The sequence below is a fragment of the Apium graveolens genome, chromosome 7 (genome assembly GCF_009905375.1).
Source record: "Apium graveolens cultivar Ventura chromosome 7, ASM990537v1, whole genome shotgun sequence".
Classification (NCBI taxonomy): domain Eukaryota; kingdom Viridiplantae; phylum Streptophyta; class Magnoliopsida; order Apiales; family Apiaceae; genus Apium; species Apium graveolens.
The window spans coordinates 92491803-92563891 of record NC_133653.1 but is presented as its reverse complement, the minus strand read 5'-3'; the positions used below and the strand labels follow the sequence as shown (position 1 = coordinate 92563891).

At 38.3% G+C, this 72089-nt stretch overlaps 1 protein-coding gene and 1 non-coding gene across 2 annotated transcripts; one reads left to right on the top strand and one right to left on the bottom strand.

The window, feature by feature from the left end:
* Nucleotides 1–21624: 21624 nt before the first annotated feature.
* Nucleotides 21625–21731, bottom strand: LOC141675631 (small nucleolar RNA R71). Its single transcript, XR_012556274.1, has one exon. It is a non-coding gene; the product is annotated as a small nucleolar RNA R71 (small nucleolar RNA).
* Nucleotides 21732–53772: 32041 nt separating this feature from the next.
* Nucleotides 53773–54444, top strand: LOC141673869 (uncharacterized). Its single transcript, XM_074480598.1, has one exon. It carries the CDS (start codon nucleotides 53773–53775, stop codon nucleotides 54442–54444), a length of 672 nt encoding a protein of 223 aa, XP_074336699.1.
* Nucleotides 54445–72089: the final 17645 nt, after the last annotated feature.

Genomic DNA, 72089 nt, shown 5'->3' with positions numbered 1-72089 from the left:
AAATTCCCTACATAAGATGAGGAGTGCTTAAAAGTGGATGTGATTGATTCTGCGGTTACTTCAGAACTCGATCATATGCTAATGTCTGATGCATTAGAAAAGGCCTTAGTGGGGGATTTTGACAGTGATGATGAAGATGGCAACGAGCAATTACAATATTTGAACGCTTCTCCCTGGAGGCGAAAGCTGGACATGCCATTTGAATCTCTTGGTACTTCTGACCTCAAGAATGCTGAAGGAAAGCTCAAACCATCAAGTGAGGAAACACCTACCTTGGAGCTCAAGCCATTACCTGAACACTTGAGGTATGCTTTTTTAGGTGATGCATCTACTTTACCTGTTATTATTGCATCTGACCTTTCAGGTAGTGAGGAAGACAAGCCCTTAAGGATTTTGAGAGAATTCAAATCAGCTATTGGATGGACCATAGCAGACATCAAAGGGATCAGCCCTTCATATTGTATGCATAAGATTCTGCTAGAGGATGGTAGTAAGCCAACTGTCGAGCAGCAGCGCGAACTTAATCCTATCATGAAGGAGGTGGTGAAGAAAGAAATTCTGAAATGGCTGGATACAGGCATCATTTATCTTATTTCTGACAGTTATTGGGTGAGCCCCGTACAATGTGTGCCTAAGAAGGGAGGTATCACTGTGGTAGAAAATCAGAAGAATGAGCTCATCCCCACTCGAACAGTTACAGGATGGAGAGTATGCATGGATTACCGAAAGTTGAACAAGGCCACGTGGAAGGATCACTTCCCTCTTCCATTTATTGATCAGATGCTTGACAGGTTGGCTGGTCATGAGTATTATTGTCTTCTGGATGGCTATTCAGGGTATAATCAGATTTGTATTGCACCAGAGGACCAAGAAAAGACTACCTTCACTTGTCCATTTGGCACGTTTACTTTTCGCAGAGTTTCGTTTGGGTTATGTGGCGCACCGGCCACTTTTCAGAGATGTATGATGGCTATATTCTTTGACATGATTGGGAATAATGTTGAGGTGTTCATGGACGACTTCTCCGTCTTTGGACACTCATATGATGAATGTTTGAATAATCTTCGTGCCATGCTCAAAAGGTGTGTGGAAACTAATTTGGTGCTCAATTGGGAGAAATGTCATTTTATGGTGCGTGAAGGCATTATTCTTGGGCATAAGGTCTCTAGCAAGGGTCTTGAGGTGGATAAAGCCAAGGTGGGAGTCATTGAAAATCTTCCACCACCTATTTCTGTGAAAGGAATCCGTAGTTTTCTTGGTCATGCGGGTTTTTATCGGCGGTTCATCAAGGACTTTTCAAAGATATCTAAGCCGTTGTGCAACTTGCTTGAGAAAGATGTATCTTTCAAATTTGATGATGAATGTTTGACGGCATTCGAGACTCGGAAGAAGAGTTTAATCACTGCGTCAGTTATTACATCACTGGATTGGACAGAGCCTTTTGAGATGATGTGTGATGCAAGTGATTATGCAGTAGGTGCAGTTCTTGGGCAGCGCAAGAATAATCTCTTTCATGTGGTCTACTATGCTATTAAGACCTTAAATGGGGCCCAAATGAACTACACCACTACGAAGAAGTAGCTCTTGGCTATAGTCTTTGGTTTCGAGAAATTTCGATCCTATCTGCTTGGGACAAAAGTGACAGTATTCACTGATCATGCGGCCATTCGCTATTTGGTTTCCAAGAAGGATTCGAAGCCGAGACTCATTCGTTGGGTGCTCTTACTTCAGGAATTTGAGTTAGAGATCAAGGATCGAAAAGGTACTGAGAATCAAGTAGCTGACTATCTCTCTAGATTGGAGAATCCCGAGTCTACTTCACAGGATAAGACATTGATCAACGAATCTTTTCCGGATGAGCAGTTGTTCGCAGTTCAGGAGGAAGAGCCATGGTTTGCAGATATTGTAAACTATCTTGTCAGCAATATAATGCCTCCTAATTTGACCCCAGCTCAAAAGAAGAAGTTTCTGCATGAGGTGAAGTGGTATATGTGGGATGAACCATATTTGTTTAGACAGGGAGCTGACCAGATCATCAAGAGATGTATCCCGTTCTGTGAGACGGATGGGATAATACGAGACTGCCACTCCACAGTTTATGGTGGTGAGAAGACGGCAGCTCGTATTCTGCAAGCAGGTTTTTTCTGGCCTACTTTGTTTAAGGATGCTCATCAGTTTATTTTAAGGTGTGATCGTTGCCAAAGAGTGGGAAATTTGACGAGAAAGGATGAGATGTCGTTAAATGTGATGCTTTAAGTCGAGGTTTTTGATGTTTGGGGAATCGATTTCATGGGGCCTTTTGTCTCGCCATGCAATAATCAGTACATCTTGCTGGCAGTCGATTATGTCTCAAAATGGGTAGAAGTCAAAGCTCTACCGACAAATGATGCAAAGGGAGTGTTGAATTTTCTTTATAAGCAGATTTTCACAAGGTTTGGAATGCCTCGGGTAATCATAAGTGATGAAGGGTCGCATTTCTGCAACCGTAAGTTCACTTCTATGATGTAGCGTTATAATGTGAATCACCGAGTTGCTACTGCCTATCATCCGCAAACAAATGGTCAAGCGAAAGTGTCTAACAGAGAGATCAAGCGCATTCTAGAGAAGGTTGTTTGTCCGTTAAGGAAGGATTGGTCTTTAAAGCTCGATGAAGCTGTTTGGGCTTACAGAACATCATACAAAACTCCACTTGGTATGTCCCCATTTCAACTGGTGTATGGTAAGGGATGTCATTTACCTGCGGAGCTGGAGCATAAGGCCTATTGGGCGTTGAAAAAGTTGAACCTGGATTTAGATGCAGCTGGTAAGAAGAGAATGCTTCAGCTTAATGAACTTGATGAATTTCGACTCCAAGCGTACGAGAATAACAAAATGTACAAGGAAAAGGTGAAAAGGTGGCATGATAGGAAGCTACATCCTAAGTTATTCATGCCGGGGCAACAAGTTCTCTTATTCAACTCTCGTCTCCGACTTTTTCCTGGAAAGTTGAAATCAAGGTGGTCTGGGCCTTTTACGGTCAAAACTGTGTTTCCACATGGAGCGGTGGAGATTTTTGAGAATGATCTGGACCAAGCATTCAAGGTTAATGGTCAGCGTTCGAAGCACTACTATAGGGACACGGTAAACCGAGAAGTGGTTAGTGCCGTTTTATTGTCAACGTAAGGAAGGTACGCAAGGTCAAGCTAATGACGAAAAAGAAGCGCTGCGTGGGAGGCAACCCATGATTTGTTGTTACAGGAACCCTTAAAAGTTAATAACCTATCCAAAACCACAAAAAAATCAGAAAAACCGGGCTCGAAAAAAAATAATTCCAGAGACCCCCTGAGCGCCCGCTCAGCTCTGCTGAGCGACCGCTCAGCAAGCTGAGTGCCCGCTGAGCTTTGCTGAGCGACCGGTCAGGGGTCGACTGTGAGAATTTTTTTTAAGTTCAATAAAAATCCAAAAAAATCAGAAAATCAAAAAAATAAATTACAGCCCAATTACCCACGATTTCTTTTCCCATTACCCCATGATTTTATCCCTCAAACCCACTCCTAATCTAATTTTAACCTAATCCATACCCTATATATATATACACCTATCCCATACATCTCCCACGCACTTTCTACACTCAAACTCTCTCCCAAACACAAAAACACTATTCTCAAGCACTTTTATTCAGATTCAATGGCACCCAAGAGAGCAAGGACTATTGATAGGAGCAGCAAAGTCCCTAGTGCTGATTCATCGAGGGGTACTACTGCGAGGCCTCGGTTGAATGACAGAGCTGCGGAGGAGGAGTACACTAGGCTTTGGGGGAAGCCGATTCTGAAGGAGAGGGGGTTTTTACCATCGGGGAGGGATGGTGAGTTGCTACCGATGATTGCTGAGAAGGGGTGGATAGCTTTCTGTGAGTCGCCTGAAGCAGTACCGATGAGCGTGGTTCGCGATTTCTATGCGAACGCGAAGGCCGAGAAGAATGGGTTTTCTGTGGTCCGAGGGCTGACGGTTGATTATCACCGAGCGGAGATTCGCCGTGTGATTGGGCAGCGAGAGAGGAAGCCCGAGGAGGAGAACTGGAATGAGAAGACTGCTGAGGATTTTGACTTGGATTTGGTTTGTGCTATGCTCTGTAGGCCGGGCACAGTTTGGACCTTCAAGACAGGAACTAATGAGTATCGTCACTTTCCGGCAATCGCTATGAACAGGTATGCCCGTGCATGGAATGCGTTTATTTGTGCTAATATTCTGCCTTCTTCGCACGCACATGAGGTAGTTGTGGGGAATTCTGAATGAGGAGTACTATGTGGACCTTGGTGAGTTGATCTACCAAGGGATTCTGAAATTTTTGAGGGGAGCTAAACACATGAACATCCCTTATGCATCCACGGTCATAAAGCTTTGCCGAGCAGTGGGAGTGAACTGGCCGTCTCATGAGCAGTTGCAGTTGCCGGCCGCTCCGATTGATTCTGGGACTCTGAATGGGATGCAGGAGTGGACCGGTGGTGAGCCCGAGGAGCATGGGCTGGGTTATCGTCTTCTAGGAGGGCGTCCAGCACGAGGTGCTACTATGGCTAGGCCTAGGCGTGATGAGGCTGGTTCTTTGAGAGCTCAGGTTGGTGCTGGGATGGCAGATACCCAGTATAGGAGGCTGTCACGGCGGATGGATGCCATGTACGAGACGCAGAGCAGGTTTGCTCAGGAGCTCACCCTTGCGTTAGGGACTGCTTTTCGGGGCCTTGAAGCTGACATCCAGTGGCCAGTTTTTGGTGAGGACTCTGCATACCTGCCGCCTGATACTCCACCCACTGAGGGTGATAATGATGATGACTCCGAGTAGGTATACCCTGTGTTCCTTTCTACTACCTTCACTTGGGACAGTGAAGATTTTAAGTTTGGGGGGGGTAGTTAATGAATATTTTGTGTGTGTGTCATATAGCTGCATATTCATGATAGTTTAGTTCATATAGTTGCATAATTTTTTCCATATAGTTTTTTTATATATAGCTTTATTTGTTTATCATATCATATAGCTCATGCATATGCCATGATCCCTTTTGCGATGATTTATCGACTAATTTGTGATGTTGATGCGAGTGTAGTGATGGCATTAAAGTGATGTTGAGTCGTGTAGGTTGATATGCATGCTAGAAGCACTTGTATTTTCACTAAGTCTTAGAGAATGCTTAAGGACTAGATTGTTGTTATGATCTGATTGTTTTTGAGGTTAATCTAATTATTATGCTTAGAATTTGATAATATGTTCTTAGTGATAAAGGCATGGAAAAGAAAAAAATGGAGTAAAAAAAAAAGGAATTTGTTGCTAATTGTGGCTAGGCGTCAATTGGCTAGTAGCCGGCTCGTAGGTTTCTGCGAGTAGTCTAGGGTTGAGCAAGATGGAGCGAAACGCACTTGCTCAGAAATTTTGAAAAAAAAAGAAAAAAAAATAGAAAAGGAGAAAAAAGGAAAAAAAAAGAAGAAGTATGTGTTTATGCATAATTGATCACGAGTGGGCTCTTTGGTATTCGAGTTATTAAGTTCTTAGGGGACTTTGTGCCTAGTGCCTAAGGCTTTTAGAGTCTGGGATCTGCTAACCTAACGCTCGCTACATGGACACCATTGTATTATTCTTTTGTGGACCTCGCTCATTGCACGGTCAAATAAGCATTGCTGTTATGAATAAAAGCATGATTCTGTAATTAGCTCCAGAATTCTTGTAGTGTTATAAGTCACTTTGTGCCTAGAATTTTTATTCTTTGTATAATCATGTGATTGCCTTGATGATAGTTGAGTCATAATAATTGATTTAGTTCTGAAGCATATCTGTTAAGCATCTGCACACACCACATTTCTGGCTGTATGTTAGTTGGCATGATTTGATTGATCTTTAGTCGCCTAATTGCATTTGTTGAGATGTTGTAAGTTGGTTGGTTTGTTCGTAGTAAGGGGGATCGCTGCATGTCATATAGATTGCATTCATGCATGTTTTGATCTGTTTTTGAGCCTGTGACGCTTGAGGACAAGCATCGATTTAAGTTTGGGGGTGTGATAAGTGGCATTTTATACCACTTAGAACGTCTTAAAATAGCTTAAATTGGTGTCTTGAAATCAAGTATTTTGTGTATTTGATGCGTTTTTTTAGTGTTTGTGCATTTCAGGGTAATAGTTGCATTTCAGAGGAGTAATCATCAAGAATAAGCCTTGGCATGTGTTCAGCATTGCGAGAGGAAAGAAAGGGGCAGATTACAGCGAAGAAACGGAGCAAACTCAGGAATTTTCCAGTAGGGTCCTGAGCGCCCGCTCAGCTATGCTGAGCGGCCGCGCAGAAAGCTGAGCGGCCGCTCAGGGAAAAATAATAATTTGTTTTAGACTTGTACTTCTGTTTGGCTTCCAACTTCTATGTAATCTGAGTTTTATGGGACTATTATATAAGTAGATTTAGAGACGTTTTCACAAGGTTGGATCTTGGTATTAAGCAAGGAGCGAAGGAGATAAGGAAGAAGACCGTTTTAGCACACCGCAACGAAGAGGAAGCATATTTTCTTGTGATTCTTTATTTCGTTGTAACATTGGATGCTAGTTTTCTTGCTTTGAACCTATATACTCTTGTGACGTACTCTGGTTTAATATAATTAGTTTAGTTATTATTCTCTTGTGTTTATTTATCATGTTTTCATATGAACCCATGATGACAATAAGTGCTATCATGGGCTAATCGTGATCATGGGGTTGTAACGGATTTACTATGGAATTCTTTAGTTAGTGGTTTAATAACTTAGTGTGTGATGATTGTATGATATCTAGTATTGGTTGTGCGTATTTGTCTTATGTGCGTCGCGAACATATAAGATAGGGTGTTAATCTCTTGTGAAGCGACGGTGGATCTCGAGATTTAGAACTTGCCATGCTAGCATAGGTTCATGTATGATGTTGCACGATTAGTGGGTAAATCTAACCGTTTTATTCGCCCTGTGTAATCAAAAGAAATAACTTGTGCTTAAATCATTATGTTGTCAATTTCTGTAGACATATAGGGACTCAACATAATTGAAGCCTATTCAACTTCTATCTTAATTGTGGATGTTTGGTAGAATGGTATTAGTACAATGAAAGTTGGCTTTTATCAGTTTCATGTTATTTGATTAATATCATCACTATTGCATGCTAAGGGTAATAACAATAACTATTGAAGGAAGTAGTAATGAAGTTGTGATCTCATGAGTGTTTTAATATTGGTAATTCGAAGTATTAATTAAGTGGTTAATTTTAGTAGTTAATTTTAGTTAATATTTAGTCAACAATTCTAAGTGTTAGTGTCTTAACATTGAGAAGTAATCATACATTGGTGAGTGAGTTTAATTGAACAATAATTAGTATGAGTCTCTGTGGGAACGAACTAGAAGTATTCTATATTACTTGCGAACGCGTATACTTGCGTGTATTATTAGCGCGTGTTTTCGCCCTAGCAAGATTGCGTAGCTGTATGAACAGTTACGTGATAACTAAACACGATAACAACACTAAAACAGGACAGGTTAATAATACTACGTCTACACAAGAAATCAGGAAGAATGAAGACAAGGAAAATACAAAGAATCAGAAGATTAGAAGAAGGCATGAAGTCTGTTTACAGGTCACTGAAAGAAATTCATTAATATGTTCATGCCTCAGTGAAGAATAAAAGTTAAAGACTTTCAGGGTTTCGGAAATGATGAAGATTCAGTGTGTAAGTGCTACCAAAAGATTTCAGTGTATTGGCATTGATTGAAGATAGACAGTGTATGAAGCATAGGAATCTGAAAAATAGAAAATATGGTATAGACAGAGGTTAAAGAAGACAATTACAGTCTTGAAGTTATACACACTGACAGAAGTTCATTTATATGTTCAAGCGTCAGTGAAGAACAGTGAATGAAGTATTCAAGATTGTAGTAGCAATTTAGACATTGTCTACAGTACCAGAAAGGATTCCAGTGAAAGTACATCTGTTTGTTTAAAATCAGTGTACAAAGCAATAAAGTTGAGGCAAGCTTAACAATGTAATCAAGTCTATAATACGAAGACCAGAATCGGAGCTAGTCGTCAGAGTTTTATGAAAGAAATCTGAGTATTATCATTAGAAGGATTGTTAAGTGAGAATCTGTATCAAGGAATACAGGTTTTATGATTCAGACGAAGACTCAAGAGAGAAGACTTAAAGATGGGACAACTCAGGAAATGCAATGCTCTACAGAAACTAAGTCAAGGTGATCACTACCTTGTAGTAGGAGTCATCTTGGTCAGTATATTGATCTTCAGAAGGTGTATCATGGATGTACAATCCAATATTTCAGTACAGGAACTGATCTTGACTTAGTGTGATACTCATGGAAAAAATGAGAGCAAGAATAATTTTACAAGTGCAGTTTTCATCCCTTTGATCGACATAGAGAAATGGGTTGAATTTTTTCTAAGGCAAATTCACCCTAGGTTTACCTTGGTCGCAATAGAGAAATGGGTTGAATTTTTTCTAAGGCAAATTCACCCTAGGTTCACCTTGGTCGCCATAGAAAAATGGGTTGATTTTTTTAAGGCAAATTCACCCTAGGTTCACCTTGGTCGCCATAGTGAAATGGTTTGAATTTTTTCTAAGGCAAATTCACCCTAGGTTCACCTTGGTCGCCATAGATAAATGGGTTAAATTTTTTCTAAGGCAAATTCACCCTAGGTTCACCTTGATCGCCATAGAGAAATGGGTTAAATTTTTATTACGGCAAATTCACCCTAGGTTCACCTTGGTCACCATAGAGAATTGATTTGAATTTTTCCAAGGAAAAAATCACTCTTGATCGCCACAGAGCTTGTATTACCTTGGTCTCCACAAAAACATCAGCCACAACATTATTGATTAATTATTAATTAATTTATGTGGTTTATTCAGAGCCACATATTTCAATTGATATAAAGTCCACACATCTGAAATAGAAGAAATCAGTTGTATTGTTCTGAGTTTTATCTTCTTCTCCAACAAGAGGAGATAAAATTAGCAGCAAAGATTTTCAGAGAAGCTCAAGCTTTTTCTATATCCGTTTAACTTCTCACCGGAGTAATTTTATAATGCCCGATTTAATTCTTGTATATTCATAGGGGCATTATAATCGTTACCCGGTAATTAAATCCTTAGACAAACAAAAGCTAGATCATTTTATTGGATTTGATTTGTAAATCTTTGTAGAAGCTAGGAACTTTGTTGTTCTTAGATTGTAGCCGGTTAATTTATTTACCGGAGTATAGCAACACCCCTCGAGGATTTATATATGAATATATACTTCCCCGAATATCTTGTGTTCCTCATTTTATTGTTCCAAATACTATTCACATCAAAAACACGAAACCACTAACCGAACACTAAATCTTATATCCGCTAAAAATTTGAAAGAATTTTCAATTTAGTGATTATCGTATTCAACCCCCCTTCTACGATAATTCGGGACCTGACAATTGGTATCATAGTAGACTGATTGATACACAAATCAGGATCCTTAAAAATAATTTATTTTGTTTATTTTTCATTTACATAAATTTATTTGGTAAATTTAATTTAGAAAATTTATTTTATAAATTTAATTTAAATAAACTTATTATGAACTTAATTTAAATAAATTTATTTTATAAATTTAACTAAATTAATTTACTATTTAAATTTTAGTAAATAAAATTTTTTAATTTAAATTTATTTTTATTTATTTTTATTTCTTTCATGTGTATTTTTCTTTCAGTTTTTCAGAATTATTTTTGCTGCCAATTTTGTCTCGGCAATCACATTTGGTGCAAAACCAGTACACACTCGCCTGGCAGTTAACCTGGAGGATTGTTAAATGCACGCGCCTGGATTTGTAATGTAGTGTTCTACTTGTGACAGTCACTCGCGGGGTTATGCAAATAAACAGATATGTCAGCGTGAACAAATAACACTCTTAATCTCCTGTTGCAGTGTCATGTAGTCGCCGTACAGCTTCTATGTGGCGATTTGTATTGCAATTAGTTATTACTCTAGTCGCCACACACGGTTTGCAAAAGACGGTGCACAGTACCTGTTTGATCGCCACAGGGAGTTTGTTTGAAATAAAAACCAAGTTCACCCTCTACCTCCTTCCTGTCGCCACTCAACATTTGACTAATTTCTGTAACACCTAATTTTATTTTATGAGTTATTTTTTTCCATAAAATTTAAAATTCTTAAAGTTAAATTTTTCTTAAATAATAATTTATATTTTATTTAATTTTTAAGAAAATTCGAAATTCTTGAAAATTAGATTTTATGTAAATATTTATTTTTGATTAATTTATTTTCTAAGAAAATTAAAAATATTGGAAATTTAAATTTATCTTAATTATTAAATTAAGGGTACTCAAAGGATTGGTAGACTTGGGAAAAACTTTTGCTTATTAAGAAAAATTATTGGAAATTTAAATTTATCTTAATTATTAATTATTATTTGACACCAGTACACCCAGTATCTGCAAGTATGTCAAGAGCGTACTTTCACTGATTAAGAAAAATGCTTGTACTAGATCGAGCAATTTCCAATCCAAGGAAGTATTTCATAGGACCTAAGTTCTTGATCTTAAACTGAGAATGTAGAAAAAATTTCACCTAAGAGATGAGGGCAGCAGAGTTCCCAATTACCAAAATATCGTCCATATATACAATGACAACCACGAAATATGCATCACGCTTGAGAGTAAATAAACTATGATCACAATCAATCTGAGAGAACCCAAACTTAACCAAGGAAGTGGCTAATTTATGGTTCCAAACCCTGGGTGCCTGCTTTAGCCCATATATAGATTTTCTAAGCCGATAAACTAGTTCAACTCTAGGTGGGAACTGATGAGAACCAGAAGACAATTGTTGAAACCCTGGTGTCAGTTTCATGTAGATTTTTTCAGTCAACACCCCATGAAGGTGTTAGTGATTCAAGCAATAAAATGCAACGAAAAAAAAATTGAATCCCTAGCGCAGGATCTATGTATAATGACTGGATAATTATGGAGAATAGATGTTTACCTTAATAAAGCTTTCCTTCTGATTGTAATAGACGTTCTGATTTTGATGAACCAATACAGCAGTCCTCCTTTCGAAGATCTGCTCTCCAAGGTATCCACACGAACGTCCGATCGTCCAACGATCACCAGAGCCGGTACTAGCCGATTTGGTTCCCTCTCTCTCTCTAGCCTCTCTAGGATGTAGAGCTGCTACGGTTTTTTTCTCTAATAATGTGATTAAACTTCTAACCCTAAAAATATACATCTTAATGTATATATAGGGTAGAGAGGATTAGGGACTAACCCTAATCTTAATGGGCTTCTAAAAGAACCAATTCTGATTTTGGGTTTATATTATTATTAAATTCGAATTCTATTATATATACAATTAATAAAGTCTCACTTAATTAATTCAATAATTAAATTCAAATTTATAATAATAAAATATTTAAATTCATAATTTAAATAGCACTCCGTTTTAAACGTTATTTGTGTGTGACCCTTTAGGTTATTTTTACATTGGAAATAATTTTATTTTCTAATAATAAAATTATAAAAAAATGAGTGGCGTCTAGTAATACATCATTGCTCCCCAAGTAATAATAATAACTGGTGATTGAATTAAATTTTTCGTGAATAATGTACAATGTTATATAATCCATTTAGCCTTATATTATAGATCAAACTCGAGGCATGCGTTGTGTCATACTCCGTTAACGTTTAATCCTTCTTTCCTTGATCAATGAGTAAACTATTAAACAAATCGATATTTGAGAATGATCATGCATTTTATAGTCTTACTCAATCAAGAGGCCAATAATATCACTCCTTTAATATAGGAGGGCTAAATCTCATCTAGATCATTCATATTTCTCATACGATTCATAATATACCCAATGTCTACTTTTATTATTACCCGGTCAAGGATAACTTTCAATAGTATCAAAGTATATTAATTCTTATATAGAAATATAATGATTTCAGGTCTAAGGACCAATACATCATTATAACTGTGAGATTAACTTATGACACTTTAACCATGTAGTATCTCACAACGGGTCATCCAACACCATGTGTCTAATACATGTGCCTGTTTTTTGACTTTAGTATTACCATACCTATGATCAATGAGATGTGATCATTAGTCAACAAACACACTAGTCTCATCGTATTTATTATCGTCCCTTAACAATAATACTTGACTAGTGACCTTTAGGAATATCAATACTATTATCATAATCTAATTTCTATGTCACGTACTAAGAGATATAGATTTATATCTCATATTCCAAGGATATTTACTAATCTAACATTTTATCGCAGAAAATAAAGATATAATAAATTACTAAAGAATAATCCATAGAATCATAATTAATAATCCAAATGTTTCATAATATAAACATAATAATGTTGTCTCTAGGGCACACACACTAACAGAAGGAATGCATTATTTACATCCATTTGGTGGATATGCCAATTAAACTTAGTTGCCAACGCAAAAACCACACGAACTGAGGTCATCTTAGCGACGGGTGGATAGGTTTCAAAATAATCCACACCAATAGTTTGGGTAAACCCCTTTGCCACAAGCCTAACCTTGTATTTATCCACAGTGCCTTCAACCATGTATTTGACTTTGAAGAGCCATTTACAGTCAACTATTTTTTTATCAGGGGGTCGAGGAACGATATCCCATGTGTTGTTATCTTCAAGAGCACTGATTTCAGCTACCATGGCTTCAACCCATGGTTTATGAATGACTACCTGTTTGTAGGTGTAAGGGACTGGGACACCACTTATATTTTCCATTAACTTGACATGAGGAGAATTGAAGACATGATATGAAATGTATTTGTGTAGAGGATAGATACATATATTGATTGTTGGTGGATTAGAAGTCACCTATTTCGATACAAGGTCTGGTAAACCTGTATAATCTTTAAATTTTGGAGGGAGAACTTTGTTCCTTGATGGTCTGACTAAAGGAACTACAGAGGGGCAAAGTGTAGGCTCAGAAACAACCTCTGAAATATTGTCAATAGTAACATGGTAAACAACATCAATAGAGGAGTCAGCAGGGTAAGAAAATATACCAAAAGAAATAGGAGAATCTGAATAACAACCAGAAGAGGCATTAAAAAAATTCTCCGCAGGAGTGTCAAGAGACTGGAAGGGAAAAACATTCTCAACAAATATAACATCTCGAGAAATATAAAATTTCTTAGTGTCCAAGTGCATTACCTTGTAACCCTTCTTTCCAAATGGGTAACCCAAAAACACGCATTTAAGAACCCTTTAATTGAATTTATCATGAGGACTAGTCACATCAGCTATATAACATAAACAACCAAACACTTTTAAGTGATGGTAATCAGGGAGTCGATTATAAAGAATGTCATAAGGATATTTGTATTGAAGCTGAGGCACAGGAAGTATATTGATTAGGTGAAATACAGTTAAGATGCAGTCACCCCAGAGATATTTAGGGATAGACGCTTGAAGCAATAGAGATCTAGCAACACCTAAAATATGTTTATGCTTACGTTCTACCACCCCATTCTGTTGAGGGGTGCGAGGACATGAAGTTTGGTGTAGAATACCACTAGAAGCAAAGAAATACCGTAATGTATGATTAGTGAATTATGTGCCATTATCAAACCTAACAATCTTGATATTGGCATTGAATTGAGTCTTAATTAAGTGAATAAAATTCTGAAAAATGATAGGAACTTGAATTTATCAGATAATAAAAACACCCGAGTACATTTAGAATATTCTTCAACTATTGTAAGGAATTGATTACACTTGCCATGAGTACACAATTTATAGGGACCCCATAGGTCATAGTGAATAAGATCAAACAACTTGTAAGTAGATATATCCGTAGAAGGAAAAGGCAATCTTTGTTGTTTAGCCTTAAGACAAACATCACAAGTTGTAAACAAACAAGAATTGACCAAAGAAAATACAGAAAACTTGTTCAAAATACTAGTTGCAGGATGGCCTAATCTAGCATGCCAGATTTTAGCCTCAAGAGGTGGTTCAATATGAATTCTGGAACACTGATGAGAGGAAGACACGGTATGAGTGTATAGACTAGCATTAATGCTACCAATCTCGACCATCTGCTTCAGGGAAAGGTCCTGTAACAAACATGAATGTTCGGAAAAGACAACAGAGACATATGCATCTGTAGTTAATTTTGATATGGAAATAAGATTGCATTTGAAAAATGGAACACAAAGAACCTCAGATAATGTGATATATGGTGTTAAAGATAAATCACCAATGTGAGTGATGGGGAGAACAATATTTAAAGGTTTAAAGTGTTGTAACAAAGCAATATCACACACAGTGTGATCTGTATCGCCTGAATCTAATATCCAAGTGATATTAGACTGAGTGTGAACAATATAATCATTGTGAGATGATGAGACACTGAATATTTTACCTAAAATATGAGAGGTAATATTCCAGTTGCTTATACTCTTCATAGTGTGCTAAATAATCTTAGTGAGTTATTCACACTGTGCATCTGAGAACACATATGTAGTACCAGAATCACTAGGTGTGTCTGCATAGTCTGATGGCTTAACCGTAATCTGAGCAGCTTTCTTAACATGAGCACATGGCGCTTGTAACTTTGGTTTTGGTTTTCCAAATTATCGATGCCAATCAGGGTATCTATGGAGGAAGAAACATTTTTCCTGAGAATGTCCAGTATTGTGACAATAATCACGCACTTCTTCTGAGTTATTCGTCTTCTTAGAAACAGAAAAAGCCCTGGACTTTTGGCTAGAGAACTTCACATTCATAGCCACATTCTCAAGAACAAGACTCACACTTATATCTACAAGATTTACATACTTAGAATTCACAAGATTGAATTCTATATCTATATTGTAATCAGCACAAACTTATAGTAGATATAAGTAATAGAACGGCCTGTATTTATACCATCAAATTGATATATTTATTTCCAGTATTTAGAGAGAGTTTATTGCTCATAGTGAGTCTCACACAAGACAATCTTGCTTTATCTCGAAGGAATTTTTTCAGCTAATAAATAAGGAGAGATTCAAACTAACAAACTTTCCCGCCTAATATTGTTGGTGTCTTGACTTTTACTTGCTAGCTTGTCAACCGAGCTCGCATCCACACTATCATAATGTGTAACACTTTTACTCTTTTCATTATGTTGATTTTTTATCCTATTTTTCTAAGCTTATCTGGTATTATATTTAATTAAAAATTATTATAAATATAATTAAATTCAGAATATTTTGAAATTTTAAATATTTAAAATTTCACTACAGAATAATGAAAATACAAGCTGTAAAAGTGAATTCGAGTTAAGTGGTGGGGAATTGCCTAGGGGATAATCGCAAATTAATCAGATTGTTAATCACAATTAGTTTAACAAAAAATTTCATATATAATTATAATTTTAATTGTAATTTATTCCCGATTAATAAATTATTATATTTACCGGCGGTAATAAAGCTGAACTAAGCTGAGTAATAACTCCTAGTGGCAGAGCTGCTCCTTCGACGTCGTTCCTGGATCCTTCGCCACTGTGGAGTCATGGGGCTCCTACAAAACAACACTAGAAGGGGGGTTTGGGTCCCGCGGCGCCTCCGGTGTAAGAGTAAGAACTCGCTTTTGGGGAAGATGAAGATATAGAGGAATGCAAGGTGGTTGTGTGTGTGTACGAGTGTGAGAGAGTGATTAACCCCGAAACCTTTCCTCCTTATGCTATTTATAGCCCAAGGGTAGGTTTTAGGGGTTGGTACCTTTAAATCATAGTCATCGGTTCTAGGAGCGGAGAACACCTGGTCGGACTGGGAGTTACACGTACTATCATGTGCCCCCCACTCCCTTATGCAGGTTTTCTGGATGGAAGAGTAAGGTTGGTTTTGTTTAGAGAATTTGAGTTTTGCTCGCCCCCAGTCCGAATTGCGTTAAGTTCAGTCAATCAGGACTGAGGCTTGTTGGCTTAGAAGAATTTAAGCTTTGCTTGGTCCCCAGTTCGAATTGCGTTGAGTTCATCCAATCAGAACTAAGGCTTGTTGGCTTAGAAGAATTTGACCTTTGATTGCCCCCAGTCCAGATTGTGTTGAGTTCAGACAATCAGGACTAAGGCTTGTTGGCTTAGAGGAATTAGAGCTTTGCTTTGTGTTGAGTTCAGCCAATCAGAACTAAGGCTAGTTGTCTTTAGAAGAATTTGAGCTTTGCTTGCCCCCAGTCCGGATTGCGTTGAATTCATCCAATCAGGACTAAGGCTTGTTGGCTTAAAAGAATTTGAGCTTTGCTTGCCCCCCGGTCCGGATTGTGTTGAGTTCAACCAATCAGGACTAAGGCTAGTTGTCTTTTAGAAGAATTTGAGCTTTGCTTGCCCCACAGTCCGGATTGCGTTGAGTTCAGCCAATCAGGAGTGAGGCTAATTGGTTTAGAAGAATTTGAGCTTTGCTTTCCCCCAGTCCGGATTATGTTGTGTCACAGATCTCCGGACTGGAAATTGAAACGGTTTTGGCGATTCCCCCCCAATGATTTGAATTATTACAATTGTCTTTTTTCAAAAGATGTGTATTTAATAACTACTTTCATTAATAACTGTGTATATATATTGTCATGTATATTTAATGTTTCTTGATGGACAACCTAGATTTGGCCACGTGGAATGCCCGTTCATTTTTCACCGCGCCTAAAAAAAGGCATCCCTCTTTTTTCTTTTTCTTTTTTACCTTTGTTTCTTCTGTTTTTCTATTTTTTCTCTAAGTGTTTTCTCTGAAGCTTTGCCGATGCTCGTCACAGGAGATTTCAGAGGTGCGCGGTTGTTGTTCGGTCGTCCTCAACCTATCCATATTCTCTGAACTTGTAAGCTTCTTCATCCTTCCTTGTACTGTTTCTTTTTTGTATTTGTTTCGGGGTATTGTTATCTAATTTGATTTCGTTTGTTTGCCTTTGTGTTATTCTTGTCTTTATGGGTGTTTTTGTTTAAATATTCATGTGTATAAGTGTATGTATATGTGTTTTTGCCATGTTTTGGTGTTTGATTTTGGTTTGGTAGTGTTTCTATGTTTACGGTTTTCAGTTGCGTCTGGACTGGATTGCAGAGTCCGGACTTGTAGCTTTGTGGTTGGTTTTATGGTGTTTATTATTGTTTGTAAGTTGAGTCCGGACTAAGGTTTTGGTTTTTAGGGTTATAGGTTATGTATAGTCCGAACTTGTGGTTTTTGGTTTATAGGTTTATATAGGCTCTTGGGGTTCGGGTTTCCGGACTGGTTGCTCATAACTTTAATAAAATTAAATATAAGGTATTCCGGACTACTAGGTTTCAAGATTAATAAACTGTAGGGATTTAGACTAACCTCTATCATTTGTTTTAGGTATATGGTCCAGACTAAAGCTCGTGCGAAAGTTTATATCTCTTGTTATCCGAGCCCGTCGAATTCTGATTCAGATTCATCCACTAACTCCGAGCATATTGAAATAGGGAAGAAGGCGTCCACTTCGGATGTCAATGCTATTACAACACTGATTATAGGAAAGATCTCCCCTAGGAAGGTGCCCTGTACTCCGGAGGGTTTGTGGGTTGATGTTCCGAACTACTTCATCACTAAGAGCTAGAAAATAGAAAATAGTTGGTACTACCGAAGTATCAGGTCCGGATATGTGAGGCAGCCGAGTGCAGGTCCGGGGCCATACGACCAGGTTGAATTTGATAGGAGGTGTTGCCAATTAGCCTTACCAGCTGAAAGAGGAGTATGCTGCTTTGGATCATGCGGCACAAGATCCATCAATCTGGGCTGCCTTCCAGCTGAATCCCCGAATTGAGTGGAGGTGGCCCGAGTCCGGAAAACGGATCTACCATAGACCGGCGGATGGTTTCGTTCCGGTGTGGTTGAAGCATCTGCGGTCCGGCTGGAATCCGTAATTGCACCTCTTCTTGAAGCATCTGTGCAAATATGAGTATCAGTTATCTCCGATGCAGATAACCCCTAACGGGATAAACTGGATGACTTGGTTCATTGCTTGATGCAATCAGTATAAAGTGCAGATGACATTAAAGTTGTGGCACCATATATTTAGTTTAGTTAGGTCTAGTCAGATGCCACTGTATGAGCTTCGATTACGGGCTGCGAAGTGTGACTATGGTTCTTCTTCTAGGCTGGTTATCCAACAGTCTTCCCTAAAATATTGGAATGGGGAGTTGATTATGTTGAGGGGTCTGGACTTGCAGTATCTACCTCATATTGCTATTGAGGGGGTCCGGACCAGGTTTCCTCGGGTCTCTCTCCGGGGAGATGCAATCCGGTTAGTTTTTTTATTTTGTGACTGTTTGGGTATGTAGCTAACTCAGGACACCTTTATGATCCATAAGACTATGCACCGGCTAGGATGTAAGTGTGTCGTTTTTGGTTCAGACTATGTGGTTTTATTTACTTGTAATATTTCTTGGTAAGGTACTTTTGCTTATACTTTTTCTTGTTTGTGCTTTGGCAGGTTTACCCCATTATAATCCGGACATGTCATCTTCTACATACAGCGATGCTTTGAAGGGTTTAGGAAATGCCTTCAAGTGAATAAAGAAGGCTTCAGTTGGTGGGTCCGGCTCCAATACACCTCCGCAGGAGGGATCTCAGAGCAATGTTGTCTCTAGGCCGAACTCTAGGGGGCATGAAAGGGTTCCGGAGCGAGATATTGAGGTTGAGATTGGTGATAGGTTTAAACATTTGGAAGTGTTTGAGCCTCTTAGGGAGGTTCCAGAAGTAGAGGTTACCCGGAGGAGGAAGAGGCTACGGAGTGTCAGTTCAAAACCTCCCCGGGCTGAAAAGGCTGTTGTTGGTATTGAGTCCAGGGTGGACAAGGGGAAGGGTGTGGAAGCGGAGCGTCCGGAGAGGAGCAATCCGGGGGTTGATTTGAAAGTTTCCCGGTTTATGGCTGGGATTCCCTCTCCAGCTGACTGGAAGGAAATGAATGCCGCCGGATTTGATGCCACGATGAAGGAATGTACTCGTCTCTGGGGACAGATATACAATGTTTCTTTGCTTTCTCCGTTTCTTCTGTTTTTGCCTCATAAATTTTTCTAAGATTTGTAACTTCCATTTTGTAGCTTGGTTATTATATGGCCGGATCTGCTTCCCTTGCGTATAATGAATTGAAGCATTCCCGGGCCACGATTTCTAACAAGGATTCCGAAATTGCTGAGCTGAGGGACCAGATTATTGTTAAGGACACCTCTATGTCCAGACTGAATAAACATCTCAGCAAAGTTACAAATCGGGCTGAGAATGCTGAGAAGAAGGCTGTAGATCTGAAGTCTGAACTAGCTGAGCTCTGGAAGCAGATATCTACTGTGAGACCGGAGGCTGAAGTTATTACAGCTTACAAGAATTCTGAGGAATATGACAGGGCTATCGCTAACGCTGGTGCTCCGGAGATTGGGCGTTGCTGGATTATTGCTGAAAAGCATATTGTTGGTGAGACTACTGATAAGTGGCATTTTATACCACTTAGAACGTCTTAAAATGGCTTAAATTGGTGTCTTGAAATCAAGTATTTTGTGTATTTGATGCGTTTTTCTAGTGTTTATGCATTTCAGGGTATTAGTTGCATTTCGGGGGAGGAATCATCAAGAATAAACCTTGGCATGTGTTCACCATTGCGAGAGGAAAGGAACGGGCAGATTACGGCGAAGAAACGGAGCAAACTTGGATTTTTTCCAGTGGAGGCCTGCGCGCCCGCGCAGCTATGCTGAGGGGCCGCGCAGCAACCTGCGCGCCCGCGCAGCTATGCTGAGCGGCCGCGCAGGGTCGGGAATTTTGCTGAATTATTTTAGACTTCTACTTCTGTTTGGCTTCCAACTTCTATGTAATCTGAGTTTTATGGGACTATTATATAAGTAGATTTGAGACGTTTTCACAGGGGGGAGAAAGAAGAAGAAGATTGTGTTTTACGCAAGAAGCGAAGGAGATAAGGAAGAAGACCGATTTAGCACACCGCAACGAAGAGGAAGCATATTTTCTTGTGATTCTTGTTTCGTTGTAACGTTGGATGCTAGTTTTCTTGCTTTGACTTATTTACTCTTGTGACGTACTCTGTTTTAATATAATTAGTTTAGTTATTATTTTCTTGTGTTTGCTTATCATGATTTCATATGAACCCATGATGGCGATAAGTTCTATTATGGGCTAATCGTGATCATGGGGTTGCAACGGATTTGTTATGGAATTCTTTAGTTAATTGTTTAATACTTTAGTGTGTGATGATTGCATGATATCTAGTATTGGTTGTGCGTATTCGTCTTATGTGCGTCGCGAACATATGAGATAGGGTGTTAATCTCTTGTGAAGCGACGGTGGATCTTGAGATTTAGAACTTGCCATGCTAGCATAGGTTCATGTACGTTGTGCATGATTAGTGGGTAACTCTAACAGTTTTATTTGCCCTATGTAATCAAAAAGGAATAACTTGTGCTTAAATCGTTGTGTTGTCAATTTCTGTAGACATATAGGAACTCAACATAATTGATGACTATTCGACTTCTATCTTAATTGTGGATGTTTGGTAGAATGGTATTAGTACAATGAAAGTTGGCTTTTATCAGTTTCGTGTTATTCGATTAATATCATCACTGTCACATGCTAAAGGTAATAACAATGGCTATAGAAGGAAGTAATAATGAAGTTGTGATCTCATGAGTGTTTTATTATTGATAAATTGAAGTGTTTGTTAAGTGGTTAATTAAGTAGTTAATTATAGTTAATATTTAATCAACAATTTTAAGTGTTATTATCTTAACATTGAGAAGTAATCATACATTGGTGAGTGAGTTTAATTAGACAATAATTTAGTCTGAGTCTCTGAGGGAACGAACTAGAAAATATTCTATATTACTTGCGAACGCGTATACTTGCGTGAATATTAGCGCGTGTTTTCGCCCTAACAAGTTTTTGGCGCCGCTGCCGGGGACTCGACGTATTTGTTTAGTTTATGTACTTACCATCATTGGTCATTAGGACTCAGTGATTAGGACGTAGTAGTTACTTATTTTTTCTGGTTGTGTCTCAGGTACTTTAGCAAGCGTTTATGCAAACTCGTTCTCGTGCTCGCAAGAGGACTTTAGATACAGCTGAGGAGACAGACGAAGTTCTTGATATTCCGGAGAAGTTAGATTTTAAGGATTCGGATTCAGGAACTGAGCAGAAAGAACCAGTAAACATGGGAGATCGTATTGTTCAAGCTGATCCAGCTCTTATGGATTTTTCTCGGCCTAAAATTGATGACATTCAGTCAAGCATCCTTCATCCGGCTATTCAAGCTAACACCTTTGAAATCAAGCCGGGCACTATTCAGATGGTTCAGAATTCTGTTTCTTTTGGAGGAGCGGCAACTGAAGACCCCAACATGCACATAAGGAATTTTGTCGAGATCTGCAGCACTTTTAAGTATAATGGCGTGACTGATGAGGCTATCAAGTTAAGGCTTTTCCCATTCTCACTAAGGGACAAAGCTAAAGACTGGTTACATTCTGAACCAGCTGGGTCCATCACTACGTGGCAAGATCTTGCGCAAAAGTTTCTGGTGAAGTTTTATCCGATGGCAAAGACTGTTGCTATGAGGAGTGCTCTTACTCAGTTTGCGCAGCAACCTACAGAATCTATGTGCGAGGCTTGGGAACGCTACAAGGAAATGTTGAGAAAATGTCCACATCATGGAATGCCGGATTGGATGGTGATCACTGGTTTCTATAATGGTTTGGGGGCCCAATCTCGGCCCATGCTCGATGCAGCAGCTGGAGGCGCCTTATGGGCTAAAAGCTATACTGAGGCGTATAATCTTATCGAGACGATGGCTACAAATGAGCATCAAAACCCAACTCATAGGATGACGTCAGGCAAGGTAGCAGGTATTCTGGAAGTTGATGCAGCCACCGCTATTGTAGCCCAGCTTCAAGCGCTATCAATGAAGGTTGATTCTCTGGCTACGTATGGAGTTAATCAAATAGCTATGGTTTGTGAGCTTTGTGCAGGTTCTCATGCTACGGATCAGTGTTCTCTTGTAAACGAATCTGTTCAGTATGTGAATAATTATCAGCGACAACAGCAGCCTGTGCCAGCGACCTATCATCCTAACAACAGAAATCATCCAAATTTTAGCTGGGGGAATAATCAGAATGCTATTCAGCCACCATATCAGCAAGGAGTGAGTAAACAGTTTAACCCACCTGGATTTCAGCAACCACAGCAGTATGCTACAAGGCAATCATATCCTCAACAGGGAAGTGCAGCTGCACCTACTAGTGCTGATTTTGAGGAACTTAAGTTGTTGTGCAAGAGTCAGGCGGTTTCTATCAAGACCTTGGAAAATCAAATTGGTCAATTAGCCAATGCAGTGCTCAATCGTCAACCTGGCACTCTTCCCAGTGACACGGAAGTACCAGGCAGGAAGAAAGCTAAAGAGCAAGTCAAGGCTATTACCTTAAGGTCTGGAAAAGTAGCTGATGCTGAAAAGGCAAAAGAAGTAGAAGCTGAAATTAGAGGTGAAGAATCTAAGCAAAAGGAGAAAGCGGCGGAACCAAGGAAGACTACTGTTGAACACACTCTTCCTGAGGCTAATACAGGGGAGAAACAGCTCTATCCTCCACCACCTTTTCCTAAGAGATTGCTGCAACAAAAGCTGGATAGACAGTTCGGGAAGTTTCTGGAGGTGTTCAAGAAACTTCACATCAATATACCTTTCGCTGAGGCTCTGGAACAAATGCCTAGTTATGCGAAGTTTATGAAGACTATTCTTTCAAGGAAGGTGAAACTGGATGACCTTGAAACCGTTGCTCTCACGGAAGAATGCAGCGCTGTTCTGCAACAAAAGTTACCACCAAAACTGAAAGATCCAGGAAGCTTCACCATTCCTTGCACAATTGGCAATCTGACGTTTGACAAGTGCCTTTGTGATTTGGGAGCAAGCATTAATCTGATGCCGTTGTCGATCTTTAAAAAACTGGATCTGCCTGATCCAAAACCCACGTACATGTCACTACAATTGGCTGACCGTTCCATTACTTACCCAAGGGGCATAGTTGAGGATGTGCTCGTCAAAGTGGATAAGCTCTTCTTTCCAGCAGATTTTGTTATTCTGGATTTTGAGGAAGATAAGAAGATTCCCATAATCTTGGGGAGGCCTTTCTTGGCTACTGGTCGTACCTTGATAGATGTGCAAAAAGGTGAACTTACTATGCGGGTCCAAGATCAGGATGTGACCTTCAACGTATTCAAGGCAATGAAATTCCCTACAGAAGATGAGGAGTGCTTAAAAGTGGATGTGATTGATTCTGCGGTTACTTCGGAACTCGATCACATGTTAATGTCTGATGCATTGGAAAAGGCCTTAGTGGGGGATTTTGACAGCGATGAAGAAGATAGCAACGAGCAATTACAATATCTGAACGCTTCTCCCTGGAAGCGAAAGCTGGACATACCATTTGAATCTCTTGGTACTTCTGACCTCAAGAACGCTGAAGGGAAGCTCAAACCATCAATAGAGGAAGCACCTACCTTGGAGCTCAAGCCATTACCTGAATACTTGAGGTATGCTTTTTTAGGTGATTCATCTACGTTACCTGTTATTATTTCATCTGACCTTTCAGGTAGTGAGGAAGACAAGCTCTTAAGGATTTTGAGAGAATTCAAATCGGCTATAGGATGGACCATAGCAGACATCAAGGGGATAAGTCCTTCATATTGTATGCATAAAATTCTGCTAGAGGAAGGTAGTAAGCCAACTGTGGAACAGCAGCGAAGACTGAATCCCATCATGAAGGAGGTGGTGAAGAAAGAAATTCTGAAATGGCTAGATGCAGGCATCATTTATCCTATTTCTGACAGCTCGTGGGTGAGCCCCGTACAGTGTGTACCTAAGAAGGGAGGTATCACTGTGGTCGCAAATGAAAAAAATGAGCTCATCCCTACTCGAACAGTTACAGGATGGAGAGTATGCATGGATTATAGAAAATTGAACAAAGCCACAAGGAAGGATCACTTCCCTCTTCCATTTATTGATCAGATGCTTGAAAGATTGGCGGGACATGAGTATTTTTGTCTTCTGGATGGTTATTCCGGGTATAATCAGATTTGTATTGCACCAGAGGATCAGGAAAAGACTACCTTCACTTGTCCATTTGGCACATTTGCTTTTCGCAGAGTTTCGTTTGGGTTATGTGGTGCACCGGCCACCTTTCAGAGATGTATGATGGCTATATTCTCTGACATGATTGGAAATAATGTCGAAGTGTTCATGGATGACTTCTCCGTCTTTGGACACTCATATGATGAATGTTTGAATAATCTGCGCACCGTACTCAAAAGATGTGTGGAAACTAATTTGGTGCTTAATTGGGAGAAATGTCAGTTTATGGTGCGTGAAGGCATTATCCTTGGGCATAAGGTCTCTAGCAAGGGTCTAGAGGTGGACAAGGCCAAGGTGGGAGTCATTGAAAATCTTCCCCCACCTAATTCTGTGAAAGGAATCTGTAGTTTTCTTGGTCATGCGGGTTTTTATCGGCGATTCATCAAGGACTTTTCAAAGATATCTAAGCCGTTGTGCAATTTGCTTGAGAAAGATGTGCCTTTCAAATTTGATGATGAATGTCTGGCAGCATTCGAGACTCTCAAGGAGAGTTTGATCACAGCACCAGTCATTACAGCACCAGATTGGACAGAACCATTTGAGATGATGTGTGATGCGAGTGATTATGCGGTAGGTGCAGTTCTGGGACAGCGCAAGAAAAATCTCTTCCATGTGGTCTACTATGCGAGTAAGACTTTAAATGGTGCCCAATTGAACTACACCACTACTGAGAAGGAGCTTTTGGCTATAGTCTTTGGCTTTGAGAAATTTCGATCTTATCTGCTTGGTACGAAAGTAACAGTATTCACTGATCATGCAGCTATTCGCTATCTGGTTTCTAAGAAGGATTCGAAGCCGAGACTCATTCGTTGGGTGCTTTTACTTCAGGAATTTGAGTTAGAGATCAAAGATAGAAAAGGTACTGAGAATCAAGTAGCTAACCATCTCTCTAGGTTGGAGAATCCCGATTCTACTTCACAAGATAGGACGTTAATCAATGAATCTTTTCCGGATGAGCAGTTGTTTGCAACTCAGGAGGAAGAACCATGGTTTGCAGATATTTTAAACTATCTCGTCAACAATATAATGCCTCTTAATTTGACATCCGCTTAAAAGAAGAAGTTTCTGCATGAGGTGAAGTGGTATATGTGGGATGAACCATATTTGTTTAGACAGGGAGCTGACCAGATCATCAGGAAATGTATCCCGTTCTGTGAGACGGAGGGGATATTACGAGACTGCCATTCCACGATTTATGGGGGACACTATGGAGGTGAGAAGACGGCAGCTCGTATTCTGCAAGCAGGTTTTTTCTGGCCTACTTTGTTCAAGGATGCTCATCAGTTTGTTTTAAGGTGTGATCGTTGCCAAAGAGTGGGAAATTTGTCAAGGAAGGATGAAATGCCATTAAATGTGATGCTTGAAGTCGAGGTCTTTGATGTATGGGGAATCGATTTCATGGGGCCTTTTATCTCGTCTTGCAATAATCAGTACATCTTGCTGGCAGTCGATTATGTCTCAAAATGGGTCGAAGTTAAAGCTTTACCGACAAATGATGCAAAGGCTGTACTAAATTTTCTTCATAAGCAAATTTTCACAAGGTTTGGAACACCTCGGGTAATCATAAGTGATGAAGGATCGCATTTTTGCAACCGTAAGTTCACTTCTATGATGCAGCGTTATAATGTGAATCATCGAGTAGCTACTGCCTATCATCCGCAAACAAATGGTCAAGCGGAAGTGTCTAACAGAGAGATAAAGCGCATTCTAGAGAAGGTTGTTTGTCCGTCAAGGAAGGATTGGTCTTTAAAGCTCGATGAAGCTGTTTGGGCTTACAGAACAGCATACAAAACTCCACTTGGGATGTCACCGTTCCAGTTGGTGTACGGTAAGGGATGTCATCTACCTGCGGAGCTTGAGCATAAGGCCTACTGGGCATTGAAGAAGTTGAACCTGGATTTAGATGCAACTGGTAAGAAAAGAATGCTTCAGCTTAATGAACTGGATGAATTTCGACTTCAAGCGTACGAAAATAACAAAATGTATAAGGAAAAGGTGAAGAGGTGGCACGATAGGAAGCTACATCCAAAGTTATTTGTGTCAGGGCAACAAGTTCTCTTATTCAACTCTCGGCTCCGACTTTTTCCTGGGAAGTTGAAATCAAGGTGGTTTGGACCTTTTATTGTCAAAACTGTGTTTCCACATGGAGCGGTGGAAATTTTTGAGAATGATCCGGACCAAGCATTCAAGGTTAACGGTCAGCGGTTGAAGCACTACTATGGGGACATGGCAAACCGAGAAGTGGTTAGTGCCATTTTGTTGACTACTTGAGCAGGGTATGAAACGTCAAGCTAATGACGAAAAAGAAGCGCTGCGTGGGAGGCAACCCATGAATTATTGTTACAGGAACCCTTAGAAGTTAATAACCTATCCAAAAACACAAAAAAATCAGAAAACAGGGGCTGAAAAAAAAAATTTGCAGTGACCCCCTGCGCGCCCGCGCAGCTATGCTGAGCGGCCACGCAGGGGTCGAGGACCAGAAAATTTTTTTTTACAGTTCAGAAAAAAAAAAAAACCAAACAAAAACAAACACAAAAACAGTTTTAGCCCATAAACCCACGATTTGTTCCCACTACCCCATCATTTTATCCCTTAATTCCCAAACCCTAATCTAATCCACACCATATATATACATACACATATCCTACATATCGCCCATAAAACTTCCTACACTTAAACCCTCTCACAAACATCAAATATCAGTTCTTACACGCTTTTATTCACGAATCAATGGCACCCAAGAGAGCACGCACTATTGACAGCAGCAGCACAGTTCCTACTGCTGATTCATCGAGGGGTACTGCTGCAAGGCCTCGGTTAACTGACAGAGCCGCGGAGGAGTACACTAGGCTGTTGGGGAAGCCGATTCTGAAGGAGAGGGGGTTTTTGCCATCGGGGAGGGATGGTGAATTGCTACCCATGATTGCAGAAAAGGGGTGGATAGATTTTTGTGAGTCACCCGAAGCGGTACCGATGAGCGTTGTTCGCGAGTTCTACGCGAACGCGAAGGCTGAAAAGAATGGGTTTTCTGTGGTCCGTGGGCTGACGGTTGATTATCATCCTGCGGCGATTCGCCGTGTGATTGGACAGCGAGAGAGGAAGCCCGAGGAGGAGAACTGGAATGAAAAGACTGCTGAGGATTTTGACTTGGATTTGATTTGTGCGACTCTCTGTCGACCGGGCACAGTTTGGACCCGCAGTACAGGCAATAATAAGTATCGTCACTTTCCGGCGATCGCCATGAACAGGTATGCCCGTGTATGGAATGCATTTATTTGTGCTAATATTTTGCCTTCTTCGCATGCACACGAGGTCACAGTTGAGAGAGCACAGCTGTTGTGGGGAATTCTGAATGAGGAGTACTATGTGGACCTTGGTGAGTTTATCTACCAAGGAATTCTGAAGTTTTTGAGGGGAGCAAAGCATATGAACATCCCTTATGCATCTACGGTTACGAAGCTATGCCGAGCAGTGGGAGTGAACTGGCCGGCTCATGAGCAGTTGCAGTTGCCAGCCACTCCGATTGATTCTGGCACTCTGCATGGGATACAGGAGTGGACCGGTGGTGAGCCTGAGGAGCATGGGCTGGGTTATCGTCTTCCAGGAGGGCGTCCAGCACGAGGTGCTACTATGGCTAGGCCAGGGCGTGATGAGGCTGGTTCTTCGAGAGCTCAGGAGGGTGCTGGGATGGTTGATGCCCAGTATAGGAGGCTTTCACGGCGGATGGATGCCATGTATGAGACACAGAGCAGGTTTGCTCAGGAACTCACCCTTACGTTAGGGACTGCTTTTCGAGGCCTTGGAGCTGATATCCAGTGGCCAGTTTTTGGTGAGGACTCTGCATACCCGCCGCCTGATACTCCACCCACTGAGGGTGATGATGATGATGACTCCGAGTAGGTATACCCTGTGTTCCTTCCTACTACTTTCACTGAGGACAGTGAAGATTTTTAGTTTGGGGGTGGTAGTTAAGGAATTTTGTGTGTGTGTCATTTAGTTGCATATTCATGATAGTTTAGTTCATATAGTTGCATAATTTATGCCATATAGTTTTTTTTTATGAATGTCATGTAGCTCATGCATTTACCATGATCCCTTTTGCAATGATTTATCGACTGAATTGTGATATTGATGTGAGTGTAGTGATAGCATTAAAGTGATATTAAGTTGTGTAGGTTGATATGCATGCTAGAAACAATTGTAAGTCCACTAAGTCTTAGAGAATGCGAAAGGGCTAGATTGTGTTATGATTTGGTTGTTTTCAAGGTCAATCTACTTATTATGCTTAGAATTCGATTATAGGTTCTTAGTGATAAAGACATGAAAAAGAAAAATTTTGGAGAAAAAATATGGAAGTTGTTGCTAGTTGTGGCTAGGCGTCAAATGGCTAGTAGCCGGCTCGCGTATGTTGCGAGTAGTCTAGGGTTGAGCAAGATGGAGCGAAACGCACTTTCTCAGAAATTAAAAAAAAAAAGAGAAAAAAAAAGAGAAAAAAAAAAAATTTGCATAATTGATCAAGAGTGGGCTCTTTGGTATTCGAGTTATTAAGTTCTTAGGGGACTTTGTGCCTAGTGACCTAAGGCTTTTAGAGTCTGGGATCTGCTAACCTAACGTTCGTTACATGGATATCATTGTATAAGTCTTTTGTGGACCTCACTCATTGCACGGTCAAATAAGCATTTGAGTTGTAAATAAAAAGCACGATTCCGTAGTAAGCTCCAGAGTTCTTGTAGTGTTGTATATCACTTTGTGCCTGGAATTTTTATTCTTTGTATAATCGTAGGATTGCCTTGAGGATAGTCTAGTCATAGTAATTGGTCTAGTTCCGAAGCATATCTGTTAAGCATTTGCACACACCACGTTTCTGGCTGTATGTCCGTTTGCATGAGTTTATTGATCTTTAGTTGTCTAACTGCATTCGTTGAGATGTGGCAATTTGGTTGATTAATTGTAGTAAGGGGGATCGCTGCATTTTCATATAGATTGCATTCATGCATATTTTTATTTGTTTTTGAGTCTGTGACGCTTGAGGGCAAGCATCGATTTAAGTTTGGGGGTGTGATAAGTGACATTTTATACCACTTAGAACGTCTTAAAATGGCTTAAATTGGTGTCTTAAAATCAAGTATTTTGTGTATTTGATGCGTTTTTCTAGTGTTTATGCATTTCAGGGTATTAGTTGCATTTCGGGGGAGGAATCATCAAGAATAAGCCTTGGCATGTGTTCACCATTGCGAGAGGAAAGGAACGGGCAGATTACGGCGAAGAAACGGAGCAAAATTGGATTTTTTCCAGTGGAGGCCTGCGCGCCCGCGCAGCTATGCTGAGCGGCCGCGCAGGGTCGGGAATTTTGCTGAATTATTTTAGACTTCTACTTCTGTTTGGCTTCCAACTTCTATGTAATCTGAGTTTTATGGGACTATTATATAAGTAGATTTGAGACGTTTTCACAGGGGGGAGAAAGAAGAAGAAGATTGTGTTTTACGCAAGAAGCGAAGGAGATAAGGAAGAAGACCGATTTAGCACACCGCAACGAAGAGGAAGTATATTTTCTTGTGATTCTTGTTTCGTTGTAACGTTGGATGCTAGTTTTCTTGCTTTGACTTATTTACTCTTGTGACGTACTCTGTTTTAATATAATTAGTTTAGTTATTATTTTCTTGTGTTTGCTTATCATGATTTCATATGAACTCATGATGGCGATAAGTTCCATTATGGGCTAATCGTGATCATGGGGTTGCAACGGATTTATTATGGAATTCTTTAGTTAATTGTTTAATACTTTAGTGTGTGATGATTGCATGATATCTAGTATTGGTTGTGCGTATTCGTCTTATATGTGTCGCGAATATATGAGATAGGGTGTTAATCTCTTGTGAAGCGACGGTGGATCTTGAGATTTAGAACTTGCCATGCTAGCATAGGTTCATGTACGTTGTGCATGATTAGTGGGTAACTCTAACAGTTTTATTTGCCCTATGTAATCAAAAAGGAATAACTTGTGCTTAAATCGTTGTGTTGTCAATTTCTGTAGACATATAGGAACTCAACATAATTGATGACTATTCAACTTCTATCTTAATTGTGGATGTTTGGTAGAATGGTATTAGTACAATGAAAGTTGGCTTTTATCAGTTTCGTGTTATTCGATTAATATCATCACTATCACATGCTAAAGGTAATAACAATGGCTATAGAAGGAAGTAATAATGAAGTTGTGATCTCATGAGTGTTTTATTATTGATAAATTGAAGTGTTAGTTAAGTGGTTAATTAAGTAGTTAATTATAGTTAATATTTAATCAACAATTTTAAGTGTTATTATCTTAACATTGAGAAGTAATCATACATTGGTGAGTGAGTTTAATTAGACAATAATTTAGTCTGAGTCTCTGAGGGAACGAACTAGAAAATATTCTATATTACTTGCGAACGCGTATACTTGCGTGAATATTAGCGCGTGTTTTCGCCCTAACAACTACGTAACAGTTCATACAGCTACGTAGTCTCACCAACAATCTCCCCCTATTTGATTGTTAAACTTAACAAACAAATTAAATAGAGAGGATAACTCAACTAACAACTAGAAAAAGTAATGTACCAGGACTTGTAAATAATGCTACTGGTTTTCTGGATCAAATGCAACATTTCCAGATTTCTTGAGTAACTGAAATAAAAGATGCTTGTTTATCTAGCACTGAACTAATCTTCAAGTAGTTTCATCTTCATTTCCTTGGTTCTTCAAATCTCTGCCAGATAATACTTCTCAGTCTTGAAGTAATCATCAGCAGCTTCTTTTGTACAACCACATTTCCTGTTGAGAAGCGCATATCTCTCTTGCTTCTCCCCCTATGAGAATCATCTGCTTAAAGGAGATCACCTTCGTCTACCACCTCTCCCGTACAATAGGATCCGCAGATAAAACTAATTGTACTCCCCTTTTGGAAAACAGCTTCTCCCCTTATGAAGAATAGTGATGAACCAAACCACTTCTTCTGATTACTAAGAAATCACCTTGTGTTTACCACCTCTCCTGTACAATAGGATCCGTAGTTACAAACAACAATGGTGTGGTGTAGTGTACATGTGTTTTACCTTTTTCTTTCTTCATGCTATTTCTCCCCCTTAGTTGAGGAATCCTCCAAACTATTATATAAGCTTTTATCTCCCCCTTAGAGAAGGAATGTATGCTGTTGTCTGAAGGAGTTCTCATATGTTACTTGGTAGGAAAAGAAATAACAAGTCATAGTCTGATCAACCATGTCCCTTTAAATGCTGCAAGAATGACTTCACTGTTGATCTTCATGTTAACCAATCTTCCCAACTCCTTATACCTCCCAAATGTGAGATCACCAATTGTTACCAATAGCTAGCTCTCAAAGGTCCCGAAGTATTCTAATCCAATCTGTAAATATTAGATTACCAAGAGTTAAGTTCCAATCATAAACAGAATTGAGACCCGAAGTATCAAGAACCATGTTTAGGGATAGGGAATGGGATATGGTTTTTGTCTTTCTTCCTCACTGTGAGTGTGTGATTCTGTTTCGTGTACCTCACAAGTGTTTCACTCTTCTCTCCACTCGTGTTTACACTCATTCTCAAAAGTGTATCACTCCTCTCATAGCTCCAAAATCCAGCTGTACCTACAAGGAGAATCACCTTAGCCATCCTTAAGGAGGTCACAGGTGGTGCAATGGGAGTTCGCAAATCCCTATCCTTGTTAGACTCGTCAGATGAATCAGAGTCGTAATCTACAAGTTGCTAGTTTCCCTTTTTAGGTTCCAGTTTTGAACTCTGGGAAGGTAAACAATGATCCAAAGAATTTAGCATAAAGATCAAGGTTCCCTTCTAATGTCTGTGAACACATTTCCTTGTGACTCATCAGGTAATATCTAAATCATTGTCAACAAGTTGTCGATCTGCGCCTATGTCAGATCCACTATCCGCAGATACATCCAGGTTTATTAGTCCTGGGGAGGTAGACACTGACCACTGACATATGGCTATTGGATCAGTATCCTCTTCTAACACCTGTAAAGGTAATTGGTCCATTTAAAAAACCTTGAAAAATAGAATCTGACCTTAAAATGGTCGAAACTCTTGTTTCCGTCAACTCATACTTTGTGTGTGTAACCTTTCCTTGTGCATCAAGAATTATTTATGTTTGAGGTGGTGACACTACATCGGATACGGCCGACAGGCGAATTTCAATAGATGCACCCTATTGAGAGGATGAATCTAGTAATTGTTTTGTGCCTTTTCAGCCATTACATCTTTTTGAGAAGATGTATGGGGACTAGCAGTTGTCTCGGTTTAAATACTACTCATCTTTGTAGGAGACAGAGTTGCTGGGTTGACGTCAAAACCTTCGTAACAATGCCATTGTCATCCAGTTGGATTTCTGGTTATCCTTGTACCAATTACAATACTGTCATTTGGTTTGGATACCAGCTTCCCTACAATCTGCTTGTTGACTGATTGAGTTTATCTTATTTTATAATCATCAATCCGGACCTATCAGAGCTTCTGTAACTTTCTTAGTTTCTTCTTCAGATAGAAAACTAGAGAAATAATCATTCATACTCAGTAGCCCTGCTAATCATTACTCCACCATCTGGATCACTTAAGAACTAGACTCTGGGAATAATATTGACATCAAACCCTTTGTCTCAGCAGATATGTTCTTTAGTGTCCTCTAATATTCAATGTGGTGTTGTGTCTGACTAGTTGATCCTTTTTTGCTCCCCCTAAGCTGTTGCTGGGATTTTCTAAAAATCCTTACCCTTGCTGACTGACTTCATTGAAATAATGAGTTGTGTTATACACTTCCATTCCACTGCTTGGATATGGATCATCAATACCATTAATTTCTCCTGTAACAGCTTGAAGCATTGAGTTGTAGAAGTGTGCACTTGGACTGTCTATCACCTTCTGTTGATCAACCACAAATGCCCTGTAGGTTATAGACTCCACTGAGTAGCCATCAAAAATATCCTAACTGTAAAACACTCTCTCCAAACACTTTCAGGTTATCCAGTGTTTGCTTCTGTTGGCCATTAACTCATTAGTGGTCTTCATGTATACATCCAGATCAAGGCTTGATCTTACTTGTTGCAAATTGTTTTTACTGCTCCAGCCCTTTGGTATTTAGAAAGTCTTGACTAGCTTGATATTTCCCTTGTAGCTTTAATCAAGTTCTAGTTCTTCTTTTGTACCACTCCATTCTGACACGGATCTCCCAGTCCAGAATATGTCTCTACGGTTGCTTCCAGTTTGATCTCCTGATATGATCAATCACCATCTGTGATGTCTTGTCTTGAGAACGCACGAATAACAACTTTGTTTAATAAGAGTAGTCAACCACCATCACTAAGATATTTTTTTACTCAGATATGATGTTGTCCTTGACTCCTCTTTCGGATATGCCTCACATTTATCGTCTTCTGAATTCCAGATGAGACAGTCCTCTCACTAATCCCTTTTCACAAAAGAGTTCCTTGAGTTTATGTTCATGGGTGAGAGCTTCTAATGCCATAGCTAAACTTTTGTCAGATGAAGCTTTACAGTAAAAACCATTTACTTCACCTTTCCTGAGTTTCCAGTCTAGCCACGAGAATATCCTTTCCTTACTCTAGGAAGAGCAAGCTTCTCAATCTTCCTGCTTCAGATGAGACATTAATCCTTCGTTGAATCGACATTTTGTCCTTTGATGCAGAACTGTCTGATAAGAGGATTTGTGTATTGATTCTCCAGCAAGAAGTTGCTTCAACTGTTATCAATGATTCCAATGTTTAGTTGTTATCAGTGATAGCAATTGTTGAATCCATGATGACATCTCTTTTCTGCATAGCTTGTCCCGTAATGAAAACCTTTGCTGTCATCTCCAAAGATTACTGACGGAATAGCTTTTGTCAATCACATTTGATTGTGAGGCTCTTTCTTTGATCATATGCCTTGAGTATGAATTACCAATAATATATATGAATCAATTGACCTGTTATGTCCTGCACTCACAAATGGATTAACAGTCCTTGGTACCCAACTTATCAGTTTGGGTCAAGATGGATTAGAGATATTATCATAAACAGAGATAACAACAGCTGCTACCTTATCATGCTAATTCTTATCCTTGACTGACCATCTTCTCTATTTAAATACCCTTGACAGATTTGTCTCTTGGCTAGGCGAAAATGGTACCAACCTTACATAAGGAGGACTAGCAGTCTTTACCCTATTGTAATCCTAATCATGCTTTTTCTACAATTAATGCAAGTACAAAGAGATGCATTCATGGCATAAAGAATAAGAAAGCATTGTGCTGGGAATACATGGCATTCATTCAGAAACATTACGCATAAGAATTAAGCAAGACAGGCATGATATGGAACAAACAAGATTGACAAATAAATCACTAATTCTATCTAGTCCAATCATGTTGATAAATCTCATCTAGCTATCTCAATCCAATTGTAAACTAATACATCTTAACAAACACTTCAAATCAACTGAATAAATCACATTGTAATAGGATACAGGAGATAAGCATAAACAAAGGTCTTATATGCTGGAAAAACATATACCTCACTAAAGCAATTAATCATGTTCAACATATATTCAAACACATATTTAAGATCACCTAAAGTAAAATGCACAAGTTAAACATCATTCCTAGTTACCAGAAAAATAATCTAGTGAACTAGTTCAGCATTTTCTATGTGTGATGCTATCATGCTTGTGCGAGTGTTAAATATTTAAACACTAAGATCTTATCATGCATTGAATATTGAGAGCAAAGTATTGCAGTGGTTCAAGAATTTGAAACCTGAGATATGTGAATTGGACCATCTTCAGAGATTGCTATGAAAGCAAGATATTCATGATTCTCGTCATCTGATCCATCCCAACTCTTTCCCGTGCACTATAAGTTTTTACTGGCTGCTTCCCTGAGAAAATATTCCACCTTTGTCTCAACTCTTCAATTGAATCCCTACTCATCCTTGTTTGTCAAGCTTCTTGTGTTGTTGTAGCAAAACCCCAGATAGTTACTTGACACATATGTCTTGTCATAACTGTAGCTATCAAATCTTGTATATGTCCCATTCTCAGTCTGTAATTACCCCTTGAACTGAATCTGACCTCCACAATTCCTGTTCTCTCTGACCTCCACAACTCCTGCCTGTATGATCTCATTAATTCCCGGATAAATATAGCATTGGTACAAACCACTGTATGACTGTATAATCTGGAATCATTGAGTTGTCTTAAAATCTTCGAGAAAAATTATACCCGTAGAAATTTCATTCATTCCTAGCGTCTGAAAACCCAGTGGTATCCTATGGAGTAAGCCTTTGAGGAAGATCCACAATTTTCATCTGTAGGTCTTGAAATCAGTTCCATTGGAGTAAGAAAACCATTATCTTCAAATTCCTTATCCGGAAATTTTCCGTCTGAATAGCACATGGTCTTTATTTTCTTCGAAAGATTAAAATCCACTTTAAAAGCCCGGAGAATTCCTGAGTCTACCAATGCCTTGAGTACCCTTAATTTCATATTTAAGAGAAATTTAAATTTCCAATATATTTAATTTTCTTAGAAAATAAATTAATCAAATATAAATATTTACATAAAATCTAATTTTCAAGCATTATGAATTTTCTTAAAAATTAAATAAAATGTAAATTATTATTTAAGAAAAAATTAAATTTAAGAAATTCAAATTTTACAGAAAAATAAATAAATCAGAAATAAAAAAAATTAACTAAGGTAACAAAAATTGTGTGGCGACTACTTTGCTTCCTGTATTAATTCTGTGGCGATCAGAGTATCAGTTGTACAAACCTTTATGTTCGAATAACACACAAAAATAAACAAAGTCCATCTGTGGCGACAAGACACGTCGCAACAGATCCTGTGGCGACAGCTATGCGACTTGTTGCCTTTAACTTAATTTGACCATGGCGATTAAGTAACCACAGGGTTGTGCCAAAGCATCCAGGCGCTACACAGAATTCGCGCATGGCTTGTGTTTCTTGAGCGTCCGCGCGTGTGATGTACACCAGGTTGTGACTTCCATGCGCGTGTTTGATGCATGCAACTTGTTTATTTATTCCGCGTGTGGCAATTCAGCCGACCGTCTGCGCGTGACTTTGCACCCCAAACCAACCTTTGTTTGTTACACAATGACAGCTAATTCTCCTGCTTTTGGAAGTCAACAAACAAAAGTTTTTAATTTAAATTTATTTTCTATGAACAGTTACGTGATAACTCAACACAATAACAACACAAGAACAAGACATGTTAATAATACTACGTCTACACAAGAAATCAGGAAGAATGAAGACAAGGCAAATATAAAGAATCAGAAGATTAGAAGAAAGCCTGAAGTCTGTCTACAGGTCACTGAAAGAAGTTCATTAATATGATCATGCCTCAGTGAAGAACAAAGGTTAAATACTTTCAGGGTTTCAGAAATGTTGAAGATTCAGTATACTAGTGCTACCGGAAGATTTCAGTGTATTGGCATTGATTGAAGATAGACAGTGTTCGAAGCATAGGAATATGAAGAATTGAAGACAGGGTATAGATAGAGGTTAATGAAGACGTTGTCTAAATTACCAGAAAGGATTCCAGTGAAAGTACAGTTATTTATTGACAGTCAATGTATGTGAACCAGACCAGTTGCACTACGCATCAACAGCTCGTGAAAGGAATCTAGGTATTATTTATAGAAGGATTGTTAAGTTGAGGAACGTACTTGGATTGAACGTTTATCTGTTAAAGTACGAGAAGAGGTGCACGGGGTATACAGCTAAACAGCTCAGGGGACTGGCGAAGCTCAAAGTTTAATTGGTAAATTAAATAAATTATTTAATGGACTTTAATATAATTTATTTAATAAACTTAAAACGATTTATCTTATAAACTTTAAATAAGTTTATTTAATAAATCTAAATTAGTTTATTTATATAAGTTATATTTAAGTTTATTTTATAAATTAATTTAATTACAATTTAAACTTAAAAAGAAAAGAGAAAAACAAAAACAAAAACAAAAAGGAAAAAGAAAACAAAAAGAAAAAGAAAAAAATAATAAAAAGGAAAAAGGAAAAAGGAAATAAACACAAACGTGTACATACAGAAGTTAAGTGTGTTTGGTTTTAGTTTACAAAAGTAAAAGTAAACCATGTACATTTGGTTTACTAGTAAACTAGTCACCACATGCAATCAACAAGCCACCCCCTTTTGTCGACACACAAATCAAGCAGCCTTGTCGCCACAGAGATTCTGTCACCACAGAAAGATTGTACTCCTGTCGCCACAGAAGCACTCAATTCTCAGCCACACAATTTTATTGTGTATAAAGTCTACACTTTGCAGCAGATCTGATTTAGTTTTGTTTATCTTCTTCTCCAACAAAAAGAGAGCTGATAAAAACAAGAAGCGGAGATTTACAGAGGAGTTCAAGCTACTTGAATATCCGTTTAACTTCTCACCGGAGTAACGTTATAATGCCCGATTTAATTCTTGCATATTCTTAGGGGCATTATAATCGTTTCCCGATAATTAAATCATAGTACAAACAAAAGCTAGATTATTATATAGGATTTGATTTGTAAATCTTTGTGGTAGCTAGGCACTTTGTTGTTCTTAGATTGTAGCCGGTTAATTTATATATCGGAGTGTAGCAACCCCCTCGAGGATTTATATACGAATATATATATATATATATATATATATATATATATATATATATATATATATATATTTCCCCAAATATCTTGTGTTCCTCGCTTTTATCGTTCCAAACACTATTCTTCTCAAGAACACGAAATCACTAACCGAGCACTAAATATTTTATCCGCTAAAGATTCGAAATAATTTTTAATTTAGTGATTATCGTATTCAACCCCCCTTCTACGATGATTCGGGACCTAACACATATCAAGACCAATCCGGAGGCGGACTGGGATAGCTTTGTGCATGAATTTATTAAAGCTAAGCAGGATATCGAGTCGGGACTCGGGGAGCCGGAGCCCTTTGATGGCCCTTGCCCCAGTTTTCTCCCTCCTACTGCTCCGGATTCTTAATTTTTATCTGCATTATGAACTTGTTGTGGTTTCAAGACTTTTGATTGATTTGTAATTCTAATATCGTACTCAGCTCCGGGTTTTGTTGGCCCGATTAACTTTTGATGTGATTGCTGCTTACTTTTATTTTTGTTTTGCTAATGTGTTTGCCTTCGAATTTTTTTTTAAGTTTATATGTTTGCTTTAGTCCTGACCTGCTTTTGTCCGGATCAGTGGATGTTGTTTTGCTTAGAAAATTAATTCTAAGTAAATATGTTTGCTCTAGTCCAGACTAATAATTGGTCCAGACTAGTGGTGTTGTTTTTACTCAGAAAATTAATTCCAAATAAATATATTTGTTATAGTTCAGAGTAATAATTGGTCCGGATTAGTGGTTACTTTTTTACTTGGAAAATTAATTCTAAGTAAATATGTTTGCTCTAGTCCAGACTAATAATTGGTCCTGACTAGTGGTTGATGTTTTTTCTTAGAAAATTAATTCTAAGTAAATATGTTTTATATAGTCCAGACTATTAATAGTGGTTGTTGTTTTACTTAGAAAATTAATTCTAAGTAAATATGTTTGCTCTAGTCCAGATGAATAATTGGTCCGGACTAGTGGTTGATGTATTTACTTAGAATATCAATTCTAAGTAAATATGTTTGCTCTAGTCCAGACTACTAATTTGTCCAGACTAATGGTTTTTGTTATACTTAAAATTTAATTCTAAGTAAATATGTTTGCTCTAGTCCAGACTAGCAATTGGTCCGGACTAGTTGTTGCTGTTTTACTAAGAAAATTAATTCCAAGTAAATATGTTTACTTTAGTCCAGACTAATAACTGGTACGGACTAGTGGTTGCTTTTTTACTTGGAAAATTAATTATAATTAAATATGTTTGCTCTAGTCCAGACTAATAATTGGTCCGGACTAGTGGTTGATGTTTTTACTTAGAAAATTAATTCTAAGTAAATATATTTGCTCTAGTCCAGACTACTAATTGGTCCGGACTAGTGGTTGTTTTTTTACTTAGAAAATTAATTCTAAGTAAATATGTTTGCTCTAGTCCAGACTAATAATTCGTCCGGAGTAGTGGTTGCTTTTTTTGCTAAATTTAATAAATATAATGCAGGGAAATGCTTTTTATTAATCTGAAATTTCATTCATACAATATATGAGGAGAAACAAACGGGTTGCTTGCCATATTGGCTACAAGATTTTGGTTACTTTGTTTGTTTTTACCTATTGGTAGAACTTCCTTAGTCTGAGTTCATGCCAGGTATTGGGGATTTCTAGTCCATCCATGTTCAAGAGTTTGTAGGTTCCTGGTCTCGGGACTTCTTTGAACTTTTATGGTCCTTCCCATTTGGGCATTAGTTTTCCAGTGTTTGTAGGATCTGATGCTCCTGTGTCTCGAGGAACCAAGTCTCCATCTTGGACGTTTTTGACTCTGGACTTCTTACTGAAATTTTCCCTGGTCTTCTCCTTGTATCTCTCCATTTTTTCTATAGCTTGGTTCCAGACTTCATCAATTAACTCCATGTCTGTTCAGAGTCCTTCTTCGTTGGCTTCTTCATCAAAGTTTATTGCTCTGTGAGACAGAGATCCCAGCTCAATAGGAAGTATTGATTATGTGCCATAAGCTACTTTGAATGGAGTCTCTCCTGTGCTTGTCCTGGGACTTATCCTGTAGGACCATAATACGCTCGACAGTTCTTCTGGCCATTTGATCTTGTTTTCTTTAAGTCTTTTCTCAATACCTCATAGTAGGATTCTGTTGGTGACTTCCACTTGCCCATTTCCTTGGGGATATGCTATTGATGGCTTTTTGTGTTTGATCCTGCGCTCTTGGAGGTAGGACTCGAATTCTGATCCGATGAACTGTGGCCCATTATCTGATATTAGGACTCTTGGAATCCCGAACCTCATCAAAATATTATCCATAAACTTTATGCAGTATTGCTGGTTTATGGTCCTCATTGTTTTCGCCTCAACCCATTTGGTCATGTAATCAATTGAGACTAACAAGTACCTGAGATCTCCTTTGGCCCGGGGGAAAGGTCCCATGATGTCAATGCCCCACACAGCAAAGGGGATTGGAGATAGGGCCGAGGAAGGCAAGACTGGGCTAATCCGGGACACATTGCTGAATAGTTTGCATTTCTTGCATTTTTTCACGAATTCTAATGCATCCTAGTGAATAGTTGGTCAGTAGTAGCCTTGCCTTATGATCTTATGAGCTAGGGCATTTACGGACATGTGATCTCCATATATCCCTTCATGGACTTCCATTAAATAGTTCTTTGCTTCTTCTGGGCCGATGTATTTTAGAATAGGAGAGGAGAAGGTCCTGCGATATAGCAGTCCTTCTTCAAGGAAGAACTTGGCTACTTTGGCTTTCAGCCTTTGGGCCTTTCCTTTATCTTCTGGGAGTTCTCCTTTCTCTAAGTAGTTGATGAATGAATTCATCCAGTTCTGGTTGCTTTCGATCTCCAAGACTTCTCCAGAATCAATAGATGGGGTTTTTGGAGTTCTTCAAAGTAAACTGAGCAGTCCAGATCTGATGAGTTCCGGACTAACTTGAATAGAATATTCCCTTCTTCATTTTCTTCTTGATATATCTGAAGGACTTGATGCTTTGGGATTTAAGCTAGGTAACTTTGAACCAGTGCTTGATACTTTTCCAGAATAGGGTCATTTTCTATGTATTCTCCGTTTGTTTGCTTGACCACTATCTGGGAGTCACTGTATATGTTCAGGTCCTGGACTTTGAGGGTCCTGGATAGTTTCAGTCCTGCAATCAGGGCCATATATTCCGCCTGGTTATTTGTTATCGGGAAGCCGAAGACTATGGTTGTCTGAATTGTGAATCCCTCAGGAATTGCTAGAATGAGTCCGGTTCCCGACCTCTCGCTTATTGATGAACCATCTAATTTTAAGGTCCAGTGTCCTATATTTGTTGCTTGGTCTGCCTCCAAATCTATGTTCACTGGCTCCGGTTCTTCTTCTGGGAAGTTGCATTCGATTATGAAATCTGCAAGTGCTTGTGCTTTAATGGAAGTCCTGGGAATGAAGCTTAAATTGAACTGGCTTAGCTCTACAGCCCAGTTGACTAGTCTTCCCGAGACATCTGGCTTGTGAATTATCTTCCTTAGAGGCTGAATTTTTACCACTCTAATTTCTCTTCCTTGGAAGTAGTGTCTGAGCTTTCTTGATATTGTGACTAAGGTGGAGGCAAACTTCTCTAGTATTGGGTATCTAGTTCCCACATCTTTAAGTACTTGGCTTACGTTGTACACTGGTTGTTGTCTTCCATTTTCTTCCCTGATTAGGGCAGCTCCGACTACTTGTGCTCCCGCTGATAAGTATAAGTAGAGAGGCTCTCCTGGTTGAACTTTAGTTAGGACTGGTGGCTGGGAGAGGTAGGACTTGATTTCCCCAAATGTATTTTGGCATTCCGGACTCCAGGTAACATCTTTCTTGTTGTTTTCTCCCTTGAGTAAATCGAAAAATGGTAAACACCTCTTTGCTAGCTTTGAGACAAATCTCTCGGGTGCTGCTAGGGATCCCGCTAGCTTCTGCATATCTTTTTGGGTCCTGGGAGCCCTCATCTCCTGGATTTCTTTTTATCTTTTCCGGATTAGCTTCTATTCCTCAGTTGCTGATCATGAACCCTAAGAACTTGCATGCTCCTACTCCGAAGGTACATTTCTCCGGATTCAGTTTAAGTTGGTTCTTTCTCAGGTTGTCAAAACACTCCTTCAGATCTTCTGCATATCCTGGTATAGTTATTGATTTGGAAATCATATCGTCGACGTAGCTCTCAAAGTTCCTCCTGATTTGGTACTTGAATATCCTGTTCATGGCTCTTTGGTAGGTGGATCTTGCGCTTGTCAGTCCAAATGGCAACATCATATAAGCATAGATTGCTCTGTGAGTTATGAATGTTGTCTTAGGTATGTCCTTCGGATTCATCTTGATCTGGTTGTATCCGGAGAAGGAGTCCATGAACCTGAGCATGATGTGTCCGGAGGTGGCATCTATCAGCTGATCAATGTTGGGGAGAGGGTATGGGTCCTTCGGGCATGCATCATTCAAATCAGTGTAGTCCACACACATTCTCCATTTGTCATTCGACTTCTTTACCATGACCACATTAGCTAACCACTCCGGGTATTTGATTTCTTTGATGATTCATGCTTTGAGTAGCTTCTCCACTTCTTCGTCTATTGCCTTTTGCCTCTCCGACGCGAAGTTTCTTCGCTTCTGCTTGACTGGTTTTCTGTTAGGGTTGACATCCAAGTTGTGCATTGTTATGGACTCATGTAGTCCGGGCATATCCCTTGGACTCCAGGCGAACACATCTTTGTACTCCCGGAGCAAGGACACAAGTCTTTTTCTGAAGGACTCTTCGAAACCTGACCCAACTTTCACCTTTTTGCTAGCACTGCTTTTATTAACCTGGACTTCTTCTGTTTCAACTGTTGCCTCTATTTTTGCTTGTTCTTTGGTTGAGGCCATTTGATGAATTCGGGCTTCTGAGTTCTTCTTCAAGTAGTAGTTGACTTGTTCTGATCCTTTGTCTCTGGTTGCTTTCAGGGTAGGATTATCTTAATCTAGGACCTGTTTTTCCTTGTCAACTACAATGACTTGGTTGATGGTCGTTCCTTACGGACTTGGTATATTTGCTTCTGGGTCCGGACTTGTTTCAATGAGTTGTACTTCTTTTGTTGTTTCTTCCCTTGGCCGGGGTCGGTGCTTCTTTATACTTTGCTGTTTGCGAAGGACTGTGGCCTTCCTTTTGTTGTCCTGGTGGGTATCTGCCATGACTAACCCCTGGCTATAACATGTTACAGCAACTCCATAATCTCGTTTTATCTCCCCGACTCCTGTCGGGGTTGGGTCCTTGATTTTGAGATGGAAGATTGAAGTTATCGCTTGCATCATGGTTAGAGCTGACTTGCCAATGATCCCATTGTATGATGAAGGAGTGTTGATGACATAGAACTTGATGACATAAGTTACTTGGTTAGGAGCAGTTCCAAAACTGACAAGTAGATACAAGGTCCTTTGGATCAGGACTAAGTTATGTCTGAACCCATATAGTGGATCCTCCCGGCAATTATTTGAGCGGACGCCCCTAACTGCATTCGATCAAGTGTATGCTTGAAGAGAATATTTACCGAGGAACCATTATCTATCAACATTTTTCTTACTTCATTATCAAAGATGTCCAAGGTGACAACTAAAGCTACATTGTGATAAAGGTTGACTCCTTCATAGTCCTTACTGCTGAAGGATATCACCAGATCTGGGAGTGATTGGATTCAGAGCACTTCTTCGCCGAAGTCCGGGCTCCGTGGTGGGGAGTGGAAGCCTCCTAGGACCACATTAACTATGTTCTTTCCTCTCTTCTGCGCCTCCCCTCTATTGTTGCTGTCCCGGACCAAGTACTTGTTCAGGTTTCCTTTCTTTACTTGGTCCTCAATGAAGTACTTGAGTGATAAGCAGTTCTCCATCTTGTGCTCATGTGTCTCGTGATAATCGCACTGCCTATTGTAAGGTCTGCTCTCCGGAGGAGTTTGCATTGGCTTCGGAGGATAATAGAAAGGTTTGTCTTTTACCTCCTTCAAGATTTCCTCCCGGATCATGTTGAGAGGAGTCTAGTCCAGCTCCTGCTTCGGCTCCCGGGGCTGCTTCGCGGGTCGTGGATCGCTCTTAGACCCCGGCTTAGGACCGAGTCTCTGAAAAACTGGAGTTGTTTATCTTTCTTGGTTCTGCTGATTTTGCTTGAACTTCTTGTCCCGATGGTAACCCCCTTTCGGACGATCATCAGAGTTCTTACTCCTAGATCCCCTACTCCGGGTCATCCTCATTTCTTGGAGTACATCAGTTTCCTTTATGAATCTGGAAGCCATGGAGTAAGCTGCTGCCAGACTTTATGGTTCCTTATTGATCAGCTCCACTATGTATCTTTCATTGTGCTCCAGATCTAAGTTTCTCCTGAAGATGCTCAGAGCTTCGCGCTCGTCCAAGTTCGAGACCTTGTTGATTGCTTCCTGGAACCGACACATATAGGCTGTAGGGACTCATTGTCAGGCTGGCGGATGGTTTCCAGGTGACACATATGCATTTCATGTGTCTTGTTTGCTCGAAATCTTCGGAGAAAAGATGCGCGGAACTCCTTCCAACTATGGATGTTGCAGGAGGGTATCCTGTTGAACCATCTTTGGGCCACTCCCTTAAGAGTTGATGTGAAGAACCTTGATTTTGTCAAGTCATTGTAGTAATATATTTGTGCGATCTGCTCAAAGTAGTTCATGTGTTCTTCTGGGTCTCACAGACCGTCAAAAGAATCGAAAGTGTAGTGCTTCAGGTCCCGCTGCCGGGGAATAACCTCCAAGGAGTGGCTGAAAGGAGTTAATGTTTCCCCAATTTCTACTCCTGAATCTCTGTCCATCTTCCTTTGCAATTCATAGATCATATCTTTTAGGTCTTTTTGCTTCCCTTCTTCTTCGTCATTAGAAATCAGCTCTGGAGTGGGATCTTTCCTGGTTCTTTTCGTCTTGGACTTGGCCAGTAGTTTTTCTTCTTCTAGCTGCATTCTTTTCTGTATCTTTAGTTCGAGCTTTGCTTCTTCTTCCATTCTAATTTGCTCCCGCATCTCCTCCAGCCTTTTTTTGCTTGGCCGCTTCTGCTTCTTTCTTGTTTCCCTGATCCTTTTTGTTCTTCTTACCCTTAGCTCCAATTCGGTCAAAGACAGATCTCTTAGATTGCTAGGAGTCCCCGGAATTCTCCGGTTCTTCCCCAAGTTCGGCTTCTTCTGGGAGCCGGGTTTGCTCCTGCCTGTAGAGCCGGATTGCTTCTGCCAACTCATTACTTGTGAGGTTGGCCATACCTAGATCATTCGCCACTGTGGAGTCGTGGGGCTCCTACAAAACAACACCAGAAGGGGGGTTTGGGTCCCGTGGCGCCTCTGCTGTGAGAGTAAGAACTTGCTTTTGGGGAAGATGAAGATAGAGAGGAATGCAAGGTGGTTGTGTGTGTGTGTACGAGTGTGATAGAGTGATTAACCACGAAACATTTCCTTTTTGTGCTATTTATAGCCCAATGGTAGGGTTTAGGGGTTGGTACCTTTAAATCGTAGTTTTCGGTTCTAGCAGCGGAGGACAGCTGATTAGAGTGGATGCTTTAATAAGTGTCGGGGCGAGACTGGCTGAGGAATGTTCTGAGGAACCTCTGACACATGCCCTGATTATTTTCATGATTGATGGGTGATAGTTGTCCCTATCATGTGTTTGGGCAAGCGATTCACGTGCTGAGATTTTTCAAGATTGGGCTTGGAGAACAGGGCCAGTTAGGACTAGTGGTTTGCAGGATTGAATTGAGTTAGGAGTTCGGGTCTAGGAGTTCGGGTCTGGTTATTGCAGGAGATAGACTAACTATCACCGAGTACACCGACAATGAATAATATAGGCACCTGATGATCAAAGAAAATTTATAGGCAAGTCGGTATATACGGAAATTTAGGATATAAACTCAAAAGAAAAAAAGAAACAATATATGATACAATAAAAAGAGATGAAATTCCAAAAAAGAAAGCGATGGAGTTGACCCCATAATAATAACTGCCGCATGTTAGACGTGAAGGAAAGGTGGCCAGTACAGAGGGAACAGTACAAAAAGAAGCATAATTATGAAACTTTAACTGTGTGTTCTCCAGCAGGGGCCATGGCCCATGGGGCTCATCATTTTTAATATACGTAACATGGGGGTGGGATACGTTTGGGTGCCCCCTGACATTAACAAGAGCGATTCCAGAAAGTTTTATAAGTATAATATTACTCCCTCCGTCCTATAAAACAATTTCTATTTTGACTTCTAATACTATTTATAATAATCGATTAACTATTAATTTATGTCTAATTTATAAGATCAAATATAGTCATGAGTGATTTTGGATTCGTATTTATTAGTATTTTAATACAATAAAGTTTTTATATTTAATACTAATACGAAATTAAAGATATTGACAATCAAAAGTATGCATTAACAAACGTGTCCAACACAAATATGAAACGTTTTTAGGGACGGAGGGAGTATAATTCTACCCTCTCTTGCCCCTTGCCTGTTTTGGAACCTACAATCCTGACATATTTTAATCCTCGTTATTTTACTGTCTTATTTTTTATATGGTGTTCAGTCCAGATTATGAAATTATTTTTAAAAAAAAATTAATTTACTGTTAACAAAATATTTATATAGTGATTAAATATTATTTTTAACTTTTACGCAATTCTAACATGTACGTATGTAAATAATTAAAAAACGATTTATTGAAGAATTTCGGGTTTAAGTCCTCTCATTAATCTTATTCATTTGTCTAATAGAAGTCCAAGTGTAAAACACGGATAGTATCTGCCACCCCGAGGTGCTTATTCAATAAATGAATAATTTACACAATAATATACTTACAACGTCACATGGACCGTGTAATTAGGTAGAACGTAATTTGGCACTAGATTACAGTTAATCGGGGTACAAGTATCTTAGATTTAATAAGTATCTAGGCCAAACAATAGAATATACATTGCACATGTCATCTGTTAGTTCGTACAATTATATATGGAATAAAGTCCTGTGAGTATTATTTTAGCCTACTATAATAATGTGCTTGCTTGAGTTGGAGAATGTTTGACAAAGTAAGTAATTAATTGAAGGACATATAATTTAGTGGGGGACATGTGAGACTAGCCAGGTTTAGATTTGTTAAATTTGGATTTGATTATAAATTAAACCTAATTACAAGTCACTGTCACTGTCTTCAATAATTACAGATAACATTAGATTAGCTTTAGCCTTAGGTTGTGATATTTTCGTTGGTCAGTTTGGTTTAGTAAACATTACTCGTGCAATATGATTTGCTCCCACTTTTACTTATAATTAAAGAACTACTTTCTTTTATTTATTAAAAAAAAATCTCCAATTGGTTTTCTGACCAAATTTTAACCATTCACGGATGTTACGACGTAAGAACAACCAACAATTACCGGGCCAATATAAAAACCTACAATTGTGGCTAAGGAATAGCGCAATTTTGTCCAGAGTTAATTGCAGTTTGCAACCCCTACCTTTCATTAAATAACAAAATTATATACTTATTTTCAAAAATACAGTTTGCAACCCCTAACTTTAGATATCAAATACAATATGCATCTTTTTAACCATTTTTTTAAAAATATTTATATTGTGAAGGGTAAAATTGAAATTCAGCAAAATATTTAAATAATAATTTTATTTTTATTAAATTAAACTAAAATTTAGAATTTCAAATTATAAAAATAATATTAATGTCAATTATTTTATTACTCGGTATAATTTTTAAAATTTTAAAATATAAATATATTTATAAACTTTATGATTATACATATAAATATATATTTTGCTTAATAAATATATTTTAAGTATTTAGCATTATGATTAATTTAGAGTATTACTAATAGAAATTAGCTATAATTTTTTTCATGTAAAAAGTGCATTAAAATAAATAATTTAATTAATTTGAAATTTTAGTTATTAATATTAACATCTTAATTTCAATTTTATAACGGCAAGGGATGCATGTTGTAGTTGATATTGAAAGTTAAGGGTTGCAAACTGTATTTTACCAAGTATATATACTGCTTTGATTTTAAATGAAAGGTGGGGGTTGCAAAGTGCAATTAACTTTTTTGTCAAATACTAGTTTTCTTATAACAATTTTGCCAACTAGTTAAAAACATAAGAAAAACAAATGAAGTTCTTGATTTAATTTTTAAATTTTAAAATGAAGTATGTGTTACTACAGGCTAAGAAATTAGTCCATCTAAAATATTAAAATTATTAGAGAAATATCCTTTTCAAAAATTTATATTATTATTTTAACAATAGACTGTTTGAGGTTGACACATGAGCTGCGCCTATATATATATGCGTGGAACATGCTTGACTGTGTAATGTATGTGGATACCATGATTTACAATTACTTGTGTTGTTTGGAATTTTGAATTGCAGAAAGCGATTTAATTTAAAAATAATCTTCATTAATTATTTAACTTGTAAATAAGAAATATTTTTAATATTTTAAAAAATACAAAGAATAATCCAATTTTGAATGGAGACGTTACGGCTACCGCAATATAAAAAAAAATTAATACGATAATCCAAAAGAGATTAATGGCCACATGAATTGTGGAGTCTTATTCATCTTTCATGGCATCATTCTGTCCCTCATTGTCCATCATGGCGGACGCAGGAATTTTTTTAAGGCTGATCCAAAAAAAATTTCGGGTCAAATTTTCAAGTATAAAATCTTTTATATTAGTAAAATTTGGTATTATTTGAAAACCATTAATAAAAAATTGTAAGGTTTTAAGAATAATTTGTATCCATCAAGGGTTCACCATGATGCATCATCAACTGCTCCCCATGATTTATATACAGACTTGCATAAAAAAAGAAGAAGTAAATATAAAAGAGGCATATAGGCCAAAACACAATTTAGGAAGGAAAGTTAGAAAGATAGGGTTCGAATTCTTTTTTTCCATGAGAACCAAAACAGCAACAACCAGCCAGGCTACAGTCACAAGTGATGAATTTTGCATACTAACAACTTATATTTGGAAATTTAGGGGGGCCAGAGATCAGCCTGTGCACACAACAAAACAAATATTGACATTAGTACTATATGTTTCGTTTTCATCTGGTTGTCTTTTCTCCTAAAACAATTTTCCAGTTTTATTTCCGGTCTCACCAATTAATTTTGTATTTTGGCAATGTTACATATAAAAATCATTTAAGATATATAATATATTTTAAATGTTTTGTTGTTGATGGCCGTGGGAAATTCCTAATTTAACCCGTAAAGATTATAATACACATTATTACTAGTAGATTGAACATGTAGAGTTATATGAACATATGAAAAGAAATCGGAATTTTAAAAAATAAGTCGAACAAGTGAGGAGGACATGTGTGAGAAAAATTGATGTATGTCTTGTGATACGATTACGGAAAAGATGACAAGGGACAACCCGTGAGTGAAGACATATGTGGCAAGAGTAAGATTTGGTCTTGAATTTTGTAGGGAATGAGTTCAATGTTCAAGCCCCTTTTTATGACGAGTTTCATCAATTGTTGAGATGGATAGCATTACATTGGTAGGGGGAAATATTATTATAGCAAAATTATTATTTTATTAAAAGTAAAAATATGATGTCATTGGTTTAGTTGTTTTTTATTTAACAAAAAAAAATGATGTTTCCATTATGTTGGTACCTTAAAAAATATTATTTTAGCATAGTGATTACTTAATCGATTAACTATAACTTTATCAAAGATATTTAAAAAAGAAAATATTATCGATTGAACGATATAGTTTTATTGATAATTTTATGTGTATTTTTTAAAAATATTTTATATGTTTTAATTAAAATTTGATTTTTTTAGTTCACATCAATCGGATACGAATTATCCTTAGTTTAATATTAATTTTATTTATCTCGGTTACGTGGTTTACATTATTTTATTTTAGCCCGATGCCCAATACACCGACCAAATAAAACAAATTATTTTTAGTTAATTTTATTTTTTTTAAATCTGGATCAATAAGATAATTTTGCTCTAGACTGAATAATTAGAATATATGATTTTATTTTTGTTGGTCGACTTGTATTTTTATTTTAGTTTTGTGTTAATACAAATCAATTGTATAATGTATTTTTTTATCCTGAATAAATAAAATATATTATTTTGTTTATCCAAGTTCATTAATATATTTTTTTAGAAGAATTGATAGTATTAGTATTTTATGTTAACCCGAGTCACATTATATCAACTAAATCTTAATAATTACATTTAGTTTGTTTAAATTTAATTTAGCCTGAAGTAACAAATTAGAAAAATATAGAATTTGATTTGAATTGAAATTTAAATTGGTAGAAGATGTTGCATTTAATATAAATTATAATGATATAGAGTTCGATATAAAATAAAATTGAAATTATTAAAATATTAGAGAAAATTGACTTTAATATCAATTAGAATTTGAATTGATCGACCCAATAATTTAAAATTAAAATAATTAAGACTAATTAAGTAATTTCAACGATTATCGATCGACCAACTACCAAATTTTTAATGTTTCGCCTATTATAATATAGTATAAATAGGCATATTTAAAATAACAACTATGTTAAAATAAAAAGCAGATACGCGGTACACTATCTAAAAACTGATAATTTTGTTGAAGTATCATACTCCTTTATTTGAAGTATTAGGCTATGTTTATTATCAAAATATTTCCGTGATATAGTTAAAGTTGTAACGGTAATTATATATGCAGTTTGCACGTATATACGTGGATTAGTATAATGATAAGAGCCACTTGACAGCGACATCTGATGATGCAGATTTGTTGCAGGGATCTTAAAAGTGGGGCCACTAAATTGGGACAAATTTGTCTCTTTATCACCAGCACAAAGACTTTAAACTACTCTTATTGATTTTGTTTGGTCCTTGCTTGCTTGTATGTTTTGTTACTACTTTTCTTCTTTCTTTCTTTTTCTTCTTATTAAATTATTGTTTAATACCCGCAAACGTTGAATAAAAACAACCCATAAATCTCTCCCACTAAGTGCTCTGGCTTATTAACTTGCTCTTTTCTGTATTTAAAGGTGCGGGCTCATTTTATTCCCCCACCAAGTGGAAGTAGTTTTTAGTAACGCGACCCAATACTTAATTTTAAGAATAAACTTTTACAATTGCATATTTTATTTAATCTAGTAAAATAGCTTTAAGTTTAATCAATTGAAAATTATTTTAAGTTTAGAACGGTGGGTAACTGACTCATAAAATTTCGTTGACTTTGCAAACACTTACATTAAATACATAATCAGCCAATACAATTAATAAAGAGGGTTTAAATAGGTAATCGAGAATTAGATTTGGGTATGAAAATAGGGGCATGGAAATAACGATTAATAACAATGAGAATGTTATGATATTATAATAATTTTCATAAGAGATAAAAAAAAGTATAATTTAGAATAAATAATTTTTTTCGTCACCCAACTTATTATGTGTTTATAAACTTATCATTTAATTATAATTTTTTTTACTCACTAATGTTAGGTTCAGAATTTTTTAGTCACCAACGTTAGGTTCAGATTTAATTATTACTCCCTCCGTCCCAAAAAACGTTTCCCGTTTTGACTTTTTACACTATTCATGTTAAGCGATTGACTACTAATTTATGGGGTTAAATGGCGTTTTGGTCACTCAAGTGACCACTAACTTTCACTTGGGTCATCGAACTCAAAAAGCTGTCAATGAGGTCACTGAAGAAATAATAGTGTTCAACTTAATCATTGCACACGTTAAAAATTTCACGAACGTTAAATCTCGTTGACTATAGACGGTTCTCCGTTAAATATGTATAAGTCGGATGCCACATCAGATAATTGACCCGCCCAATCCTAAAACCACCCAACAAATTAAACCCGACCAAATTAAAACCCACGACCCTTTTAACTTTTATCCCAAAATTAAAACCCTTTATCCCAAAATTAAACCCCCCCTCTTTACGATCTAAACCCTAATCGCAAGAATGGTTCGAACTCGATCGGGTGTTGAGGTTCGTTTAACTCAACCAATCGATGATATCGATAGCAATGATACTGATTACCTGTTTGCATCTGATGGAGATAACAATGAAACGGAGAAGGATAACGAAGCTGAATCAAATTTTGAAGATGCAAATCAAACCACCGATAAAGAAGCAACGTAAGTAATGTTATATCTGAACTTTTTACAGTTAATTAGGGCTAAATATTCTTGTTTTGAATATATGATTTTATATGGTCATATTTGCAATTAGGGTTCTTAATTTGTTTATATTTAAAAGGAAAAACTTGTACAATGTGATAGTCTATTATGGAGGTTATTTTGTTCATGTTCCGTATTTCTCCTACACAAGTAATGTCAAAAAGGTTTATAAGGAAATCGACTTTGAAAACCTTGGTATTAATGATTTAAAGACCACATTTGGTGATGTTGTTGGTGAGTATGATTCCCTTTATTTTAGAACTCCTGCATTGAAGATTTATGTACTGAATGCTGAAAGTAAGCCAATATTGATTGAATTAAGTAAGGAATGTGATTATAATATTGTGCTTTATGTGTATAATGTGAGTCCTGCCCCTGAATCTGATGAAGAAATAGATAATTATAAATGTAGTGATGATGAGTATGTAGAAATTAGGAAAGCTTGTAGAGAAGAAAAAAGAAAAATGGATGAATTGGAGAGGGAAGCTAATTTACATGAAATGTCAGGGATGGAATATGATGATTCTACTGGATCAGATGAGGGTTTTTATCCTAGTAGTGAGGAGAGTGATGAAGAGTTCTGTTTTGCTAACCCTCCCCCAGATAAACAGAAAATGAAGTGTGTAGATGGGGTCTTTAATGTTAACACATCTGCCAACAATATTAAATTTAAAGTTGGGATGTTATTTGGTAGTAAGAGTGATTTTAAGCAAGCTGTGAGGTCCTGTTCAATGGCTAATGGTAGACCCTACAAGTTCCTACATGATGACTTAAAAAGGGTCCAAGTTGGGTGTGCACATGGGTGTCCTTTTAGAATGTGGGTAAGTTATAATAAAGAAAAGGATGTGTGGCACTTAAAGTCAATAATAGATGAGCATAACTGTGTGTGGAATTATAAAAACAAGCTAGTCACTACCAAGTATCTTGTAGATCTGTATGGGGATAAAATTAGGAAAAATCCAAACTGGAAAATTGGAGAGATGCAGGAAGAGTTTAAAAGGGTACTCAAGGTAGATGTGTGTGATTCTAAATGCTCCAGAGTTAGGAAGCAAGCTCTTTGTGGTATTGAGGAGAAAATGAAAGAACATTATGCCAAAATTAGGAAATTTGCAGGTGAGGTTTTAAGGAGTAACAAAGACAACACAGTTAAGATCTCTACTACAAGGTTGCAAGAAGGAGATGTAAACAAATTTAGAAGAATATATGTGTGTTATGCAGCCTTGAAGAATGGATGGAAAAATTCTTGCAGACCAGTTCTAGGCCTTGATGGGTGCTTCTTGAAGACAGTGACTGGTGGCCAATTGCTTTCTGCAGTAGGGAGAGATGCAGAAAATTGTATTTACCCTGTAGCAATGGCAGTAGTTGAAAGTGAAAACTATGAGTCATGGAAGTGGTTTCTGGAGCTGTTAATAACTGATCTTGATCTTGAAGATGGACACAGGAAGACACTCATTTCTGACCAACAAAAGGTACTTATTTCCCAACTTGTACAACTTTCAATTAATTTTCATCTTGATCTAAATCATGTATTGTTTATATGTCAGGGGATGGACAAGGCAATCAGGGAATTGTTACCATAAGTGGAGCATAGATTTTGCACTAGACACCTATCTGCCAACTTGAAGAGCAAACATCCAAGTAATTTGGTCATGAGTGCATTTTTTGAAGCATCAACAGCAACTCACCCCCAGGCCTATAAGAAAGCAATGAAGGCACTTGAGCAAGCCTCTAAAGGTGCTTTTGAGAAGATGAGTGACTTAGAACCAGGTATGTGGTCCAAGGCTTTCTTTAAGACACACTCATTGACTGATTCCACTGAAAATAATATAAGTGAGTGTTTTAACTCATGGATTTTGAAAGCAAGATATATGCCTATTATTGATATGCTTATAGAAATCCATGACATGCTTATGACAAGAGTTCATCAAAAAAGAGATAGAATGTCAATACAAGATATTGTTATTGTTCCAAAAGCTAAACAAATTTTAGATGAAGCAATTAACGAATCATGTGGGCTTACTGTTCTGTGGGATGGTAGGGAGACTTATGTTGTAAAGGGTAGGGGCACATCTTGTTCAGTTAATCTGCAAAGAAGGTCCTGTTCTTGTAGAGTCTGGGATTTGTTAGGTATACCCTGTTGTCATGGTGTTACTGCAATTCAAGAGACTAGAAAGAATCCCATTGATTATGTTCACTCATGTTATTTAAAGGAAACATATATGCAGACTTATCCATACTGTTTGGATGTGATAAGGGGGGAAGATTTTTGGGAAGATGTGGAAGGTGACTTGGTGTTACCTCCACTAATTAAAAAAAACTAAAAGGCAGACCCAAAAAGATGAGAAGGAGAGAGGGTTGGGAGGGTGTTGTGTCCAGTGGTAAGAAGGTAAGAGTTAGCTATGAGGGTAGAGTTATGCATTGTGGTCTGTGCAGAGAAGCTGGCCACAAAAGGGGTAAATGTCCAAATAAAGATAAGTTCCCAGAGAATTCAAAGAAGAGGAACAGGGGAAAGAAGACAAAGAATGAACAAACTGCAGAAGATGAAGTTATGGAAGAACTGGAGAGGCAGGGGAGAGAGGAAACAACAGGTGAAAATGATATGATGGATGAGATCTTGAGAGAACAGGAACAAACACAAGGACTCGATGAATTGGAGGCCTCAATCCAGAAATCACAGCCTAAGGAAACTACCAGCAGTTTTATGAAATTTGTAAGTTACATCAGTTTATGTTGATAAATGTTTAACATAAGTTTATATCAATGGTTTGTTTAATACATTTTTTATTTATATTGTAGATGCCAAATCCGGGGTTGAGGAAGCATATGGGACAAATGAGCACCGGCAACACTCCACCTGTTAGCACTCCACCCATGACCACTCCAACTTTGACTAATCCACCAGTTAGCAACAAACCTCCAACAAGTGCAGTGGGACAAGTGAAAAAATCAACTCCAAGAAAGAGAGTAGCAGGACTGCCACACCCAAGAAAAAAGTAGATGAATTACTTATGCCAAAGTTAGAACCATTTGAGTACTTTAAACTCTTGTCATTTGTGACATTGAACTACTATTTATGTAGTATAGCTCTATGTACGCACTATGGATTAATCTTCTGGTCTTAATATATAACTTTGGCACTGTGTTTATTTCGAATATCTCAATGTTATACTATCACATAAACATAAGCATTTCATTCATAAAAATATAAACAATAACATCCATAACATTACATTCACTAATTCTGACATAAATATTACATCATTAACATTACTTAAAGAACATAACCACAAAGCAAACTAAGATAACAAAGCATAGCATCTTCTTCGTTCTGAAATGAGCTTTTTCCTTCACCATTTCTGTTACGTCGTCCATCTTTTTTTGCATTGCCATACGCTCTTCATCAATTACTAACATTTTCCTTTCTACGAAACTCAACTCTTGCTTGATTTTAGCCAATTCGACATCTTTCATCTTCAATTTTTCCTTCAATCCATGTATAACTTCTCGGGCTCTGTCAGTGTAGGGTGGATCAGCCCACAAAAAAAAATTGCACTTCTTGCAGGGATCCCTATAGTTCTTGCAGCCAAAAAACCTCCGACCCGGATCTTGAGTACCTTCTTTCCAAGCTTCTTGAAGGGGTGATACAATATCACACTTACATTTAATATTATCATATCCATGATCGACACCGAAGTTATTTTTATGGATTCTATACGAGTTAAATGAATTGTTCACAGATGGGGCTGAGGTTGTGGAGCTTTTGGAAGTGGACATGGTAGAAATAAGGGTAAAAGGAAGAACCCTAATTGCAAGAAAATAAACTGAAGAAGAAGAGAAGTAGTGATTATGGGTTATGGGTTTTAATTTATGGGTTTTAAATGGTCTGGGCGGGTACAACGGTCACATGACGTGGAAGCCATGTTACTTGCTGATTCAGCTTTCCGTCCAAAACTTAACGACATTAACGGGTAGTGACTTGATTGAAAATTTTTATGAGTACGATCAGTTGACTGACAGCTTTTTGAGTTCGATGACCTAAGTGAAAGTTAGTGGTCACTTGAGTGACCAAAACGCCATTTAACCCCTAATTTATGTATAATCTATAAGATCAAATATAGTCATGAGCGATTTTGTTGGATTTGTATTTATTAGTATTTTAATACAATGAAATTTTTATATTTAATAATAATACGAAATTAAAGATATTAACAATCAAAAGTATGCATTGGCAAACGTGTCTAACACAAACGGGAAAAGTATTTAGGGACGGAGGGAGTACCATTTTGTCAACATTTTGTAGTATTATTAAAATATAATCATAACTAGTAAATATAAAAAGTGTCATATGCGTCTTATAAAAAAACTTATATACATGTGAATTTGTCATATGCATATGGAGGAGTCATATAATATCTGGATTATATACGTCTGTTATAAGAAGGACGCATATTGTTTTAAACGTATGGTCAGACGTATATGCATTCTAAACAGACGCATAAATCAGATCATATACATCTGTTATTTTTTAGATGGGGTACTAAGCTCAAAACCAAAATTATTAAAAAGAGGCATCCCAATTTGTCAACAATGTTAATATAATCCTAATAGGAGCAATAAGTCAACAACTGTTTTAGACTTTTAACATTAAGAGGATTATATAACCACTACATAAACAGGGCAGGGCAGAAGATACTACTAAAATTTTTAGGAGATTTCTTTGATTGAAGTAAAATACTTGGGAAATAAGAAAATAAAAAATCAATACAATCGAACATAATAATGTTATAATAATGTGAATTTGGAATTAAATCGAACAACTCTCACAAGATATTTTTATTATAAACATAGTTTTATAACTTATTTTTAAGATTTTCTCTTTGTATATAAAAATTTAAATGTTAAATTTATATTCAAAAAAATAATAATTATAAAACTACATCTTTTAGGAGATTTAAAATGCATGTCAAACTCTCATCACCCAATGTAAACGTCTTGGGAGATATATGAAGTACAATATATAAAGATATAGACATTATCAAATCATTAAAATATTTCAGACTACCACTATATATTTTAATCATTCAACAAAAAAATGAGTTGATGCTAATAATCAAATTCAAACCTAACGTTAATAACTAAAAAAATACGAACCTAACACTAGTGAGTAAAAGAAAAAAAATTATAGTTGAATGCTAAGTTTCTAAAAAGACGATAATTTTGGTGACGGAAAAAATCTATTTTTCCTATAATTTAATCATATAGTGGAAATGAAATCCTCGTTTTCAGTCATTAAATTTTCAATTCAAACCCTATAATATGAAATTTGGGATTGAGTTTCCGATCACTTTAACCGAACTCATTAACCACGAACCAGACATCCTTTAAATTAACTGCTCTTGTGTTATCAAGATCGCATCAATAACTAATTTAGATTCGAAAGGACTGCAAGAAAAGAAATGCTGTCAATGGAGATCAATCCAGTTTTTTTCTTAGGAATGCTATAAAAATTACGTCTCTTTAATAGATGCCGCTAATGCTTTTTCCTTCGTTGATTCTTTCGATAGATCACGAGACTTATCTTAATTCACGTTATCAAATACTCATCCCGTCCCTTTTTAGTTATCAAATTTAATTTTTTATCGGTCAAATCAACTAATTTTTAATTAAAGATTAAAAGTTACTTCTTATATTATTTTAAAAACTGAAAGTTATATTATTTTAAATTAGAATATATTACTTTACCCGTTTATAGGAGGAACGTTTTGCGCACGGTGAGCAATATAAATATTGATGGGAGCGAAACCCCTAAAATTATTTTGACTTGTGATAGCATCTAGACTGGTTGAATTAATCGAGTAGTTGACGAGAAACAAATATAGTAACAAATATTTAACTACATCTTTGCCTATAACATAAGCAAATACGTAATGATCCATGCCCCGTACATGCACGTAACTTAAACTTCGTCCTCCCAGAATATAAATTTTTTTACACTTAATTTTAGGTGAATAAAAATAATAGTTTTATAATTTATTTTTCACTTTTTGTATAAAAGTATATATTTTAAATTTTAGTTGAAGATTTTTTTCAAAAAAAATATGCGGAGCTATAACTTTTATACATCTTAAAATACGTATAAAAATATCAAAGGGACTTGTATTTGGGACGGAGGGAGTATTAATATATAAATTTATTACTCCTAGAGTATATTATATTTCCCCGTCCCAAAATACAAGTACCTATGATTTTTTACGCGCATACGAAGGTATATAAAATTCACAGCTCCGCATATTTTTTTCTAAAATTTCTTTTTTTGAATTAAAATTTAATATATATATTTTTATTAAGAAAAATAATTTAAAAAAAATTTAGAATTTTTTTTATTCACCTTAAAATAAGTGTAAATGGTCAAAAGACCTAGTATTTTGGGACTGAAAAAATATGTTTAGCTATACATTTTCACGACTCGGAATTAATACAGAAGCTTTTAATATACGGGAGGATATTATATGTTTAATTTATTTTGGTTTGATTTGAAAAACAGATTGTACAACGAACGGTAAAAACCATTGGGTACATGGGAAACTCAAGTATTGTTCCACCATATTACATAGGTGACCTGCATTGCCAGAAGGGGGTTACCGAATCTTCACAGGCACTTCACCTGAATTTATCACAAAATTAAAAGGTCAAGTGAAACTGATCTGGAGCTCAAACTTTTGAAGCATCAAGATGATTATGATTTACATAATTATCTCGTGTATTGCCGCCCCACTCGCAGGATAACCTGTGGCATCCAATAAACAAGACTGGAGTCTGTCATTCAACATAGAATCTCTTCTTGTTTCAACATATAAATAATGGTGCTTGTTAATAACTATGTCTACATCCACTCTATATTATATACATATCACTGCCTAATTGCTTAATCTAATGTACAAATTCGGTCTAACCTTAGTATTATATCATTCATTTGGCCTAATGGTACCACTAATTAAACAATCCACCAAATCTCACGTCCCTTTCACTTGATATCATATCATATATATGTATATATTTTTTAATTCCCATTCAGTTGATATCATATATATGTATATTTTTTGTTTTCTTACTGTTAATCGTTACAATATATATTATTTGGTTAATTTATTATCGTAGTGCCATAAATTTAAATATGTTAAATTTATTTGAGAATTGAGTACGTTATAACAATTATTTGTAATTCGGCCGGGGTGTGTCATGTACGTGAATATGTAAATATAAGTATTAGTGGGAATAGAGAAAGAGGGACTTGGTGTTGCTTTGTACTGCACCCAAAACATGCTTCACTAAAAATCAAAATAAAGAATTGGAAAGATGGTAAACAAAAAGGGTGTAGTGTCACAAAATCACATCTACATTGTCACGAGTGAGGGCCCTTTATTCATTTGTTCTCCCCACAACTTTTGTTATCTTTCCCTATTCAAATAATAATGAATTGATTTATGTTTCGAGATTGTTAATGATCTCATGATGATTTATATATCTCTATATATATATATATGCTCCACTTGCCCAGTCTTTTAAAGAAAATTACATAAGTATAAAGTACCTGTCAACCCCCTCACTCTTATATGGATCACAATAAGTGGAACTCAACATGCATCCTGCCACCCAAATATTAAAAAACTTTAAGACAAAATTATAGATTAATTAATAGCTTGATTAACCAACTAAAACAGGTAAAGTTTCGTTTAGTAAACGTCAAAAAAAACAGTTGTTTTTGTAATTAGGGATAATGAAGTTAATTGCGAGTGCAGTTAGAAGGATAATTACTGTATTATTGGTGAATGGTGATGGAATAGGTAGGGGGGGAGGGATGAATGGGAGCGTTGAACAAACAGAACACTACGTATTAATGTTTGTTGTAGTGGTATTAATTTGAAGAGATTTGATTTATGATGATGAGAAAGGCGTGGATAAATTGGAAAGCTATGTCACATGAATGATACAGTAGTAATAATGTATGTCAACATCTGACAACCTCACCATAGATAGAGAATCAAGACATTAACCTAACTAACAAAACCTGACCCACACAACTTCTATATCACCCTCATCCCACATGCCCCGCACTAATAACAAAATCTCACAAGTCATATATTACACCATACTATTCCATCCTCATGTTCAATACTGAATTTTAACAGATTCATATTACAACATAATATTCACCATAGTTATAAATTGAAAGTAGATGAATTTATTTACATTATTGATGAAATATATTCCAAGTTATGGCACTAGGGTTATTCTGGGGGTCCTACTCCCTAGTGAGATGATTAAAAAAAGAAATGGAAAGGCATGAAATATGAGAATCCAATTAGGTGTCAGTGTAGTTGGGAGGGACACACATATCTGTCCCGTCCATTTTGAATACATGTTGCTTGCTTTTCTTTCTTTGCGTCATTGGGTCCCATTTCCGTGTAATCTAAAATCATGGGCTTTCTTTTCTTTTTTCTTCGGAACTTTGATGAGTATGGCACGAGTTTACTTTATGGTGTATTTGGTAAATTAAAGATGGTGTTAAGATAGTGGTGGAGTAGAGATAAAGTTAAAGGGTACGTTGTATCCCTTTTATGGTGGTTATATATTTTTCATGGTTGAATCAAAATCCAATAAAGATAGAAGCATGAGAAAGCAAAGACTAATACAAAAGAACAAATACACCAAATCCTTCCATTTCAAATGCCTGCATCATTTCATCTTCCTACTATCCCGGCACTTTGGATTTTAGAGATTTTAAGCCATTTAAAGCTCCACTGATAGTGCAAATCCAACTACCATTCTTGCAACAAATCATTGTGTCTTGCATTTTTTATTATATTTAAAAATTTGTATTAATTAAACACCAACAAATTAGAGCATTAATTTTAGGAATGACTTCTTTTATGTGGTGTTATAGATTTGGGAATAATGGACTAGACTCGTTTAGGTAATAATGAAGAGATAAACACTAAGATTATATGTAATATTGTTGTCTTAATCATTTTAGGATGGACATTGATCTTATTTTGTTGAATTAGAAACATGCTTGATATGAAATCAACCAAATTGGATGCCATGAAGATAAGTCATTCACTCGGGTATTATATTTCTGCAACTAATTATTTTCAAAAGAATGTGTATTTATAACTCAAATGCCACTTTCTAAAAAAAGTATAACCTACCCCAACCAGCCCAATGGGCTAGCTAGGAGAATAAACAGTTAGGATCAAGTGATTTACTTTGATTGAACCAAAACAACTAATCTAAATCCATGTTGCTTGAACCTAGAGAGTACACTTCTGGCTACGTGGCTAATAAATCATTATGGCAGCTATTCCTTTTATGTAGTAAGGGAGTTATATACTTGTTACAGGCCCAACATTACCAGGGGCAGTGACCTGTATAAGTCCAAATCTGTTTGTCCAACTTTGTAGTTTTTTTTAAGCTGAGGCGCATCGTCTGATAGGATATAAACAATCTGGTTAGAACCCATGATCTGGATCACCTGTCTATCACGGTCTAGCCCATGGCCTGTATTACCTGCCTACCCGGATCCAGCCCAGAAGCCTAAGAGGGCTCCCAACAAGCACATGCGCCCCGCATCAACAACCAGCATATCAGATAAATACGACGCATGTCAGAGGACCGTTAGGACACCCTGAAGGTGGTGCTCCCCTGGACACGTGTATGCAATCCACCCAAGTCAGGCGTTCTCCGCACCCAAGAACCAACGGCTCTGATCTAGAGGTAACAACCCCTAAACCCTACATTTGGGCTATATATACCCCCAAAAGATGAAGGGTTTAGAGGTGAGAAAAACATTTTCATTACACACTCTCATATACTCAGCCTACACACACAGCCACCTTAGTCCCCTTTATCTTCCTCTTCCCCAACCAGCTTCTTATTCTTACATCGGATGCGCCGCGGGGACAAAACCCCCCTCCGGTGTTGTTTTGCAGGCGCCCAACATCAGCTGCACCTCATTCATACCCAGAAAGTCTAGGCACGATGTCGGAAGGAGCCGCCCCGCTCACCAGAGTTATCATTTGGCGCTAGAAGGAGGGGCTCTCCATCCCTGGGTCTCGGTTCCCCTGGATTCACCTTCATCAGCAAACTCTTAAGAGAGTCCACATCTTAAACCTGTAAGAACAAAAGCAACCATACCCTCTCTTGTATATGAATGTTCATTTTAGCCACGTTTGTGTGAGCTCATTACGTTAGGCCACGTTTGTGTGAGCCCGTCCTCGTTTGTTAGTTTTGATTGTTTGGGGTTTGATAATCTTGATAGTCTTAAAGCCTGGGGTTTGATAGTTTTGATAGTTTTAAAACCCAGATCTGCTTTAGTTTGCATATTGCCTTTGTGTTCTAGAGCCTGCTGTTCTTGTTCAGTAGTATTATTACCCAAACCCGGAAAGTTTGTTTGGTGTTATTCTGAATTTTTTTGTAAACATAAAAAAAAGCAACCTTAGATCCACATTTTTAGCCTCAAATCTTGGTCAGTTATTTGTACAATTGTGGTAATGACAAGAGTAGGAAAAAGTACGATTGGTAGGCCCTCCTCCAGTACCTAGGTCCAGGATCAGGACCACTCTCAGGCTCACGAACCTTGGGGGGGGGGGGACCGAGAGACCCTCCAGGAGCAACCATTGGCTCAGCATACCCCGGTCTTGGAAAGGATAGTAACACCCCGGGATGCCAGAAATGTCATCGAGCTCAATCAGTATAAGTATACAAATGTTTCAGTGGCAGATGAGCATATGGCCAACTTAACAAGTCATGAACTGGCTGAAGCAATCAGGCTCTACAGAGATGAACAAGGCCGGACTCAGATAGAATATGAGCAAGATGATGAGCAAGAAGAGTCCGGGGACTCTCAGCAATCTAGGAGATCTGTCTTCGACCGAATCGGAACTAAGGCAAAAAAGAATCAAAAAGAGCCTAGTAAGAAGGAGACAGAAGCAACCAGGAAGAAAAAGTTAGAAGAAATGAGGGAACCGATAAGAAGAGAAGAAGAGGCAAAGCTTGAGCTAAAGATTCAGAAAAGGATGCAGCTGGAAGAGGAAATGCTCTTAGCTAAGACAAAAGGCAAAAGGACTCCGAGGGACCCTACCCCCGAGGTCATTTCTGACGACGAAGATGGGGGGGGGGGGCAGAAGGATCTAAAAGATATGATTTATGAGCTCCAATGAAAAATGGAAAAAGATTCCGGATTGGAGATTGGGCAAACCCTTACACCCTCCAATCACTCCCTAGAAGCCATCCCTCGACAGAAAAAACTCAAACATTACAACTTTGACTCTTTTGATGGATTGGGGGATCCGGAAGAGCACCTCAATTACTTCAAAAAGATAGCCCAAATATAATACTACAACGATCTAACAAAGTCCAGATTCTTCGCCTCGACCCTCAAAGGGGGGCTCAAAGATGGTTCAGCAGGATCCCGTCACGAAGCATTCACTCCTGGAAAGAGTTCAGGGGGCCTTCCTTAGAAGATTCAGAGCCAATAAGACACATAAAATGCACATATGTCACCTGGAAACAATCCGCCAATACGATAACGAAGCACTCTCAACTTATATGCGGAGATTCCAGGAAGCTATCAATAAAGTCTCGAATCTTGATGAGAGGGATGCTCTAAGCATATTTCGGAGGAACCTGGATCCGGAACACAATGAGAGGTATATTATAGAGTTGATAAACAAAGAGTCACAAAGCCTAGGCGCTGCCTACTCTATGGCAACCAGGTTCATAAAAGAAACAGACGTTCTCCAGGCGATGAGAATGACTCGGAATGGAGGATCCAGGAACAAAACTTCTGATGACCGACCGAAAGGGGGTTACCAACATGAGAAGAAGTTCAAGCAAAGCCAACAAGCCCAGCAGACCAATGTTGTGCAAAACACTCCAATATTTCAAAGACTGGGTCCTAAGATAGAATTTAAAAGTGATCCCGGTCCACCTAGACAAGCCAGAGAGCCTAGAAAAGAGCCATACTGGACACCACTGAACAGGACCCGGGAAGAAATACAGAAAGAGATCAAGGGAAAACCATTATATTACCCACCGAAGCCCATGCAGACTCCCCCAGGGAGCAGGCCTTACAATAGACAATGCGACTATCATGAAACCCATGGGCACAAAACTGAAAATTGTCTCTCCCTTAAATAATTCATTGAAGATCAAGTCAAGAAGGGTAACCTAAATCAGTACATCTCCCGGGAGACAAATCAGAAAGAAGAGAGACAAAGGAAATGAAAGAATGTAGTGAACGTGGTACTAGGGGGTCCCATTTCCCCTAGGAGCCCAGGATCAGGAGACGAAGTATTCTCCATCCAATCCTACCCAGAGATGGTAATCTCATTCAGCAACAAGGATTATGAAGGGGTCAACCCGAACCACAATGAAGCTTTGGTAGCGACACTTGACATCTTTGATAACGAAGTAAGGAGAATGCTGATAGACAATGGATCTTCAGTAAACATACTCTTCAAGCATACTGTGGACCGAATGAAGCTAGGGAGCGTGCGCTCCAATAAATGCCGAGAGGACCCTCTCTATGGGTTTGGAAATAACTTGGTCCCGATCCAGGGAACCTTATACTTGCCAGTGATATTTGGATCAACCCCGAACCAAGTCACCCACGTGATAAAATTCTACGTGATCAACACTCCCTCATCCTACAACGGTATAATTGGGCGCTCAGCTCTGACCAGGATCCAAGCAATCACCTCTATATCACACTTGAAAATCAAATTCCCAACCCCAACCGGGGTAGGAGAAGTTAAGGGAGATTATGAGGTCGTTGAAAGATGCTATAGCCAAGCTCTGGTCATGGCTGAAATCCATCAAGATAATAAGAGGAAGGCCGTAGTCCTTCACAAACAACAAAGAATTAAGAAACATCGCCCCCACTCAAGGGATGATGCGAGAAAAGAAGTCCAGATCATAGAATCCATCCCGGATCCAAAAGCAACCAAACCAAGCTCGAAAGAGCGAAAAAGCAACCAAGTCACAGAAGAGATTGAACTGAGCCCAGGCCTCGGCCAAGGCGATCCTACTGTGCAAGCAACCAACCCTGAAACAAGTGAAGAAGGGAAAAGCAACCCAAAAAAAATAACATCCCAGGGTCAGGTCTATATGAAGAATAACACAGATATCCGGATCCAACAGTTGGTATCAAGCATGGATCATGCCAAGATCGAGGCCGATGTAGAAATAGAAACAATTCTGATTAATGCAAGCGATCCTTCTAAGAAGATAAAGATAGGATCCGGACTCGAGGCTACCTTCAGAGAAGACCTGGTATCATTACTCCGAGGGTACTCTGATATATTTGCTTGGAGCCCGAGAGACATGCCCAGGTTGGATGAATCCATAGCAATGCATAGCTTGGGCGTCAACCCCGAGAGGAAACCAGTTAAGCAGAAGAGAAGAAACTTTGCGCCAGAGAGGCAGAAAGCAATAGATGAAGAAGTTGAGAAACTACTGAAAGCTAAGATCATATGCGAGGTCAAGTATCCGGAATGGTTAGCAAATGTTGTTATGGTCAAAAAAGCAAACGGGAAATGGAGAATGTGTGTCAACTACACCGACTTGAATGGTGCATGCCCCAAAGATCCTTATCCCTTGCCAAATATTGACCAATTGATCGACGCCACATCCGGGCATGTAATTCTGAGCTTTATGGACGCCTACTCGGGGTACAACCAGATTAAAATGAATCTGAAAGATATCTTAAAGACTGCCTTCTTCACCCACAGGGCGGTCTATGCCTATGTAATGTTGCCTTTCGGATTGAACAATGCGGGAACAACCTACCATAGAGCAATTAATAAAATCTTCAAAGACCAAATTTGAAGGAACCAGGAATCGTATGTGGATGATATAATTGCAAAGTCCGCGAACATCCCCAGTCACATAGGAGACCTAAGAGAATGCTTTGACAACTTGAGAAAATACTCACTCGGGCTCAATCCAGAAAAGTGCACATTTGGAGTAGGGACAGGAAAATTTCTTGGATTCATGATAAGATACCGGGGAATTGAATCCAACCCAGAAAAGATAAAAGCAATCCAGGAGATTAAGCCTCCCGGAATACAGAAGGATATGCAGAAGCTAACAAGGTCACTGGCAGCACTTAGAAGATTCATCTCAAAGATAGCTGAGAGATGCTTACCATTCTTTGATCTATTGAAAGGGGCAACCAACAAGAGAGAAGTTAATTGGAGCCTAGAATGCCAAAATGCATTTGAAAAAATTAAAAGGTATCTTTCTCAACCTCCCGTGTTAACCAAAGCCCAACTCGGGGAGCCCCTATCCCTTTACCTATCAGTAGGGGCCCTGGCAGTTGGAGCGGCCTTGATCAGGGAAGAGAATGGCAAACAACAACCAGTTTACTATGTGAGCCAAGTACTAAAAGACGCAGAGACCCGATACCCAAGGATAGAAAAGTTCGCCTTTGCCTTGATCACAGCATCCAGGAAGATCAGACACTACTTTCAGGGAAGAGAGATCCGGGTTGTAACTAACCAACCCTTGAGAAAGATAATACACAAGCCAGATATCTCGGAAAGATTGGTAAATTAGGCAGTTGAGCTAAGCCAATTCAACTTGAGTTTCATCCCAAGAACAACAATAAAAGCCCAGGTGTTGGCCAATTTCATAATAAAATGCAACTTTCCGGAAGACGAGCCTAGGCCTAAGAGCATTGACCCAGAGAGCAACAATGACAATAAATCGGGAGCCTGGGCTCTCAAAGTTGATGAATCCTCAACAAATAAAAGGTCAGGAGCAGGGCTCATTCTAAAGAGCCCAGAAGGATTCACAATTCAAACTGCCATATCCTTTAGATTCGCAGCAACCAACAACCAGGCAGAGTATGAAGCACTGATAGCATGATTGAAGCTAGCAAAAACCCTCAGGATCCAGGATCTCAAAATCTACAGTGACTCACAGATTGTAGTAAAATAAATAAACGACGAATACATAGCCAAGGATCCGGTTCTAGCCAAGTACCAAGCTCTGGTCCAAAGCTACCTTGCCTTATTACCAAAAACACAAGTCCTTCAAATCTGCAAAGAAGAGAATTTAGAGGCTGATACACTATCTAAACTGGTTCAAAATTCATCAGACCTGGATTGCTCCGTCTATTTCGAAGAATTACAGAGACCTAGCATAGAATCCGAAGAGGTCATGAAAATAGACAACAACCCGAATTGGATGACTCCATTTATCAACTACTTGGAGAAGGGAGAGCTCCCTGAAGAAAAAGGGAAGGCTCAAAGGTTAAAGGCAAAAGCAACAAAATTTTTCATTGAAGAGGGGATACTCTATCGCCGGACCTTCTCATCTCCAATCCTAAAGTGCACTGGCCCAGGGGAGGCACGGTATTGTATGATGGAAGTTCATGAAGGGATATGCGAGGATCATATGTCCGCAAAGTCCCTAAACCACAAGATCATAAGACAAGGGTACTACTGGCCAACTATTCACCAGGATGCAATAGATTTTGTGAAAAAATACCAGGAATGCCAAATCTTCAGCAATGTGACTCGGATGAGCCCAGTCCTACCCTCCTCAGTCTTGTTACCAATCCCCTTCGCTGTATGGGGTATTGATATCATGGGACCCTTCCCCAGGGCCAAAGGAGACCTCAGGTACTTGCCAGTCTCAATTGATTATATGACCAAATGGGTAGAGGCAAAGGCCATGAGAATAAAAAACCAACAAGATTGCATCAAGTTCATGGATAATATCTTGATAAGATTCGGGATCCCAAGAGTACTGGTCTCGGATAATGGGCCACAATTCGTTGGATCAGAATTCGAATCCTACCTTCAAGAACGGGGTATCCGACACAAGAAATCATCTGTAGCCTACCCTCAATGGAATGGCCAAGTAGAAGTAACCAACTGGATCTTTCTCTGGTGAATCGAGAAGAGGCTCAGGCAAAGCAAAACCAAATGGCCAGAAGAATTGCCTAACGTCCTATTGGCCTACAGGATCAACCCCCGGACGAGCACGGGAGAAACACCCTTCAAACTGGCTCATGAAACTGAAGCAATGCTACCAATTGAAGTAGGATCCCCCCTCCTATCGAGCAATCAAATTTGACGAAATAGCAAATGAGGAGGGGCTCTTAACAAATATTGAGCTAATTGATGAAGTCCGAGACCAGGTTGTGGCAGGGATGGAGAAGTACAAGGAAAAAACTAAAGAGCATTTTAGCAAGAAGTCCCGGGTCAAAAACTTTCAAGTTGGAGACCTGGTACTCCGAGACACAGAAGCTTCAGATCCTACCAACACTGGGAAGCTAATGCCAGGGTGGGAAGGCCCTTATAAAATCAAGGAAGTGTCAAGGCCAGGCACGTACAAGCTCATGAATATGGATGAATCTGAGATCCCGAACACTTGGCATGGACTCAGGCTCAGAAAATTCTATCAGTAGAAAAAGCAACCAAAAACAAACAAAAACTTGTAGCATATGGCAAGCAACCATTGTATAAAAATTCCAAATCAATGAAAACAGTTCTCCTTTCTCAAAAAGTAGTTATTTCTTTTACCTTAGCAGTAAAGAAAAAATAAAACAATCCAGATATGGTCTCATACCCGGATTGGAAGCTAAAAATAAAAGCAGAAAACCCAGATAGAAATTTAAATCTGGATTATTAGCAACCACTTAGAAATTTTCTAAGTACGTAGAGCAAAATATCAAAAGCAATCATCAATCCGGATTTTTAGCATACCCAGATTGAAGTTAAATGTTAAAACAAAAGCAATCATCAATCCGGATATGGCGTCATACCCGGATTGAAAGCCAAGATAAAAAGAAAAACAAACCCGGATAAGCATCCAAATCCGGGTCAAAAACAACTATTGTGTATTTGGATTATTCTCTAAGTACACAAAGGAGCAAAACCAACCATCAATCCGGATATGGTATCATACCCGGATTGAAAGGCAATACAAAAAGCAAAAATTAACCCAGATAAGGCTTCATACCCAGAACCACCCGGCTATAAACCCAATCCGGGTTGGGGGACACAGCCACATCCCGGATTAAAAACAAAGCGTGCACTAAATATTTTTTTAAGTTCTAGGAACAACTCCGGTTAGAATCAAAACCAGGATCCGGATCATGCAGCAAAGCAAACTCACCCGGGTAGGACGTCTAACCCGGATCAAGAGTGCAAAAAAAATGATATCTTCTGAACAAGAAAATTAACAAAGCATCAGTCTAATTAAAAGCAAGACCCGGATTGCCACCAATTCGGATAGGTCCAAATATTACAAATAGTTCGAATCAAAGTACGGGAATCTGAAATCCTAGAAAATGGAAATTACAAGGGCAAGGCCCGGAAAGCCTGACAGAGCTGAAACAGAACTAAAGGAAATTGGGGCTAGGGCCATCATATGGCTCCGGTTCACCCCGACCCTCTTCAACAGCTAACTTGGCTGCAAGAAACTCTTGAATGAAGCTATCCCAGTTGGCCAGGGGATCAGACTTAATGTGCCTCTCCGCAACAAGCCAGGCCCTGCGGACCTCCGGGACTCCAGCCTGGGCCACCTCGATGTAATAAACATCGCTAGTTTTGAACTCGGTGATGATAGCTTCCTTATTCAGATTCTCCTTTACAGCAAGGTCGGCCTTAAGCTTCTCTACCTCCTTGGAAAGGCCATCAGCCCGGGCCTTCTCTTCCTTCAGCTGCTCATTCAACCCGGACTCGACAGTCCGGAAGCTCTCCCGGGCCTCGTCCAGCTCATCCTTTAAGTTATCAGCTCGTAACTTCTCAGCTCTTGTCCGATTATCGGCCTCACGGATCTATGTAAAAGCGACATCCGAGCAGATGGATATGGCGCTCCCGAGCTGGAAAAAGACAAGATAGAAACTAAGTACAGAAACTAAGTTGGGGGACAAAATTCGGAACTAAAACTATAGAATAATTTAAGATTACCTGCCCCCATTGCCCGGTTACCCTCTTCAAAGCAACAGCCATGCTATATCCCTCAACTTCCTCCCAGTCATCCTCGGAGGGGATGCTCGACATGAACCCGGCAAGGTCGACCAAAGACTTGGTTCCTATCTTCACAGCATCCCCATCCAGGCCTTTCCCTTCCGAGTCACAGACGACCCAGCTAGAGATAGCAGCTTTGCCCCGGGGAGGCTTGGTTGGGACTGATTTCCTTTTCTTCCTTGGGGGGTCCTCATCACCCGGAATCTCCTGAACCTCGGGCTCAGAGTCCCCTGCATCATGACCCGGATTTGAGACGTTCTTGGAGACAGAAGATTCACCCCCACCCGCGATGTCAACAGACCCGGATCCAGGTCCTGGGGCCCCCTTAGTGGTCTTGAAAGCCCGGCCAAGAGTATTGAAATCTGCGTCATAAGCGGAAGAAGACATGATTCCGAGAAAGTCACGATTAAAATGAGGAAAACCTGTAGAAGCACAAGAGAAGGAGGTCAAATTCCAGAATAAAAGGATTCAGATCTAAATGCACGATAAAGGATCCGGATTGGGACAAAATAAAATTCGTAGTATAAAAAAGCAAATAGGACCGGGATCCGGATCAGCAAGCGAAGCAAGAGACCTGGATCAAGGGCCAACATGTTCTCTAAACAAATTACAAGTCAAATGCAAATGAAAAAGCAAATCTAAGCGGAACACACAATCCGGATCACGAGCACAAAAACAAATTACAGTTTATAAAGATGGAACCAGGATCCGGATCGACGAACGAAGCAGGCAATCCGGATCAAGATAAAAGGACAAGGATCCGGATCGATAACCGGAACAGGCGGTCCAGATCAGGCAACCAAGAAGGCAAAACTAAAATGAACACATAATCCGAATCAAACAAATAACAAAGCAAAAAAGTTCCTAAAGGAAAAGGACCCGGGTCTACATATTTATAAAACTTACAGCCGAGTTTAAAAAGCAGCTTGTGGTTCATAAACGTGTCCCGGGTCGGCTGGAATCTGAGGGAATCACAAAAGCACCTCATCTGGGACAAGGCCCGACCTTCAAGTACAGCCGAACTGAACTTGGTCTGTAATAACCCCAATATTTGGAAAATTTTTGAAACCCTTATGAATAGTATTTTTGATGAATGAGAAAACTTTTCATGCCACACTATGTAGGGGTTCTGTTATTGATCTTCTGGGATATTATTAGTACTCTATGTGGTATATAAGTGTATGTAAAGATCGTCAGAATCCAATTCCGAACACTTTGATTTTTCCCGGAAATCCACTAGATACGGAAAGAATTAAGTATAAGGTAACAGGATAAAAAGGATTTAAATTAAAGGATTATAAGAGAGGATCATAAAAGGAATACAATATATTGAGAAAGGTTAAGGGAACCTAAGTAATAAGATCCCGGGTATGATCCCTCAAACGATAAACGAAAACGAAAGTTAAGCGAACCGTATAACAGATCAGCGGTCATTAGGCAAACAATTAGGAAGTTAATCAAAGAGATTAGTGGGGACGATGTCACCCAACCAATGAGAAGAGGACAAGGAGGGAAAGATGACATCATAGCATGACATAAGCATGACATGGGAAGGAAGGAAATGTGGTGGATTATTAACCACACAAAATCAGGGGCAAATAGGTAATTTACCAAAACAAAAACAAAACTACAACCAACCAAGCCAAATAATTCATTCTTCATCAAAACAAAAAAAAAACCAAGGCATTATTTCTTCATTGCTCTCGGCTTTTACTATTGCAAAGGAAGAAGAAATTCAAAACTCAAGATCAAGGCTTCCTAAATTGGTAAGATAATTCCCTAATCATCCTTATGCATAGTTATGGCTATATCATGAGTTTAAGCACCCCATTCATTCTCAATCTTCTTCAATAAATCAATGAAGAAGACAATGAATAGTGACTTCAAGAATTTTAACTTGATTTTCTTGTTTTTCCTTTAAG

Coding starts and splice junctions, on each gene's coding strand:
- LOC141673869 (XM_074480598.1), top strand. CDS start 53,773: ATGAGTGCATTTTTTGAAGCATCAACAGCAACTCACCCCCAGGCCTAT.